The following is a 72,089-nucleotide window of genomic DNA, read 5'->3' on the forward strand; positions in this document are numbered from 1 at the left end:
GAAATCAATTTGAAACCCGAACTTACCCAACCCGAATTGACCCGACCCGTTGACCCATTTTACCAGGTCTATATTTGGTACCACATATTTTATTTAACATACTTGATAGTTGACACGTATTAATTTTAAGACTGATACTTCCGTCTTCCAAACAAGAATTTGTGGACATTTGAGCAAAAGGAGTCACATTAATGACGTTTATCCTAACCTTGTTTAAATAACATATTTTAACCCCAAAAATCAACAACCCTATATCTCTAATCTCTAATCTCTAATCTCTAATCTCTAATCAATCAACAACAAACCACCCCAACAAACAAATTAAATACACCCCACACCACCATTAATCATTCAATCTCTATCTCCTTCATCTCCATCACCTAAACCAACAAAATCCCCAAAACAAACCCAGATCTGAAACCCAGAATACCTTCAATCAATGGATCTAGAACCAGAACAACTTCAATTCCTAACCCTAACTTCAATCCTTAAAGAATCAATTTCAATCCCCAAACACTCCCCCAAAACCTTCTACAATCTAACCCTAACCCTAATTTTCCCTCTTTCTTTCGCAATCTTAGCTCATTCCCTTTTCACTCATCCAATCTTGACCCGACTCCAAGACCCGAATACCCCTATCCAAACCCAATCCCACGAATGGGCCTTACTCTTCCTCTTCCAATTCCTCTACCTCCTTTTCCTCTTCACTTTCTCTCTCCTCGCCACCGCCGCCGTCGTCTTCACCGTCGCATCGTTATACACCGCTAAACCCGTCTCCTTTTCCGACACTTTGTCGGCAATTCCGTCGGTATTTCGCCGACTTTTCCACACCTTCTTGTGGGTGTCGCTACTTATGCTTGGGTATAATATCGCCTTCATTGGATTACTGGTTTTGATCATCGTCGCTGTCGATACCGACAGCGCTTTCCTGTTGTTTTTCTCTATGGTATTATCCTTTGCCATGTTTTTATTTGTGCATGTTTATATTACCGCGTTATGGCATCTTGCTAGCGTAGTGTCGGTGCTAGAACCCGTTTACGGTTTCGCCGCCATGAAAAAGAGCTATGAGTTGCTTAAAGGGAAGGTTTTAATGGCGGGTTTGTTTGTTTTTGTGTATCTGTTGGTTTGCGGCGCAATTAACGGGATTTTCTCAGTAGTTGTCGTTCACGGGGAGAATACGTCGGTTTTCGTTCGGATTTTAGTCGGTGGATTTCTTGTTGGCCTGCTTGTTATCGTGAATTTGATCGGTTTATTGGTGCAAAGTGTGTTTTACTATGTTTGCAAGAGTTTCCATCATCAGGGTATTGATAAATCGGCTTTGCATGATCACCTTGGTGGGTACCTCGGCGAGTATGTCCCTCTAAAAAGCAGCATTCAGCTGGAAAGTCTGGATATTTGACGAAAGCAAGGCGAGACGAGACGATGAGGTTATGTACTTATTTAGTTATTTGTTGTATGTCAGAGTTATGTAGATTGTTGATATGATGAAGAGCTGGAAATGTTGTTTGTAAGTTTCTCTGTTGTATTTTTATGTTTGTTTTTTCACGTTTCTTCTTTAATAAATGCTCTACTTAAATTTTGCATTATGATATGCATTAGTTCGTCGAATGTCTTATGATGATTACTCATGAATAAAAGCCATTTAGTTACCTCGATGATTTTGTTTAGTATACAGGTATAAAACCATTGGTTGGCCACATCGTATAAGAGTTTGAGAACTCAAAACCTTGCCAGAAGAGTCCGATCAATGGTTTTATACCTTAACAAGTACTCCGTATATCATTATACAATCACGCTACTGCTTTGAAGTTCCGCTTCTTGGATTTGCAATAGGATGCAAATTTAGTTTGTTGAATGCCTTTTCTTTATGTTTATGTTTCAGACTGATGGTGTCCGGGTACTAGTAGTATTGTCTGTTACTTTTGTTGTCGTGATAACACAATTTCACACTGGCTTTCCGAGCAATATTCCAATATGATCATGATACGATAAAACTATTGTTTCAATGTTTTGCATCAGTTATTGCATCAGTTATGTAGAACTGCAATGCAATACCATGTGCATTTGGTTCATTGAATGTCTATTATGTTTCGAACTGATGATTCCGACTTCCTAGTTTGTCAGATATGAAGTCTTCCTGTGATTACTAGTTTTTCTGTCACTTTTCTTGATGTTTGTCATCTATACTAATTCTCCTTTACGTATCTGAGTAATAATTCAATTTAGCATGATGTGTGTTGAAATTTCTTGCTCTAATAAATGCCCAAGTGCATTGTATTTCTGTTTTGTTTCTTAGATTAGATTATGTGCATTTAGTTTGTCATTAATGGAGTGCCTTTTATGGGATAATCTGTGATTACTAATTTTGGTTGTTACTTTTATGGAAATTATGCGGTTTATGCGAATTCACCATTGGTAGCTAATTACTCTCACAACCCTCTCCCACTTGCCTCTTTGTCTCACGTCACAAGCTTGTGACTGATTTTGTCTATCACAAATGAGAATTTGTGCATCCTTTTTTTTTATCATGATTCTTATTTTTTGGTTAGGTTATACTCTGTATGGTTGAATAAAGCAAAAAGAGCGGTGAAATACCTCAATAAAATAGTTAATTTAGATCTATTTAGTCAAGAAAATCGGATGAAACCGCTATACAAGTTTCTTTTAAAAAACTGCTGTGATTTTCAGACTATGCCCGCGTTGACTACATCAAGTACAAGTGTACAACTGCGTGTATGACTCCTAGATACAATTACATGACCAGTACCCGGATTATAAACCCTCTTTCTAGTTTACTACTTTTGTCAGTTATTTTTCTCGTCATGTTTTCTACTATAATAGTCTAAATTTCCCATGATTCAATCATACTTCATGCGGTAAGTTACGTGTTTGGATCAGAAAATTGTCTGATTGCTTTGAAGTTTCGCAAAATCTTATTTCAGACGGGCAATTTTTCCGTCTGAAATAAGACCGATAAAATATTGCCCTTTTTTAAGATAATGTATGCAGTGAATCTACAAAATGTTATTACTAGAAGTGTTACTTTTTACCCTGAAAATAGTGGGAAAAATAATGGTAACATGTTATCAGAAAAATATAAACATTTTACTGTCAAATGATAACATGTTGTCCGTCTTATTTCAGACCAAAAGCAGTGGTCTGAAGCAAGACGCAAGACGCACTGTTGAAGTTTTGTTTTGGTTCTTAGATATGGAAGGTATGCGTTTAGTATGTCAAATACGGAATATAGCTTTTACTTGGCGGCCTGGCATTCCTTGATGTTTTGCTTTCTATACTAATTTACCTTTAGTTATCTGAGTAATATTCCAATTCTGTCAAGATTCATCACATTTCTGGCTACAAGACGTGCTAAAATTTCTTGCTGCACTAAATGCTTTATTGTGATGCGATATCGTTCATGTTTTTATTTGCCGTGGATGCTTGTTTTGGAGGCAATAGACTGGATTGTATTGTAAGCTACATTTGCTTATCGAGAGCAATAGTATTACTTCGAGCAGTTACATTGTAAGTCACATACCAAACTTCCAACGAAACATTCCTGGAAAGAGGGTTGGATTGATGGAGGGACCTTTTGTGTGCGAATGAATTTCAGTTAGTCGCTTGTTGTATTACCAGAACTTGGATTAGTTGGTTTATTGAATTGTTTCCGGTGAAGTTTTCGCTTGATTGCGAGAATTATTTCAGTTTCAACTTTCAAGTAGATTAATATTGGAATCTACAAAAATTCTTTTCTTCCGACCCTTGTTTGGAAATTGCAGGGTTGATTCTTGGACTAGAAAATGAAGATTGAAACAGTCAGCAAGTTTCTATCCCTAATAATATCGTGCAATCAAATATGATCATTGATAATAACTTGATGTAAAAAGGACTAGAAGTGGTAAATATCGTGTTCTTTAATAACATGATGTAAAAAGAAGTTTAATATAAGACGGATATATATTTTTAGGAGAATGAAAGAGGACAACAAAATGATTTACGGTAGCTTTTAGTAAATGCAAACTAAAATCAACTGCTTCGGATTTACCTGAATTTGCTCAGGCCCCATAAGTCTTGAATCTTGATTCCCTCATAAGGCTCTGCTGTGGTGCGATGGGTCACTCGTGTCGGGTTATAGGTGGAGCTTAAACATGTTTGGTCATATCCGGTTTGCTTAATGTTGGGATATTAATAGAATCAGGTCGGTTACAGTTCATGCCCGAGTCATCGTTGGGTCCGCGGACAAGTCGGGTTGTGTTCGATGCAGTGTGTTCTGGAGAAGGTAAATAATACTGTGTATTTTATGTGAAGGCAATTTATAGGTGTATTTATTTCAATTTTAAGTGAAACAATTCAGATGCGTCAACTTGGACTTTTAGTCCATTATTAAGCTGATTCGTTATCGATTCATCCATCGCGTTGATTCAAAATCGGGTCATCGGTCAGTTCGAGTAGGAACAAATGAAGTTGTTATCGGTTATCGATTTAAAAGGTCTGGTCGAATTCAATATACTTCATTTTAGGGTTGTATCGAGTTGGATTTCGGACACCTCGGATCAGCCCAGTTTTGCGGGCTATAGATATAGGACATAAAACCTCTTGGAGATGCTCATTTCGAATCAATGCTTCACTCAAAACCCTCTTGGATGTATAAAGTAGTTGTATTACTTGTATAGTTTCTGAGCATTATAATAAAATTTTCGAGTTTTGTTTTAAAATTTATGAGTTTTACTATAAAGTTTCTGAGTTCATTCACTTAAAACATTATTACATCCTCCCACCATTTTCCTATTTTCACCCCATTTGCTTTTTGGAGGTCAAAGTTTTCGAACTTTGACCGTCAATAAGTTGGAGAATAAAAACTATTTATTTATAAAATTAAAACATTTACAATTAATATCAAGACATCTTTCATGAAAAAAAAAATTCAAGAAAAAAAAATAACATATATACATCGAAAAATACTGTAAAAGTGCCATCTTAAAGACCGCGATAAAGCAAATGAGGTGAAAATAAGAAAATGGAGGAGTATAAGTTTAGTTAAATTTGAGTTTTGACCAAAAAAATAATTAAAATCTAACTTATAAACTTTAATAAGCACAGAAAAAATATACATATGCTAAAAACAAATAAAATTTGAGGTAATAATCTTAGAAAAAAATACAAACATGCTCAAAAACAAAAAAAAAAGGTTTGAGGTAGTAAATCTGAGTGATATCAAGTAGTCTCACTTTAGACGGGTATATCCGTCTAAAGTGTAGACGGGTCAAATATGTCATCACTTTCATAATAAGACAAGGTGGTGACATCCCACTTATTATTTGTCTTATTATGAAAGTGGTGTGTATTTGGTCCGTCTACAACATTAGACGGATAGTGTCCGTCTAAAGTTAGATTTTGTGGAGTGATCACAAATTCTCCTTATAGACAGGAGATGTCCGTCCATTTTAAGCATCAGATAAGCAACAAGTTGCATAGTAGGACCCAAAAATATCATCATTTTAAACATATTTGACTCGTCTTTCACTTTAAATGGATATACCCGTTTATATTGAGACTAATTATTCTATTTTTTTGGTAAGTTTTACATAAACGATCAAGTGCACTTAAGAGTAAACTCTTTAATTTATTATAATCTTTAGCATTTCCTTGGTCTTCTTGTCAAAACAAATAAATTATACTCCCTCCAATTTCATTTATTGTTCCTCTTTCTCTTTCCATCCATTTTTCTTATTGTTCCCTCTTTCCTTTTTTAGATAATTTTGTGTGGTCCAAAATCAATTTGACGTGGGGTCATGTGTATTGTGTGGTCCAAATTGATTCCCTTATTTTTATGCCAAAAAGAAAGGGGAACAATAAATGAAATTAGAGGGAGTAAATGATTGAGACAGGGAGAGTAACATAACGTCATAAAGTAGTAGTACTTTTATCATAGAGGTTGGAACCGTCTCAAATAAGAATTTACGGTGTCGATCTACTAATTATCTGAATCCCACGAGGGTAAAATCGTCAACAAGAAACTTTCCCTCCAACGACTAATTTCTTTCCACTTCTCACCTCATCCAAAACCCCCTCGAGCTCTCACTTCTCCACAACAATGGCGGTATCAGCTAAAACCCTGCCATTTCCGCCATCTCCAGACTCCTTAAACCCTCTTCAATCCAAACCCCACAAACGTAAATCCCTTCCTCTTTCACCTCTCTACAAAACCCACCGCCATCTCTCTCTTAAACCTCTCCCACACTTCTCTCTAATCAACAAATCCTCCATTGATGCTTCCTCCAAGGACTTGAGCTCAACCATCACTGAATTATGCTCCCATGGTAAGTTAAATGACGCTATTAACCTTTTAATTTCATTTAAAGAACTAAACTTTAGTATTGATGATGATGCTATTATTGCTATACTTAAGCTTTGTGAATGGAGGAGGGCAGTGAGAGAGGGGTTAAGTGTTTATTATTACGTACGCGATACGAGACGAGGCGGGTTTGCTATTCGGTTAGGGAATGCTATTTTGAGCATGTTGGTGAGGTTTGGGAATTTAGATGATTCTTGGTTTGTGTTTGGGAGAATGGAGGAAAGGGATTTGTTTTCATGGAATGTGTTAGTAGGCGGGTATGCGAAAGCGGGTTTCTTTGATGAAGCATTGAGTTTGTATCATAGGATGTTGTGGGTTGGTGTAAGGCCTGATGAATATACTTTCCCTTGTATTTTACGGACTTGTGGCGGTGTACCTGATTTGTGTAGGGGTAGAGAGGTTCACCTTCATGTGCTTAGGTTCGGGTTTGAGAGTAATGTTGATGTGGTGAATGCTTTGATTACCATGTATGTTAAATGTGGTGATGTTTATAGTGCAAGACTTGTGTTTGATGGGATGGCTAGGAGGGATAGGATTTCGTGGAATGCAATGATCTCGGGTTGTTTTGAGAATGGGGAGTATTTGGAGGGGATTAGATTGTTTATGAGAATGCGTGTTGGTGGTATTGATCCGGATTTTATGTCAATTACCTCTGTTGTAGCAGCTTGTGAGGTTATGGGTGATGAGAAGCTAGGGAGGCAAGTTCATGGTTATGTGATTAGTAGTGGTCTTGGAGTTGAGGTTTCGGTTTGTAATTCTTTGATTCAAATGTATTTTGGTACCGGGAATTGGGTTGAAGCTGAAAGGGTGTTTGCTGAAATGTCATCCAAAGATGTGGTGTCATGGACTTCTATGATTTCCGGTTATGATGATAATAATTTGCCTGAAAAGGCTGTTGAAATGTACAAGTTAATGGAGAACGAAGGTATCGTTCCTGATGAGATTACTATTGCAAGTGCTATATCTGCTTGTGCTTCATTAGGTCTCCTAAGTATGGGTATGGAACTTCATGATATTGCTATCCGATCAGGATATATATCTTATGTGATAGTTTCGAATACTCTGATTGATTTGTACTCCAACTGTAACAACATTGATAAGGCTTTGGAGGTCTTTCATCGAATTCGAGACAAGAATGTGATATCTTGGACCTCAATCATTTCAGGGCTTCGCCAAAACAACAGGAGCTTTGAGGCTCTCTTTTTGTTTCGTAAGATGAAAGTTTCTTTAAATCCCAATTCAATCACTCTGGTTTCTGTCCTTTCTGCATGTGCAAGGATAGGTGCTTTGATGTGTGGGAAAGAGACTCATGCTTATGCGTTAAGGACCATGTTGGCTTCTGATGGATTTGTTCCAAATGCCATTTTAGATATGTATGTAAGGTGTGGGCGAATGGACCCCGCTTTGAATCAGTTCAACCACGGGTCGAAAGACATCACTGCCTGGAATATAATGCTCACTGGTTTTGCTGATAGAAAGCAAGGGAAACTTGCAGTTGAGTACTTTCATGAAATGCTATCTTCAAATGTGAATCCCGATGATATTACGTTTATATCCTTACTATGTGCTTGTGGTAGATCTGGTATGGTAGAGGAAGGGTTGGAGTACTTCGATGCCATGGAAACTAAATTCCATGTTTCTCGAAACCTGAAGCATTATGCCTGCATAGTTGATTTGCTTGGACGTGCAGGACGCTTGGAGGATGCTTATAAATTCATTCAGGAAATGCCTCTATATCCCGATCAAGCTATTTGGGGTGCCATATTAAATTCCTGTAGGATTCACCAGAATTTTGAGCTAGGGGAACTTGCAGCACGTAAAATATTTGAATCTGATAAACAAAGTATTGGATATTATGTTCTTGTGAGCAATTTCTATGCTGCATGCAATAAATGGGATGACCTTATTAGACTAAGAAAGATGATGAGGGAGAGGGGCATAATTGTCGATCCTGGATGTAGCTGGATAGAAGTTAAGGGGAAAGTACATGCATTCCTTAGTAATGACGAGTTTCACCCTGACATAAAAGAAGTTAATGCCGTTTTGAGAGCCTTTCACGAGAAAATGAGTGCTTCTGAACTAAATAAGGCTGAAAGTATTTCCGCAAATGGTTCAAAATCTGAGGTATTCTGTGGTCACAGTGAAAAGCTTGCCATTTCATTTGGGCTCATCAATACCGCTCCTGGTACTCCTATTTGGGTAACAAAAAATCTGTATATGTGTGAAAGCTGTCATAACACTGTAAAGTATATTTCAAAAGTTGTTCGCCGGGAAATATCTGTGAGGGATACTGAACAATTTCACCACTTCAAAGATGGTATTTGCTCTTGTGGTGATGAGGGTTACAAGGGAAATTCTTGAGGTCAAGGGCTTCTATGACTATAACTGCAAAGACGTGATAACAAGTGAGTGCCTTTTCACCCATATGTACCTAGCATGCATACTAATGTTAGTCTTCTTTACTTTAGACTTAACTATAGGTAATTTTTTATTGCCTGCTCTGCGTGTCTGGTCGAACATGACTCTGTGGTGTCTGAAATCACTGTTAAGTACTCCCAGTTCTTATTTACCTTCAACCAAGCCGGAAATTCGGAACTACCCCACTCCTCTTATTCATTCCATTCTATTTTAGACGGTGCTAAATTTGGTATTTAGGTTACTGAAAAGGGTTGTTAGTCTCTTCAGCTTATGGACTATGGAGTACTATGTTTTGGTCTTGGGACTCAGAGACGAATGTACTCCATTGGTAAATCTATCGCTCATTTTAAGCTACTAATGTTACTGGGGAATGGAAACCTTTGTTGACTTGTGCGAAAAGGCCAAAATGCCAGCAATATGCAACATTTATGTGAGGTAACACACAATTACAACAGCAGCCCCAATGCCTCAGAGGCTTCTGTCCGGGTGGTTCGCTGTAAGCAACCTTACCCATGTTCTGAGGACATATAGTATTTGTTTTCAAAGTTATTTTTGGAGGACTATTATTAAATTTTCCTGAGAAAAACAGCTTACATAATGCAAGAATGGAATCCGACTCTGTACCTTTGCAGAGTATTGTTGTGCAGCTAGAGAACTGGCGCACGCACAACACATGTAGTTTCGCTTAAACTACATTTGAAGAAACACACATTTGAGTACAACTTAGGACAATGGATAGAAAGACTAGCTTGCCTTTTGAACCCATCGTTGCTGCTTCCCAAAGTTCCTGGAGAAGTTCTTTGACACATTGATGGTTTTTATGTAGTGTTTTGAACTACTGTAGTGGATTACACCAATTGTTAAGAAGAGCTGAAATCAGGATAATAGATTAATAGCCATGCGGTGAAGTATCTCGAGCTGAATCAAGTTTCTTTTGAATAAAAAAAATTCCATCCTTCCCCCATTGTTTGTGTTATTCTTGCTGACTTTGATTATGGAACTATCTTCTCGGAATTTATGTTCAGATCAGATCCGCAGTTTCTGTCACTGACTCGAACTTTTCATTACTTCACTTTTATCATTTCTTATTCTCAAAAGGATGTTCTTCAAGAAACTGGTAAATTAAGGATCTGATCAGAACAGCAAGTCTGAACATCTTGCAGAAAACTTTCTTGTGATCAATCTTACTCAAATTGCTCATTTTCTCTCCGCAGACTATACAACATACAAATATTCCAGATTAATGGCTCCCTTCCTCGACAGCGTAAAGCCAGTTATTGAAGAATGTCTTCTAGTATGATAATAGTCTACACTGCAATACTGCATCATATGTCTCATGTCTGGTTCTTGGAGTGGGATTTTTGAAAATTATAAATCTCTGGACAATCGTCGGAGGACTATTGATGATAGTTACCTAAGGAAAGCACTGACCATATACTTATTGAAGGTCGCTTCAAAATCATTAATAACTTTGCTAGGCAGGGTTTCGCTTGCAGAAGCATTCTCAAACGTTAATCTTGGCGTACTGATTATGTTATTGTTCTTGAAATAATTCTGACTTCTATAATTTATTGATGTTCTCATTGTAGGTGTGGATATATATTGTTTAACGAGCTGCATGCATTTGCTAAGAGTGAAACTGATTGAAAGCTGCGGTATATTGGAGCCTGATTTCTCGGTTGTATATGAGTACTTATAACAACATTGCAGTATCAAGTTATGTGAAAGTATACTTCTACAGTTCTGTGGAGGAAGGGCACCACAAGAAGATGCTCAAAACTAAGGCGGTGGTCTGTTTGGAGTGAACAGACAAAGGCAAATGCTATTTTCGTGATTGCTAATGAAGGTGAAGCTCAGATGAGTTAAGCAGCGGTGGAAACAGAAAAATGAGCCGACAAAGGGAATCGATGTTCCTTGAGCACGACTGTTTGCAAATTATGATCACGATTGTACCAGGTAGAAAGTTCGATGAGTATGACTGGCAACTTATGATCATGATATACTTACTACAAGGTAATGGGATCCAAATGTGATGGTAAAAAAATGGTCTCTCAAGCCTTTAACTCTCTCACAGTCTCACATGCTGAGCTATACTTTCGGCCTCGGATGCAAGTATCAGATGGGGTGTTTGTCAGGGTTTACCATTTTTTTTTTTGGCCCAAATAAGAGCATTGGTCATGTTGTATCAGGGTGTTGTATCACTTATCCAGCACACAGCCGTGTTCTGAAATGTTGCGATAATAAACTATAAAGGTGAAATTTTGGTCTTCTAGCATGGACTTGTGTTGACAATGTTTAGAATTAGCCTTGGGTTAAAAATCCTGCCATGAATCCAAAATGGCAGGAGGAGCATGAGAAAAACTAAGTGATAAGATGCACCAGAAAACACTACGGTAAGGTTTTTCAAATGATTTCAGCTGCATTTACAGTGTTATGACCAATGAAGACAAGGAAATGTGAATGTAAATAAATAATCCAAATTTATCATTAGGGTAAAAGTTTGTACTAATTATGTATGCTAGGTGTAAGCACCACATAAGTGTTAAGTGTAAAATAAATAAGCTAGCAAAGTGTCTTAGGTGTAGTGCAAGGTGTAACACCAAGGTGTGCAAGGTGTATGATGCATGCTTATCCTATGCACTTGTAAAAGTAGTATAAATAGGGAAGCTAGGAACCTTTATGGATTCAAGCTAAGTAGAAATCCAAAAAAAAAAAACACTTCACATAAAACTTCTTTTAACTCTTGTTCCTAATATAAGTTCTAGCTTACATCTTCTTGTTCTACTCTTTATTCCTAGTATTATAACTTCGATCCTAATCAACCTCCTTTGTGGTTGTACTTACTATGTGTTCGTAAACTTGGTATCAGAGCCATGACAGTCTAAGCTTTGGCTCTTATCTTCCTAAAATGTATTAAAGGATAATGAGTTATCCCCTCCTAAAATACCCTAGGTGTGGAAAAGTATGCTCTGTGGTTGCCACTCTATGGATCTTCCACATCAGAAAATTCATACTAGGAGAAGTAAAGTGTAGAGAATTAATTATGATGTTCTTAAAAGCTTGTACCTTGAGACAAAAGTTAAAACTATGTGTTGTCTCGGTTTAGTAATTTTAAGAACATCAAAATTGCTTCTTTATACCGCTATATCATATTAAAGAGGAGGAATACTCATTATAATTTAAAACTTTAAAGGAAAGATAAGAAATAAGACATTCTGTTATGGTTACTAGTCTCATATCAAAAAAAATATGGAAAATACTTCTAATATTTTAGCACATACGTCTTCTTCTTCTCGCAAATCAAATGCTAGTAACGTAGATTATCTTTATGAAGTAAAATATGTAGATGAAAAAAGCAAATTCCTATTACTCAACTTCCCTTGTTAAATCCATACCGAGCCTTTACAAAACCAAATTCCTCATTTCCAAAAGTAATCAAACAGGCACTTGGCCCACATAAAAATATAGTTAGAGAAATTATTCTGGCCTCACAGTTAGAACAACATTTTGTTCCAGCTACAGAAGCAGAACAAATGATTCCTCTCCGACTTAATGAAGCTATGCTTCACTCCTGGAAAACAAGTGGTTACACCCACCTTCATTATGGAGCAGTGCGTCTAGCACTAACTTTCCATGGTAGGAAAGGTCTTCCTATTATTGCACGAATAGCCCTATTGGATACAAGGTACAAGGAATACAAACACGCTTGTATTGCAACAATACAAACAACACTTAATGCAGGTACTGTATTTATTACCTTGTTTCCAAACTTTAATATGGCATTAGAAGACCCACAAATCCTCCAAAATCTTCAAATCCAACTACAAATAACTGGAACCCCACAAATTGGAAACACATATGCCGCAACTTTACACCATCAAATGGCATATAGGGTTCAAAACCATGCAATGGATCTTAGTATTCCAAGGGATACAGATGATGCTCTCTTTATTCAATTAGAATCACAACATAGCCCCTCTTGTATTCATATACCTAGACAAATTCCCAAAAATGAACTCATCAAACTTCTCCCAGAATCCTGGATTACTCATTACGAAAGAATACATGATATTAACACTCCTATACAATCCCTAGACTCCAAAATTACCAGACAAAAAGATGGCAGCATTGAGATCTTTTTCAAAAAAGAACCAAATGAAAAATCGTGTCCACCATTCTTCTGTACTGAAATAAATATTATCACTCCACTTTTCATCCCAATGAAACAAAACGAGAGTTATCTTAATATTCCTATACATTCCTTTAACTCTCTTGGAGATCCAGTATACGTATTTAAAGATGAGTCAGCACACAAATACTTTGATATCTGTTACTGTGAAAATTGCATGATAAGAGACTCAGATGAAGATGACTATCCAAAGAAAAGAAACAAAAACAAAAAATCCTCACAACAAATCTTTAGAGAAAAATATATATCAGGAGATCCTGATGTTGGTCTCTTAGGAGAATCAACTGGAAAAACTTTTGAATACTACGTCCAATATTCCAGACAAGAAAAACTTGTCGATCCACAAAAAGAGATCCCTACCTGTTTCATGTTTGATCCATTTTTTCCCCAAGACATAAATTTTCCACCAACCGATTTTGAAGAAGAAAATTCTAAACACTCTTGGAAAATTAAAAATCCAATAATCAAAAACCCAGATGGTTCCACAAAGCAAATAAGTGCTGCAGAAGCAACATTAAACTAGCAATCAAAAAATGCACGAGCCCAAAATAATCTATTGCAGCAACTAGATAAAAAGGTGACAGTCATGGATCTTGTAGTAAAGGAGGTACATCAAAAGATCTCTTCATTACACCAAGAACTCCTGCGACTTGCAACAACAGTTTCCATAGCATTTCCAATTCTTTCCCAAAAGGAGTCCGAATTAAAGTACCTAAAAGCACAGTTATCTTCCTTACAAAATTCGTCAAAAACACCACCAAATATGCCCTGCGACATATTCACTCCATACCCAGTTTATACACCACCTTTTGAAAAACATCCACAATCCCTTCCTATACTACCTCCAGAATCAAATCCTTTCGGAGCATCGTCATTCCTTCCAACAAAAGTTCTAGAAGAAGGACATGTAACAAAAAAGAGGCAGTCAACATCAACTGATGAAGGAAAAACATCTACAGTAACTCAAACTGAACCTCCTACAACTCAAAATCCAGAAGATGCCTCACAATTTATGATGGAATACCATAATCCCATATCTTCCTTTCTAACCAATATAACCAACCCCAAAATAAAGAAGCCTACGTCTCAATGTTCAGTAGACGAGGTTTTAATGCCAGAATTTATGATGGCTGAACCAACTTAAGTTGAGGAAGTCGTTGAGAGTGATACAGAGAATCCAGAAGGAACTAAACAACCTGAAACTCATCCTCCACCAGGTTGGAACCCTAAAAGTCAAGATATACCAGGCCATGGTTTCTCCTTTGATAATATACCAAGAAACCTTTGAATAAAATCTGCCATATAATTGACAATACCAAGAAATCTGTCAATTTTAACGATTTTTCATTTGGTTCTTTTTTGAAAAAGATCTCAATGCTGCCATCTTTTTGTCTGGTAATTTTTGAGTCTAGGGATTGTATAGGAGTGTTAATATCATGTATAGGGATGTCATTGGGGCGGGGCGGTGGTGGATATAGGCTCCCCCGTACCCTTACCCACCAAGAAAAAGTCGTACCCATCCCCGCCTCACCACCCGTGGCGGGTACAAATTTTCAAAACCATCCCCGCCCCAACGGGTAAAAATATAAAACCGTACCCGACACCATAATTTTATTTGATAATTTTTTTCATAAAAGTTGATTTAATCACACTATTAATTTCCATTTTTTTTAATTTACCTTTATAAAAACTTTATAAAATAGTTATTATTATCATTATATCTTAACTATAACTAAATAAGATTTATAAAATTATTATAATCCTACTAATTTTTTTAATGATTGGCGGGTAGGCGGGTATTAGGTGGGTAAGATGCGAAATCCATACCCGCCCCACGACCCATGGCGGGTACAATTTTCGTACCCGCACCCGCCCCACCACCCGCCAAAGCTCTACCAATCCCCGCCCCAACTGGGGCGGGTGCGGGGCGGTATCCACTTGTACCCGCCCCGCTGACATCCCTAATCATGTATTCTTTCGTAATGAGTAATCCAGGATTCTGGGAGAAGTTTGATGAGTTCATTTTTGGGAATTTGTCTAGGTATATGAATACAAGAGGGGCTATGTTGTGATTCTAATTGAATAAAGAGAGCATCATCTGTATCCCTTGGAATACTAAGATCCATTGCATGGTTTTGAACCCTATATGCCATTTGATGGTGTAAAGTTGCGGCATATGTGTTTCCAATTTGTGGGGTTCCAGTTATTTGTAGTTGGATTTGAAGATTTTGGAGGATTTGTGGGTCTTCTAATGCCATATTAAAGTTTGGAAACAAGGTAATAAATACAGTACCTGCATTAAGTGTTGTTTGTATTGTTGCAATACAAGCGTGTTTGTATTCCTTGTACCTTGTATCCAATAGGGCTATTCGTGCAATAACAGGAAGACCTTTTCTACCATGGAGTGTTAGTGCTAGACGCACTGCTCCATAATGAAGGTGGGTGTAACCACTTGTTTTCCAGGAGTGAAGCATAGCTTCATTAAGTCGGAGAGGAATCATTTGTTCTGCTTCTGTAGCTGGAACAAAATGTTGTTCTAACTGTGAGGCCAGGACAATTTCTTTAACTATATTTTTATGTGGGCCAAGTGCCTGTTTGATTACTTTTGAAAATGAGGAATTTGGTTTTGTAAAGGCTCGGTATGGATTTAACAAGGGAAGTTGAGTAATAGGAACTTTGCTTTTTTCATCTACATATTCTACTTCATAAAGATAATCTACTTTACTAGCATTTGATTTGCGAGAAGAAGAAGAAGAAGACGTATGTGCTAAAATATTAGAAGTATTTTCCACATTTTTTGATATGAGACCAGTAACCATAACAGAATGCCTTATTTCTTATCTTTCCTTTAAAGTTTTAAATTATAATGAGTATTCCTCCTCTTTATTTTGATATTGCGGTATAAAGAAGCAATTTTGATGTTCTTAAAATTACTAAACCGAGACAACACATAGTTTTAACTTTTGTCTCAAGGTACAAGCTTTTAAGAACATCATAATTAATTCTCTACACTTTACTTCTCCTAGTATGAATTTTCTGATGTGGAAGATCCATAGAGTGGCAACCACAGAGCATACTTTTCCACACCTAGGGTATTTTAGGAGGGGATAACTCATTATCCTTTAATACCGTTTAGGAAGATAAGAGCCAAAGCTTAGACTGCCATGGCTCTGATACCAAGTTTACGAACACATAGTAAGTACAATCACAAAGGAGGTTGATTAGGATCGAAGTTATAATACTAGGAATAAAGAGTAGAACAAGATGTAAGCTAGAACTTATATTAGGAACAAGAGTTAAAAGAAGTTTTATGTGAAGTGTTTTTTTTTTTTTTTTGGATTTCAACTTAGCTTGAATCCATAAAGGTTCCTAGCTTCCCTATTTATACTACTACTTTCACAAGTGCATAGGATAAGCATGCATCTTGCACTACACCTAAGACACTTTGCTAGCTTATTTATTTTACACTTAGCACTTATGTGGTGCTTACACCTAGCATACATAATTAGTACAAACTTTTACCCTAATGGTAAATTTGGATTATTTATTTACATTCACATTTCCTTGTCTTTATAAGATCAAGTTGTTAAAAGCTAGCGACAGATTCCGAGATTAAACCTAAATTCTGGATTTTATACCACAGATCTAATCCCCTTTAGCGTCCTGGTCGATACTCTACATCACATTCTCTCTTTCGGAATGGACAGCATCCGTCTGCTAATGCTGAAAAAAAAGCACACCTACTCGGGAACACTGGTGTTTATAAATATCAATACTGATGTAGTGATGTTTAATGTTTCAGGAAACTGTTTCGTGTTATTTGCAGAAATGACCATGTTAGGTTTGAACAATGAACATGTAAAACATGAGCGATGGATATTTTAACTGCGTCAATGTTTGTCAAAGGCTCAAACCATCAGGCCCCTGTCTGCGGCTCCACACTATCGACGAATACACCATCTTATACTTCATGATTTGTACTGTAAAACGGACAACATACTCATTTTTCAGATCCTCAAATTGAGGTATCTGTTGTTGTATACTTGTATTAATTTACAATTTATTTATATTTATATTTTAGAGTACCCTTCCAATTACAATCATTATAACTTACCACAGTAAAAAGTTTAAACAACATAAATTTATTCAATACGGAACTCAGCCCTAAATGAGGGACGTGTAAATTTGATGTCTTTGCGACAGTTATACATTAATTTTTCACTTTGTAAAAACTTGGTAACAGTGAAGCTGTTGCTTACTAAATTGAAAATCATAAAGTACAATATTCATGATCAACTGATTGCGAGACACAATCACAGCGCATGATCAATCAATAGAACCTACAATTAAACAATGTTTCAACTTCGCAACAATTAGGATGAGAGGGGGAGACTCTTCTATCCTTTAATGGCGGTTTTGAGAAATCCAAAAATTAAGAATTTCCCAATAAGACGGTTTTGAATTTAACTTTATTATCAGACAAACCTAAATACTCATTATATCAGTTGATTTTTTAATTGTGCTAAGACGTATTAGGCTTGGTCTGACAATAAGTTATTTCTAGACCGTCTTACAAAATACTTTGTTAGATTTACTGATTTCTCTATATCAATGGGTGTAGTCGTCGTCATAGTTATCACTTATCACAGAAACAAACCTCTCAAGCCAAGGAAGCTGATGGAGATCTTTCATGACATCGACGTAAGAATCTGTACAGGCCGGGGTAGTAGGTGACTGACAAGGGTGATGATCGCTCAAGCTGAAACCGCCAGCAAGGAATCTCTGGATTAGTGCCAGCTGGGAACGCTCTTGATCAGAATATGCATCTAATATCATTGGGAAGTTATCAAATGAGTTCCATTGCCATTGTTCTTCAGGGGTGATTGTGCCATTTGAATCCTCTGATGCACCTTCGTCCCAGAATGCACATTGACATGTTTGTTGACCGTTTGCTGTGTATTCGGCACCACAAGCGTAGCAAAATTCATGACCACACCTGAGGGAAAAAAAAATTAGATGATGGTTAAATTTGGAATCTTATAACATGTCAGCAATGATTTTACCAGCTGACATGTCCATACAATGGACACAGACACGTTTATGAATACACGCACATGTGCATAGTTGATCTGTACGTACAACATGAAAAATGAACATCCGACCAATTCACCTGAATGTCTCATCACTCGCCAGTATATTTTGGTAAAACCAAAACAAGGAACCTAGGTGGCCCTGAAATGATATAATAAAGGAAAAGCATACCAAAGATGGAGATTCATTCAAAACCAGCCAAGTATCAAGTAATTAACGTAGAGATTATAATAAAAACGTTATACAAGATACAAACCCATTGCGCGCAGGAAGGGAAATCCCTAGAATCCAAAGTAGAAGCTTTTCTGCTAATTAACAGAAACCAAGCTATGTTTTCAAAAGGTCCATTACGTAAGCCACAATAATACCAACAGCATCAGGAGCAAAACTTTAGCTCCCAAAGAACTTGGTGTCAGCAAAAATGAACTGCTTTAGAGAATTATAGATAATAGAAGGAAAGGTAGATAAATCATAGGGAAAAAAAGTACTCCCTCCGTCCCGGTCAATTGTTGTCCTTTGGTTTTGGCACAAAGATCAAGGAAAGGGGAGGGGGCCAATTACTAAATGACAAATGGAACAAATTGAGTATGAATGATCAAATTGCACATCAAATTCATTCCTAAAATAGAAAGGACAACAATTGACTGAGACGCCCCAAAATGGAATAGGACAACAAATGACCAGGACAAAGGGAGTATATGATCAGTTTCTCGGCTACTCCCATAAATAAAACAGGGAAGAAAAAAAGGACACTTCGAGATAATACAGGAAGATAGCTGAATAAATTTTTTAGACAACCACTATGATGTGAATACGAATCACCTTGATGAAATAATTCTCGAAACAAGCGACCAAGACAACCCGAGTCACCAAGCATGGATCGGTTCGAATAATAGTCGAGAAAAGTGCATGATCACCCGCCAATGGGACGGGTAGAACCGTGTGGAGAACCGTGTGGAGCAAGGAGAACCGTGTGGAGCAAGGTCTAACCTCGAAAATGGGCTAGTCCAAAGGCATTGAATAAAGCTCACCTAGTTTTTGTCATAGCCTAGTTTTTACAAAGGTCTTACCTAGTTTTTGGTTTAGTCTTACCTAGTTCTTCTACATAGCATAGAACTCACCACAAAGCATTAAAGGCTAGCCTTGGACATCAAGGATTTCGGCCTATATAAGGCTTGTAGTCCTCATTTGTTTATCATCCAATTTGAAGAAAAAAACTTGAGAGTATTCTCTAAAACTTGTCTCATCTTCTTGTGTTGTTACACGAGTGGTTTGGCTTAAGAGGTCGAAACGCGATTTCGCACCTTGCTTGAACGAGGGACGTGATCCTAAGTTTAAGTCGGATTGTTTGACGAGTATCAAACAATTCACCCATTGGCGTAGCTATAGGTCTAGCTACGACAAATATCCCATTGTTTTCGAGGTCTTCATTGATCTTGAGACAAATATCCCCTTTATTTCAAAACACAAAAACTACCCTACAAAAATGTCTTCCGCTTCCGCCAAAATTCACATCACACTAACTACCAGAATGCACTCAGTACAGTCAGGAAATTACGGACACAGTCTTGATTTATGATCATGCACTACACTTTACAATGTTCTTGTAAGTAGTAAATACTTATTTTGATAAGTAGTAGAGGATATTGATCAAAATCTTAAGCCCTTCTTAGAAATCTTAGAAGAAGTGTCCTTCGAAGAGGCTTTGTAGAAAAGTCAAGGGTACCTAAGACTCTAAGAGTGCAGCCATTGACTCTGACTATACAACAATTTCAAAAAGCGAAATGTAAACTCATAATGTTCTTAAGTAATATTCGTAAATAAATAAAAGTATACATGATTCCTTAAGCTCAATCGGACTATAATGTTATCATATGGCAGGTGAGCAAAACCAAGGCTCTGAATATCTGAATTTTCAACTTCAAATAGATTCCGTTACACATCGAATAAGACAAAAGAGGACAAAATCTACTAGTCGACTACAAAGAGAAAATGCATAGATCAAAATGTTGAGCTAGACTGAATAAGAATCTGCTTCTGCCTTGATCCCCTCACTATCTGATACGTAGATTTACATCTTCCTTGATATTCCCTTCCCATATTTTTTCAGCTTTCTTACACGCTTCTCTAAAGCTTACATCTACAAAAATGTGAAGCACTAAATCCCTAATTATCCTATTTAAATTTCTACAGATCTGTAGATCAACCACATCTTATTTGGCACCCTGAAAAAACTCCAAAAACAAGTTTGAGAGCGATGTGCTACTTGAAAGTTAGTGTCTTTTTCGTAATAGAAAAAAGAGTATAAACCTCTAGAAACTAAGAGTTGTGAGAAAATGGGATTTTGATAAACAAAGCTCATCTTCTTTGTGACAACCTTTTTTTAACTGGTTCCACGTTTGATGCTCATTTTAACTTAAATATTTTCACTACTTTCTCCACCACCAACCCGCAGAGTTTTGAACATTTTTATATTTAAAGCTATAGCTCTTAAGCTTTCACTCCCTTTTTTCAGTGAGCACGCTTAGCTTTGTCAGCAATTTATGTCTCTTGTATTTGTCATGACTCATGATGCCCATACGTCTTTGCTGGCAAATTCCTCGAAGGCTAGTATGGTAATTGTTGCTTTGTGCCTCTCTCCATCTCTCTAAGTGAGTTAAGCACAACTCTTCTTCTCCCTTTCTTCTTGTTCTTCGTTGACTCGGATTCTAATTTTGATGGCTTGGGGTCAGAAATAATTGGGATAGGTTATGTGTTATGAAAATGTAGGTGAGGATGTGTCTATGGTGGTCAAGAGGATAATAACTTGCTTTCAGAATAAGTTCCATATATCTGCCTCTTATAAATTATAATCCCGAAGGGCGGGAATTGGAGGCTATTACCATGTCAAACGAGGAGGATCGTATGAGACATCAAAATGGGATAGTAAGGGAAAATAGGAACTATTACCAGGAGCCAAAGTTGGCTGCTTGAAGCATCCCTACACAGTCTACTAAAGCAGAAGGGAACCTTAAAGACATTTCTTAGGTGCTGCGGGTCTTAGTTCCGCATTGTGGACAATCGACTTTACGTATTTAGTATACCATTATGAAATGATTATCTTTCTACTCCGTAACTAGTTGCACGACGACTGCTTGCTCTACTTTAAGTGTACTCATCCTATTTCTAATTTTAATATAAAAATATTCATAAGACAAATCCCTAAAGCCCTAGGAAATTTCTGCAGCTGAATTTCTAATATAATCAACTACTATACATAAAAGCTAAACAGGTTATTGTTCTATGTACTTAAGACAATGTAGAAAATCTTACCAGCAGGTCATGTGGTAGCAACCTTGTGTCAGCTCAATCATTCTGTGGCACTGCTGACAACGCCTCCATCTCCTATCCAGAGCCAATCGATGCAACGTAACATCTGAAGCATCTCTCTCCTCTAATGGGAGGTCCTGATATTCTCCACAACTCAATGAATTATGCCAAGGAACACCACAATTAACACAGACGGATCTTTGGCAAACAGGACATTCAACACAACTATCACTTGATTCATCAGACAAGCATTGGCGAGGATCAATTAGCGCGGAGCAGTTATGATGTGGACAGTACATCTTTTCCGACCTTAGGACATTTAGCTCTCCTAATGCTTTTTCCATAATATTATAAGAAATAACAGGAAGAAATAATTTGCATTCAGAACTTGAGATGAAATAATTGCATTTTGGTTGAGGGCAACGGACAGGGACTTGTCTCGCCTCTAATTTACCATCAGCATATGTCATCAGACAGTGGGAGCAAAACTTGTGCGAGCAGCATAAGGTTAACATCATTGATGATGGCTTATCATCACAACATATTGAACAATTTTGCATAGAGCTACAGTTCTTCTCGTGTAATGAAACTAAACCCAATGCAACCTGCGCGAGTTGTAAGGGCCTCTGTACTTGAATGCTTGGAACAAGTTTCAGGGTAAAACTTTCTAGACTTCTCACAAGCTCAAGAATTCTCTCTCTGAAAGCAACCATTAGGGGCTTATCAAGGCTCTTCTCCAGCATGATCTGTAGAGCAACGTCAGCTTCAAAACAGGACAAAGAAGAAATATATTCAAGGGGGAAAATAGATAACATTGACTCAAACTTGGTGATGTTAATAGAGAGAAAAAAAAGTCTTATCCGGTTTTAACATGTAACTCAATGACAAGATTTAAAAATAATACTTAAAGCAGACACAAATGTAAAGAGTTCCAACAAACCCCCATGTAGATTTGCTTATGATCAGTTTTGATAACAGTTAAGAGTACATAATTATCACTACCCAAATGTCTTCAAAGAGGGTCCCGCTCCAAGCAGGGTAAAGAAGGATTGGACAAACACAGACTAGCCTTTTACCTTTCTAAGCAACAACGATAGCCGCAAACAGGACGACCAAGTGCTACCCAGTTAAAAAAGAAGGTAAATGGTTTTAGCTGACCTTTGATTTAGTCAATTACGGAGTATATCAGAGTGTCCACCATCAACTAACAATTCAATACGCAATGGTTGGACTAATGAAGCCTCACAATGCTTTAAATGGCAGTGAGAAGAAACACCAAATGGATAAAATATTACAAACATTTACTAGAATAAGTTATTACCTAAATAATTCCTGCTGGTTGCTGACGCTAAATCTAAAGAATTATTAACTTAATCATAGTCGAAATCTAAGAAAATCACTAAGCAGAAAGTAAAGCAGTGCTGTTTAAAATAGATATGATGACAATACACCAACTAACAAAGCAAACGAAATTCTTTGTGGTAAAACCACTTGCATGTTATTGACAAAAGCAAAGACATTGGTTACAGAAGGTAACCGTGTTCGACACACATCAGTAAAGCATGCATATTGGCACTTGGAGATTTCATTTAAGTGAAAAGATGTAAAATTTTACCCCGGTAACCAAGTTAAACGCCGGACCACAACGGTGTCGGATACTTGTAATCGAGTCTAAGTAACATGCCAGCTTGAGCACACATTCTCAGACGCTGTAGCAGTTCTAACATTAATTTATGCAATTACAGCAAAGTAGCAAATTATCACTTTGAAACTCAACAAATCCATTTCTAACATCTCAGCATTTAGCAGCTCACAAATGAAACATCTAAACCTAGATATACATTTTCTCAGAAAAATCAGCAGAATTTTTAAGGATCACATAACAAGAACATCATGATTCCATTTCCACCGAAGCCAAAGACTCATTACTCTTCGATTCTCGATTATGATGGAATAAAGCAAAATGGTTCACTAAAGCGGTTTACCTAGCAATTTGCAGGAGTCATTGACGCACTAAGGGCATTTTCTTGGTACATAAACATCAAACAACACAAAATCAACAAAGATTGCAATTTGCATGTACCCAAAAGTTGACCAACTGAAGGAGTTTGTGAGCGACTTAAGTTAAGACGGTCTTAAGCAAGAACAACGGAAGAGCATTACCTGTTCATACATGATTTGAGAATCAGTAAAACCAAAAACCCTTGTAACATCAGACTTCAACACTTGACCCAAACCATCAATAAGTGCTAAATAATCAGCAACCCAATTCTCCACATAAAAATCCAATCTTTTCTGTACACAACAACTAACATCTTCATCTTCATCACCAACCTTTCCTTTAATAATAACAACACCAATACCCGAAAACCCGGAACACAATTTTCCAAACCCATTTACAGAAATACCCTTAAAATATATCTTCACTATTGATTCATCATCATCATCTCCATCACAATCATCATTATTTGTGCTATCTTCACCACAACAACTTCTAAATTCATCTTCATCTTCTTCAAATGCTACAACTGCTAAATTTGCATCACTAATTTGTTGATCTAACATTTTTGCAATAATGATTAAATTACTCAAAAAATACCAATTTCTTCAAGGTTTTGAAATTTTATTAAGATCTTGAAAACCCAGAAGAAAAAATGCAGATTTTACCCTATGTTTTATTCAGAAAAGAATAAAACTTTATTTGGGTGGATAAAATAAAAATTAAATTTCAGGATTTGACATGGAATTTTGCAACTGAAAGAGGAATTTGGGGGAAAATATAATTAATTAAAAGGAAAGTTGGGATTAAATTAAGAGGAAAATGACAAGAAGTGAAGGTTCCATACCAACTGAGCAATTAATTGGCGTAATAAGGAATCAAAATTAAGTGGGTTAATGATTTATTTGTCATTGGATGAAACCCTAATCTGACAGATTAACCATTTTCCAGAGAATTTTCAGTCAATATGAACTTGGTTTATGACTTTATGTCTCACTTTAGGGCTGTAATCTGTATACTTATGTACTTATGTCAGTTGTTTTGTTTTAAACAGGTTATTATGCTTAATTTAATCAATTATTTCAAATACTTCCTCCATTCAACTCCACTCTACCACTTTGCTTTTTCACGTTTGCCAACGCGTATTTTGCACGGTAAATATCGTTAGCTACGTATTTGCAAAAATTATAAAAATTAGATATTTTTAATATACTCGTAAAGACGAATCAAACAAGATCCCACATGAATGTATTTTCACTTATGTATTAAGAGAAAATCGAAATTGAATATGCATTTGTGAATAGTGTAGAAAATAGAAATAGGTAGAGTGGAGTTGAATGGAGGAAGTATATTGTACCAATCATTATTATCATATGAAAATATGTTTGACTAACAACAGTAGTAACATGTGTATTTGTATTGATTGATGTTTGCACTATTTGGTGGCGTCTTTATTCGAGACGGGTTATGAAACTAATAAATCTTGAATTAAAATGTAGATTAGTTCTAAATTCTAACTAAGACTACCATCAAATTAATCTATTAGTTTAGAGTTAGGGTTATAGCTGAATTAAATTCAACCCATAGTTTAATTAACTTAAAAAAAAAAAACATATATTTTACAAACGCAAAAATGTGTAAATGGAAAGGACGTGATAATATTACCAAATTCAATGGTAATATTACCAAATTCAATAATTGTAATTGTGACTAAGATGATACTTGTCACTTAGTTTGAACCAGAGATGAAAGTGGATCGTGTCGTGTCTCCAGAAGAAAATGGCACAACTCAAGCCCATGAAGGTGGGCCTTCGTACCGTGCCATGTCAGTCCAATGAAAATGGCAGTCTGGGCACGGTCCACGGCCCATGCATGTCGTGCCGTGCTTGAGCGTGCCTTAACAATTCCTCCAATTTTAAGTCTTTAACCCAATTTCTTTGTATTTTAAGCGCGTCCAAGTGGGTCGTACCTAGACACGATCTTTTTTCTCAGACATCGGCCCATGACATGCCGTGTAGTGCTAGACCGTGCCAATTCCGTGTCGTGCTATAATGGGTCACGGGCCTTGTTAATGCATGCCAGCCCAATGGCCCACGTGCCCACTTCCATCCCTAATTTAAACCCAAAATTGTGGATTTTCATTTATTGGATGGCGATGATGAATACATTACCAGAGGAAAAAAAAAGTGATTTTTTTTTTTTTTTTTTGTCAGAGAGAAAAAGGGTAATTATAGTACCCCAAAAGTTACAGTACAAGCTATTAGACTAGGTTGCACTTTAGTTTTAAAAAAAGTGATTTTGAGACCATTTCTGTGATTGATTGATGTTAGCTTCAACTATGTGTACTTCCACGCTTTTTCATATGAGATGATGTCAATTTGTCATATGACCATTACGTATGGCATGGGTATAGCAGTCTGATATTTCGGCACTTTCTGGCAGAATTTGGCTACCACGCTTTTTCATTGAAAGAAAGAATGAAAAAAGTTCTACCAATATAACCCTCAGCTTCAGCCCCTATGATAAATAGTGTTCGTCTTCAATGTTAATTTGTGTATAACCCATACAGACATCATATTGGAAATTAATACTCCTATGAAACTTGAAACTGAATGACAACCCCGATACAGCCCGACTCATTAACGAGACGAGTGACCAATTGTCAACTTTATGACTATATACACACACACATTGCTCATTTAAGGAAAGAAAAATACACCAATAATGTTTGAAAAAACAAAGATTCTAGTTAGAACTAGCAGAGCAGCCAATGTCAGTAGCCAAATGATTGATATACTATTTGGCCAAAGCCTTACTCGAATACGGGTTCGAAACTTTTTCCATTGCCGCAAGCTAATCCCGTATTTGAACAGTAATATAAGTCTCTAAAAAACATACTGCAAAAGCTAGGAGTAATGTTATTTGTCTACCTCTAACATAGGAGTGATTACCCGTTCGCTAACATTGAGCATATAAGCGAAATCACAGTAACTTGACATTCACTCGAAAGAAAGTTCCATTTCGGTTCTCCTCTTCACGCAAATATTAAGAATCCACACATACAGCAAGAGGATATATTTCATTCAGCTGGGTTGTTCCTGAAACGAAACATTTGAGATAATTTTAGACTAAAGATTTTACCAAAACTCCAGTTCTACCAAAGCTTTATGTAGCTCAAGAACATAGCTATTCCAAATTTTCACATTAGACTAACAAAAGAAGTGGAGGAATTAATTTGCTGCTTGCCATTTAATGAAACTAATCCATATATATATATATATGCAACGCCACTTCTATATTACTCGTAAAGAGGGAATATGATTCACAGGACTCAAGATATCCTACTTCAATACTTCATGGATACGATTACACCACACTACTACAGAGTTTGAAGAAGGCAGAACCGCAGAATCACAACACCCCAAGGGCGGTCTTGTACGAAAAATATCATGTCTTTGATCAAAGCAGGTAAGCTTGACACAATTACTGCATACGACATCTTTTGCAATAGATTGAGGGGGATTCCATTATTTACCTTACCAGCCCCATTTGGGATATTCTCGTAGTGCCTAAGATCTCACAGAGTCGCAACAGTACTGGCTGAGCAATGTGCTCTACCAACTGTTCATAAGCTTTGTAGTTGGGGCTCTCAATGGTCAATAGATGTATTTTATGTAAGGCAATTGTTAAGGGTTAACGTTCACAAGCACACTGGGAAATAGTCTTTACGAGGGCTTACTGGCTCACTGCCAACATGTATATGTTGCAGAGTGGAGCAAAATAGAATAGTTAATGGCAATGAGAAATGACGCGAGTAGCACGGTGAAGAAAATAAATCTGCAATAAGCATTTTGAGTGCTAAAAAGTTCAATAGGATGCTGAAGGGAAAATGTAAACTTTAATAAATGGCTGTTTAAAAGGTTTTGTAATTTTGACTTTCTTCCATTTATGGTAAGCATAAGCCAAACAGATCCTAGCACCTGCTAATTCTTACGAAAACACCAACATGATCCTAGCACCTGAATAGACCCTGCAAACTGCGGGGTAAGGGGCGTCATATGTTGCTGCGCTGCTTGCTTAGAGTACTAGTATGTTTAAGTTACAAAAATTACTCACCAAACAGAAAGATAGCACAGAATTACAGAAACGTGTTATGTGATTGATACTTACTTGTAGAGTGTAGACGTTATATCCTTAATTTTTCTCGAATCAGCACCAACCACTTCGGCAGCCTTCTTTCCATCCTTGAAGAAGTGGAGAGTTGGCTAGAAATGGAAAAATAAAATTGTATCAATACAGCAATCACATGACATAGATAAAAGCGCAATTTTTTTACTGCCAAGTTATCAGTGAACACAACTGAATTACAGAATGTTAAACCTGCTTCAACATCAGTAAGGATGTCTTTCGGGGAAAAAAAAAAAACAGAAACAGTTACACTTACACTTGTGCCTTGAGATGATAGCAGAAATTTTACGCAATAAAATTCAGGATTATGATAAGCTTCCACTATTTGTTGACCAAATCTAAAATCACTCCGGGATAAGGTTAAACAGAATTAGCCTTGAAGCCCAATAACGAAGATTGCAGTACTATAGTCTTACATTTGACGAGTCATCTGTTGGTTTGGATATCCTAGTATTTCAATCTAGAGCAGTCTGATATCTTACAGAGTTACCGTTGTTTTTTTCAGTGCTTACCTTGTCTATTACAATTTTCCTCCTACCCTAAGCTATATAACTTGTGTTCGAGTTGCTCTCCAAAACATTAATCTGTAAACACCAACTCACTCACAGCAGTCTTCTTGCCATTTTTACTTTAGTGAGGACAGGATTATCTGTTTAGACCGGTCTAACAGTCTATCAAAATAAAGCCAAAAGAAAATCAAATGAGCTCAATTCCCTGGAACTATTATCTGTATCAGTCACCACATCATATAAAAAACTCTGCAATCATAATTGTTGAAATTTTGAAGAAGAAAAACAAAAACGGGCAATGAAAAATGTTCAGGTTTGCTTCTGGACTCCATCGTGGTATGAATAAGACTGAAGGATCCACAGAGAGAGGTGAGTCTCTTACCACAGAAGATATGCAAAACTTATGTACCGTAGGCCCAGTTCCCACCTGCAAACAAGCACAAAACCGCTAAGGATAACATGACATACACACAATTTTTAAATCAAATAAGTGAAGAATAGGATCATACAAACATGTGAATAAACTCTTTTTCATAATCTCCTACAGAGATAGGTGACCGTCAAACAAGCATGCTACAAAAATTAAGACCATCCAGTGTGCACACATCAATACACTGGCAGTAAACATCAGACTATTGGATTTAATTGCTCACATTGTCAAACTGTAATGGGGATTACAAAAGATCGGATCTAACACAACAAAAGTAGTATGGCACTCACTTTAGTAGAATGTTTCAAGACAATATCCAGTTATCGACAACAATAAAAACTCAATGTACATAGTGTGTGTCAGTCTACCACAGGAGTATAGACTGTATCAGAAGATTCACAACTATTACCGACAGGTTTATTTCAAATAGCCTCCAAGAACAACAACCTGCCTGTTGCATGTTTCCACGAATTTTTTGTTCCCGGCAAGAAATATATGATTTTGTTCAGAGAAGTACGTTTACAAAATTACAACAAAACTTTTACATTTTATATACTAATAGAAAAGGAGCAAGGAAGATAATACCTCATCAATATCGATCTTGTAGAATGTTACATCTGGCAGACTTTCACTCAGCTTCTTAATATCTGGCCACAGAAATCTACCTGCAAAATACACCAAGAATCCAATTCAGTCGAAAGTGTTCCAAAACTGCCACGCTAATATTGTTTGAGTCTCTTATATTGTGAAGAGTAGTCCACATGTGATTCTAAGCACAATTTTCATTATTGATCCCCTCACGTGTATTTTCAACACGGGAGTAAGGTTATGCAAATCCGATTCCTTCTTGTCTTACCATAGGGGAAGCCTTTGAGCCTTTGAGGCACATGTGTAATGTTTTTGTCTGGGGGTTAAGAGATGTCGCCTTCTTGTCCAGAGATTACAATATTGAACTTCTATAAGTGAAATGGATACTTTAACAAGGGTAGGGTACAAAATGAACTACGTCAAGAGAAACCTGGCTACCGGATTCACAAATCGCTTCGAGCTTATTCTAACGTAGTGCTTACTTAATATCTATATAACAGACACTCTAGTAAGAGTGTATCACGTATTGGATGTCGCGTATCCATCCAAACTTAAGCAGCCTTGAAGAACAGTATAATTGATTATGGCATTTATGTTCTCATTATGTATTTTGGTATTTGAAACATACAGAAGAATACTATCCGTCATTAAAGAAAAGCACTTATATACAGCTTCAAAACGTATACTTCATAACAGATACAGAACATCTAAAACCCAGATTAAAGCCACAAAACTTACATGGACCACACCACTCTGCTGTGAAGTAGAAGATCGACGGAAAAGAGTCATCTGACCACCAAGTAATATGAAGTTCAGCAAGAATGGCATGGACCATCATCAAAAATAGCTAATGAGCATGTAATTCAGATATGAATCAAGTACCTGTCGCTTTACGGAGAGACTCGCTCAATTGGTTCTCTGATTTCACCTGGACCATATTGGAAGGAGATTCTAAACCAACAATAGAAAAAACATGAACTAAAGTTAGAAATAATCATAAACGCTATATTAAATCATTCTAGACAATTTAAACTTTCAATAGTCTTCCAATTATCAACGCCCTATCGGTGTACAGAATATATCTGCGCAATTCCAGATGCAGCTATCTGTTGGGTAGTAACCCCAACATTATTGAATGACTTAAGACTAGTAACATATAGAGTTTTTATGTTAGATGTTATTAGAAGTAAATAATTAGGAGTTAGCTTTTGAATGAAATAAAGACTCTTTATGTAGCTAGGTAAGTTAGGACTTAGGACCTTATATAAATAAGGGTCATTAGTCATTGTTGGAAAATAAGAGAGTCTGCTTAATATCCCGAGTTCAGCATAATTGGAAATCTTAGCTAATAGCTAAGTGGAGGATTGAAATTGTATTATTGTTAGTGTTTGAATAATAATACAAGGTTGGGTTGTGGTTAATTCCATAACAAAATATTGTGTATCTTTGCATCTTTTATATTATTTGTACCAAAAACCCCAACACAGCTATAAATTGCATTAAAATAATACTCTTCAATATCAAAATATTTGTTCTTATGGTTATTAACGGTCATTGATGATTTCAGAGGGTGATTAATATTAGCCGACCCTAAATCAGTTTGAGATTAAGACTCTAATTTATCAAAGAGCCGGAAAAATAAAAGAAATTAATTATTTCGAGTTAATATCAAATTTTAGCTCAACTTAATTATTTTGTCTTGATCAAATGAAATGGCTTGATTCGGATAAAATATTTGGTTTATTTGATCCTTGAACTCAAAAAGGAGCGAATTTTGTTCAAATTCATATGTGACGGCAGAGTCAATTAAGAAGGAGTTTCAACTCTATAAATAGAGTTTTCTCATTCATTTCAATGGCGAGAATCCTAAATAGCAAAATTCCTAAATGCCGCGGATACTCAATCATAAACTAGAAATCACATTACCCTCGCAGTTACACTACAACACCTAAATACGGAACCATTGACGGCGACATAGAACCATTGATTCACATTACCCTCGCAGTTTACTAAATATGGGAAGGGGCCAATTCCTGTGTCCTTAATGACGACGACAGAACCATTGATTCATTAGCGAAAATCAACAAAGTCTGTCTAAGATGTTACTCCGTCTTCGGGTTTTTAATGATCAAATCTTAGTTTACACGATTTTAAGTCGATTGACGGGGGAATAACAACCCTAAATAACTAATTTAGTGAAATTAATGACATAACAGTAAAATCAACAAATTGAATAAAGAAAAGAGATTACCAGAGGAAGAAGAGAAGCATCTGGAAGGCGAAGAAGCCGAAGAGGGGGAGAAGAGGCATGCGACGGCAGGAATGGAAAGGGAAGAGAAAGACATGTAAGAAGGAGAGAGAAGTGAAGATGGAGATAACAATGTCGACATTAATGGCGTTGATCCAGTTGATATTGGCCGGAGGAATTGCAATTGACGACGGAGCAGTGGCCGGAGTATGCCTGAGATTCGACTCATTTTAGATACCTTGCTTCTTTCTGGGTTTACCGGATTTTTTTAGGGTTTAGCCTCTGAGGTCTCTTCGCACTCTATGATTATCAAAAGTTCATGTGTCCTCGGAATGACGTATACACACCAAGGGGTCGTTTGTAAAGGTAGTAAGTCAACAAAAATATGGGTCGAAAATAATCACTAAATGAATTGGGAATCAACAACTCTTCTATAGGACCTATAATATAAGACTGACACAAAAGAAGAATAGCCCATAAATAACACGTAATTTTATGTATATTTTAACTTTATCTTAACAATCTAATATCTTATGATGAATACCGCCGACATATTTAAATGTACGAGTTATCAATATAAATTATTGGGTTCTCAAAATAAAATATCTCGGTACAATTATATTCGCTAATTTACTTAGGCTTTGTGTTATTGGGCTAGTCTTATGCATAAAATAGTCCTACACAACAATTTGTGATTGAGAATGGGGGAAGAGAGATAACGAATTTGACATTTAGGGTTAGGTAGTGTAATTGGATGGATGAATCACTACTTATTTGGGTAATGGGGTAATAAATCAGTAAATAAGTGATCGTAGACTGTTAGTTTTGGAATTTCGCGTAAATGGTCACTTAATAAGTCCGGAAATCAGAAAAATGATGCTCGGTGTAAAATACGGCAGTGATTGGGAATAAACATTGAGGTTTCGGGGTTATGTTGTGTAAAAACGCAAATACGTGTTGGTCATTTCTAACTGTTACTTTAGATTAAAATAAAGTTATTCTTCCGGCCCATTTTTTTTAAAAGAACGTGTCTGTCGTTATTTTTTTCTAATTATGAAAGAGAATGAAGATAAAAAAAAAATGACTTTTGTAAGGTAGTATAGGTTAAAACACATCATTAAAATGAGATTAAGATGAAACTTATTATCGAAAAGGGTTTACATCAACTCCGAAATTAGATTCGTTTTAAACTTAGCAAATGGGTCAACTGGATCGGATTCGGGCCGGCTCAATTCACCTTCGGCCATTTTCATATTTGCAAGAATTCGGGTTAGTTAAGGTCATTTTCGAATCTATTATTAGTATTAAGTTTCAGGATAATGGTCCGTTTGAAAAAGACCGAATTGGGTCAATTTGGATTACAAATCGTGTTCGAATTATGAGTTATGGGTGTCGGGTTGGGATAATTTTGCCTGGTCTAGTTCGCATCCCACTCAGCGACTTTACTCCGTAGCGCAACCCCTTTGGTTAATTTATTTGAGACCATTCAACAATTCACCATTAGAGACCGTTTCGCCATTAATACCCCGGACAGGAAGATGAAGGTGTTCGACATTGACTCTGCTAACACACTTTCTCTCCTACTTTTCACTGATGTCACTAATTCCAAGTATTTTTTCTCTCTTCACTTCCTATTCTATCTGGTTGTTCCATTTTGTTTTCAATTTCTATTTATTATTGTATTAGGGTTTAATAATTTGATTCATCAAGGTCTGATCAGTGAATGATACGCAGTAGTAATTTTATTAAATGATGTGTATAACATATTATCAAGTCGTTGTACGCCGTATAATTAGCGGTGGAGATAGGGTAGAGGGCTAGCAGGGGCGACTGCCACTGCTGATTGATGAATATTTTAAAGTTTTTAGTTAATTTTTTTGATTTTTTTCGAGTTTACCTTGTACCATTGTCCGTTTTCCCCCACTACGTTCAAATCCTAGCTCCGCCAATGCGTGTAATCATCTCAATATCTGAGCTCACAAATCGTAATCTTTATGGAACAAATTGTCTAGTATATCGGGTGCTTGTATATATAGGTAATAGGTTGTTGGGTTCCAAAATCTACCAAATAGAAAAAAATGAAGTCGGGAGATATTACGGCGACCATAGCCACAATGGCGATGCCCACCTCTCTTAATTGTTCTGTTGAAAGTGGAAAGAAGGGAGATCTCTACACAAGTGCCATTGTAGTATAACTATTGTATCTTAAGGAGGGGCAGAGCTAGAAATGTAAGTTTCGGCTAGCAAACTTTCTTATAGTCTCATGTTCATGGATTTTTGGTAGCAAAAATCGATAACCTAATCGATAACCTAAACTGTTTTTTTTGGGGGTTTGGAGTAGCAAGTGTTATCCCTTGCTACCACATAATTCCTCCCCTACTTAAGTCAGTCAACATAGAATTTCGTAATTTGTTTAGTGTGTGTTTGGCCTAGCTTGTAAAAGTGTTTTTGGACTTGAAAACACTTTTTGGCCAAACACAACATTTTTAAAAGTTAAAAAAATAAATCCCAAAAGCTAAAAATCCATATTTTTGCCCATAAAAATAGAAGCACAAAATACTTTTTAGAAAATTAAGCTTGAAAAACAGAAACTCATTTTTGAGAAGTGAGGCCAAACATGCTCTTAATTTTGTGACATGGCATTAAAATGAGACAATAGCCCCAAATTATGCTTTGAAACAAACCACTTTGTGTATTTATTTGATTCTGTCACTGTCTTCATACGTCTTGTCCAACAGACGATCTCCCTTAGAAGTTAGAATCATAGTCCCAGCCTCAATTGTTCTCGACTGTAAATACTACTAAATTTATTCCTATTCGTTCACTCTGTATCCCTGCATCTCCTTTTCTCCTTGGGAGTCTTTTTCATAATCTCATATTGTCACGATATATAGTAAAATAAGTGTATTGTTTTGGTAAAAACGCTTATCTGACTATAGGATAACTTAAGCATTCATCTAGTTGTAGCTGTAGGTCATATTTTAACAATTTCCTACTTATGATGGAGGGAATCCCCATGGAAATGCGGATTGCAGTTGAGGTAGATAACAAAGCATTGATGCTTTGGAAAACGTTGGCTGCTTCCTGTTGTAGCAGGTGTTAGCGACTAGAGTTTAGAGCGAGGAGGTGAAAAGGGAAGGAGCATGTGAACACACATTGCGTTCCTTAACGATGGGCGAAGTAGGACGAGGTCGTTATGGTAAATTGAATGCAAATTGCTAAAAATGCACACTATGAGGTTGATGACTGTGCAACCTTTCGGGCCTCCTGACAGATCAATTTAAAAGTTGGAATACCATATAACTGATAAAATATTGTAGGGGAATTTTTTTAATGGAAATCACTGTCCAGAGCCTCCTGCAAATTGTGGAGGTAGGGGGTTGACGGATGTACGCACTCTTACCCTTGTGTTATCAACACAAAGAGGCTGTTTGCGAATGACCAAAGATGAAAATTGCGTCAAGATCGAAGGACCACTACTTCACAAGAGAAAGAAGTGCATTACTGCAACCACTTTAGAGAAACATTTTGATTTATTCAATCATAATCGAGAACCAAAGAATAATGAGTCTTTGGCTTATATTCATGTAAATTTTATGATTATTTCTTTATTTTGTTATATCTAACTGATAATTTTATACACACACATTCGTTTTTATTCAAGTTCATCTTGTATGAAACTTTGGGAGATGGCTGCTAAAGATCACAGCATTGTCACTGCTAATTTGCAGGGAGCTGCTGGATTCTATGCAAGCCGGAACCCTAGACCCAGAAGTTTCGTTTCTTAATGCATCTCTGGTGAGCTTCTGAGTTCTGACAATCTTGCCAATGTCACATATTATCATATATCTTCTGCTTATATTTGATTTTATTTATTTCCCTCTGATGAGACAGGTTCCGGATGTTTTTCCCATTCTTACAGCCGCCCACAAGGCACTTCAGTCCAAGGCACGGGATTCCATAACTACACGGACTGTTCATTCTGAACTAGTGTACAACTACTCGGGATCTAAGCATGTATGGATAATTTTTTCCTAAACCAATTTTATCCCTCGTTTATCTGTAATTATTTTCCATTCTAACTAAAATCATACGCCTGGCAGATTACAGAATCTTTAAAAAGGTGTGGCATCTCTGAGAACTCGACCTATATCCTAGCTGCTCGTTTTAACGCTTCATCAGAAGAGGTAAGACATTCTCTAGTAAACCTTATAAGAAGCTGTACATTCTCGATTGGCAAATGGCAATTGACGATTGTGTTCTAAATGCCTATAGATTAATGCCATTCGAGCCTTAGTTAAGGGAAAAGAGATTGATTTAGAAGATCTAGCAGGGAGAGCAAATGAAGCCCTGATTAAAAAGGTATTTAACTCCACTCTTTGCTGTAGAGTGTTCTCGTATGCTTTTTCTAATTATATTGCTATGCTTTAAAGCATTACAAAATTTCCGGCTTGGAATTGGGACTGGGCTCACTTGCTGATGCCATTGCATGTCGAATTGCTGCTCGTGATGCTTTGTAAGAGAAGGAGCATGTGCTCAGTCACAAAACCAAATTGTTTTGGAGTATTCAAACGCACTTGTACGTGGATTTTCAACCTCTATGCTCAATTCCAGGAGACTTCTGTGACAAAATGGCGGATAGACCATATTATTTTCTTGGAAGTCCACATATGTTGATGATGTACTTAAGAGGCCTCACAAGTGAACGAGTTTCATTACACTAATTAATGGTCTAACTCAAATGATGTCTGATTGAGTTTTGAATTGTTGGTGATCTCTTTTCTCTTGTAGTCCTTCAGTTCCATCTATAGATGAAGCTTCCCATTTTAATTTACAAGCTAGGCAGTAGGCACCAAACATAGCAGTTAGCCAGTTAAAATGGCCTTCTTAAGTGTGCATTTGTTAGGAGGAACCGATTGCCTTAGTTGCGATGGCTTATTACTTATTTTTGCCGTTGTAGCTTCTTTGTGACCATTTCTCCTACCGCTGGATTGAGTAGTTCTTTTTGTCCCAGGCGCTGAATCTACAACTGAGAACCAATATCCACAATTTTCTATATTCTTACCAGATGGGTCTTTAACCTTGAAAATAACCTCTTTCGGGTTTAGCGGATCATCAATCGTGGTTTCTCTATAGATGGTTTGTCTCGAACAATAATGATACACTGTTCAGTTTTGTGTTTACATAGTGGTACTGTGGTAGAGAACAAGGGGTTGTAGTCTTGTAGACAATTAAGTCAGAAATTCGATTCCACCTCCCTTGTATTTGTTGCTGCACTTTTGTGCCTTGCAAGAAACTCGACCTCCCTTGTATTATTACCTTCCATCACTGCGCCTTCAACCACCAATGCACACCACAAAGCCTCACTACCAATACCCACCAGTCGGCACTGGACCACCCTCCATCCGCCGCAACTTCTCCAACCCGCCGATGACATCTCAACCCACCCACCTCGTCTTACCCCCACTCATTCCCGTGAGTTCCTCACTCGCATCCTCTAAAACACACGCCCCAACCCTAGTAATTCCTCAACTACTTTAAATCTCCTCCAGGCTCCACCCACCCCGGCGGAGGTTTTTTTAGAGCGAGTGTGGTGTTTAGGAGTTGGGTTTGTGGGTGTTAGGTGGGGGGCAAGGGGAACGGTGAAAGTGATTGCTGGTGGAACGCAGTGGTTGGGGAGCTGGCGCTGCCATTGGTGGTGGTGTCGGTGTAGGAGGTGGTGACAGATGGTTGGTGTTGGCGGCAGTGGAGCCGCGGAAGTGGTGGATGTTGGTTTTCATGGCGAACGATTCCTTTACCCTTTAATATCCAACTAAACAATTCTGGGTATTAGGAGTAATCCCTTTCATTTCCCCCTTCTTTCCCTTTGTTCATTTCATTCCCTTTCCCTTCTCAAACCACGCCCCCCAAGTGTATCAGCGCCCACATACGTGATTTGATGCATAATTCCGAAAGCATAGTAAAAAAAATTTTAGCTTATAACATCATTCGGGCATACGCAAGATCTTCCACTGTCAAAACTGCAAAGAATGCATTATCAAGAGCAAATATGACCCGACAAAAGCCACGACGTACATGAAAATGAAATTCTTAATAAGGAGTATAATACAAATATTGGTAAGGACTAAGGAGTGTAATGCAGACAACAGAACCTGCAAAATCATGCATACATGTAATTCAAAGATTGCCACAGAAATTTAAACAATCTCAATGCTTGGTTCTCCTTAAAATCCATAGCTAAACAAGAGTACACTGCTTCAGGCTATAAAACACTCCATCATGAGACGACATTTCTCTGATTTGGCACTATTGGTTTCCATCAGTAAGCTAGAACACGCTGTAATCACAAATACTCGACAATGTGTCCAAAAGAGTTGACAATGTTATCACAGATACTTGACAAATTCTTCCAACCACAAGGGCTTCGCGATTGCCGGGATGAACACCACATGGTCATCAAGATGAACCCTGTCCAAAAGACTTGACAATGTTGCTAACCCTCTCGGCAAATGTTCGGGATGTTATCTTTTTACCAGGTACATGGAAAGGATTTGAAACTGCGTCCACAAATGCTGCATGGAATTTCCTGAAGAACTAATCCAACAGAAATGCATGTGATCAGCTTTAAACAGAATTTTTGAAAATAGTCCCTCCCATTCAACAGATTCTTCAGTTTTTTTGTTATGTTTTATGAGAAATATTTTCATCAAACATAAAGAAGCTATTGAATTGTCACTAGCCCCGTAGTTTGTCACTAGCCCCAGGGTTTTTACGGCTTTCAAGGATTCCACAATCGTATTGTCAGCCACATTTATGTCGCGACGGCGGTACAGATATTGAGACTCATACCCAAAATATAGTACTCCTACCATGATTAGGTTGTGATGAGATTTATTTCGCAGGTCGTCTGCCAAGCCACAAAAGATTAAACAAAGCACTAAACAATTTCTCCCCCAGATAAAGCATTGAGCGTCCTTAATCAGTTAATCATCAATCCATAAGGAACTTGTCATTCTATGTACTCAAAAATATTAAGCAAATATTAGTCTAGCAGAAGAGGAACCAATGAACCGCTAATACAACTCCAAATTTATCATCGAGAATCGCTCACAAATTACTTCCACAAACTAACTCTTTCAGCAGCCTCTTGCACTCGGAAATTAGAAATAAAATACCCGAATGTATCTTCTTTGGATCACTAAGGCAACATTATTTTAGATCACAACACAAGCATCCGAGGCACACCTAAAATCGATGTAATAGCTTTTGCATCAAGATTGACCAAGAACTATTCATTACTACTCCCTCCTTCAAGTCATTTCCATACGTTTATTCAAATTATGTGAGAGGAATATAGTTTAACATATGGAAATACTTGAAAGGGAAGAGTATTAATTAGAATCCCAATGAAGAACTATTAGTAAAGATAATTTCTACCTGTACTAACTACTAAGTATACCAGATTTGTAGAAACAGTTAAGAAAAATCAAAAATCATAAAGCATTACATTATCGAAGAAAGGCACGCAATATAACAGCCAAAGAAGATATAAAAGTTACAAGACTATCCAAGCCAAATACTTACATTTCTCACATCTGCATCTCTAACATCTAAATCTGTGGTCACCAAGATAAATTTCACCTTTGTATTGGTCAAATAGCCATATCTACAAGCAACAGAAATATGGTATCATCAGTGCGACTTACCCAGCATAACCAACGTCACTTTGCAAGCAAAACATCCTTTCAACATACAAACACCCTCCCACATCAAGTAATTAATATACCAACAAGATACTTACACTTTGTAGTTTTCTGTTGGGTAAAGCAGACCCAGGAACGTTTCATTCAGCATTGGCCCAGATTTCTTTGGATTATTCACTGAGAGATCAAAGAGATAATGGATTACAACACAAGCTTAAACAAGTCATAAAATCAGTGCAGAGTGAATGGATAAGCCGATATGGACATCTCAGATGCTTATATCACATATGAAAAGAGCATATCTAATTATCTACTTAGGCCTTGACGCCTTAATTGGATAGTGGGACCGGAAGGGAAAAGAAGGAGAAGGATAAGGAGTTACACAACTTCCTATGATTGTTTAGCAAATGGAGAAGGGAATGGATAAAGAGGGAAATGGAGGGATCCATTTTCTTTCCTCCAAGGAATTAAAATCCCTCTCATATAAGGATGATCTGGAGGGAAATTGTATCAAACACAACTACCAAATGTCCAAATTCACCCCCTTCTCGCCTTCATTTCCCTATTTCCCGCCCCCTGCATGCCTAACATCAATATATCTACATTTATTTATGACAAGCGAAATAATTTAAATACACCATCAAGTTCAAATATCGAGGTAGGAGGGGTCGGATGTATGGAGCCTTACCCTTGTGTTAGCAACAAAAGAGGTTGTTTCCGAATACTAGCACCTTTATCCATGACCAATTGACCATTAATTCAAGCATGGTGAATGTGAAAGAGAAGTTTAACTAACCATTCAGGAAGTATGATTCCTACAACTTAACACACCCCTGAATCCCTGATCATTTGTCCAGAATAAAATGTCAAGAGCAATCAAGTCAATCAATAAACCCAGAACATTCATCCCATGTTCACATTTCTTTGTAGCCAGATCATGAATCATGATAGTATAACGTAAAAAGGCTCATCAAATGAATCATGATAGTATAACGTAAAAAGGCTCATCAAACTGCTGGAACTTCTTTTTGCTGTGAAACAATCATTTGATACGATTCTTGACGCATTTATATAATTTTGGGTTATCTCCTCTTTGTGTCGCTGATAAAGAGGTAAGACTACGTACATGCAACCCCCTACCTCGCAATTTGGGGAATCCTCAAGGCACTCTGCATTTCCGAATCATACTCTTGATAAAATAGTCAACGATCTTAGCAATTAGTGTTACAGTTGGCAACGCTTTTAGTGCGACTCCATTTAAAGCAACTACCGCGACTCCGTCAAGATACCCTTTCTAATTGCATTAGCCATAATATATTGGGGGAAAATCTAGGGTTTTAGTTACAATTACATGATCATATTCAGAATTGTTATCACTACAACAATCCAATACACAGCAAGCTCTTACGTAATTAATGAAGGTCAAAACAGATGACATTCGGCGATAGAAAGGTAAACAAATGACGGAGAAGAAAGCGGAAAGGAAGGAACCTCGTTCGTCGACGACATCTAAAGAGCAATGAACAATGTGATGAAGTTTGAGGGCATCATCGGCCTCAGTGAAACTTTGGATATACAACGGATTATTCTGCAATAAATATTAGATTCGAATTTAAGATACAATTACGGAATAGATGGATTAAAAGAGAATTAGAGAGAAGAAGTAACCTGGTGGCCGACGACGGCGACGCAAACGATCATCTCGCCGGATCTCTATCCAAATGTCACTCTTGACCAGTTCTAGGAAAAATGATTTCGACTTTATGGCACCACTCCGTCAATTCAATGATATCATATGCCTGAGTTCGAGTCCAGCTTTATCAAATTCGGACTCGATATGGACACTATAGTTGATTACAGCCTTTTAAAAATCACTTTTTGAAAATTACAGTCTTATATAATTTTTTTTGTAAATTACATCCAAAATATTACTTTTCTTCTAAAATTGCACCAACTTAAGGATTTCGGTGAATTTTGATGATGTTTTCAAAAAGTGATTTATTTGCCTGGAGTAATTTGTTATTTTCATTATTTATCTTTATTTCATTATTTAAAACATCCCCTATATACAAAAAATTAACGTATCTCTAAATTCTCCCGCTTAAATTTCCCGCCTAAGTGATATTTTTACTTGACAATATTTCTTTCGTAATTAATTAGTCTTCACTATCTTTATTTACTATTGAACAATATTTATCTTCTAATTAATTTTATAATATAAATCATGGTTTAACATTTATCATTGTTTAACATTTACATAAATAAGGCTATTAAAATATCTCCTTTGGATAATATACGCAAATTTTCTACCATTTTCAAAATAGAGATCAACTGTATTAGTTTAATTAATTGTCCAATTCTCTAATATTTGTATCTAAAATATGGTGCATTTGCACGGGAGCTATACTAGTGGAAAAACAAACAATTAAAGTGAGATTAAGGTTTTATTCTTTTGAATTGAAATTGTCTGAACTGAATTGAATTTGATGAAGCTGAACTGAATTTAATGGAACTGAATTGAATTGAATTAAGAGTTAATTTGGGAAGAGAATAGCTGAATTGAATTGAATGAAGCTGAACTGAACTGAAATTAAATTCAAAAGAACATGGTAAAGTTCAAGTCATTTACAATTGTAACTTAACTTTTAACTAATCCAGGCAAATAAATAAGTTGTATTACTGTTTTTATCTCCTCATACCTCACCCTGTCACCTTCACCCTGCAACTACGCGCAACCGGCCATTATTCCCGCTCATCGTAGAAACCATATGTTGACCATCTCCTCTCTAGTCCATCATCCCACATTCCCACCAAATTAATGATACTCCCTCCATTATAGAATATATGTCGTTTTACCCAAAAACTCAATTATTAAGAAAAATCTTTACTCATGTTTATAGCATTAAATAGGCAATAATTCAGAGCTTTGGAAATGTACACTACGGTACGTTTTACTGCTCTATTGGAGAAAAGAAGATATATTACAGTGTAAAAGTGAATGCAAGGTACAAATACAACTGTCATATTAATTGTTTTGAAACTGACAAGGCTTGGAAACTCTAAATTGAAAAGCCACAACCTTGAAAATGGCAAAACGTCAACTAAAAAGTAAAAAGTAACTTCTTCTTAAACGACATATATTCTATAATGGAGGGAGTAGTATTTTAAACTCTACAAAATCAAGTAAACTTTTCAACCTCTTAAAAAAATTGAGAATAAATTCGTTTTTTTAGGCTTTTTGAAGTTGATACAAATTGAGTGTTATGAATCCAAGTACAAGTTTTAAATAATCTTACAATACAAACTTGAATACAGACTATAAAGTAGAGGTTATGGAATAAAATGCAAGAAACTAAACTATAGCATTTGCAAAACCTATATGAAGTGGGAATAAACATGAAATGAACTAAATTTTTGGAATATGAACTGAACTAAGGATTTGCAATGCTTATGAGGTAAATTTTTACATGAACTTGCATTTCATATGAATTTAGGAAATTACCACTTGCCAAAAGAGGTTAGGTAAGTATCTTCCTCTATTTTGGAAGAAATGAAATTTATAAGAGATTCTACTTCCTATGTTTTCTGAACTTTTACTTCCTATATCTTTTGAATTTTTCCGGTGTTTTGTCAACTGAACAAGGGGTTATTTGGGTTATAAGAAGAATTGGAGGTCAAGGAAATTATTTACTCGCATGAATTGGGAGAAAATTGCTTGGTTGGAATATGAGAAGTAAGTTATAGCGGAATTCTCAATTACCTAAAAGGCTTAGGTTAACAACTTTTTTCATTATAGAGGAATTAAAGTTTCTATAAAATTCCAATTCATATTAGTGATGTAACAGCCCAAGGTAACCTGCTAGCGTGATATTGTCCGCTCTGGGAGACACAACTCCCTCACGGCTTTAAAACGCGTCACACTAGGAAGAGGTAGCCACATGATTATAAACCATGCTTCGTTCCCCTCTTCTACCGATGTGGGAAGGTCACCTTCCATTAACTACTAATGTGACATTAATTCGTCGAGTAACTCGGAATAGTTACTCGACGAATTAATGTCACATTAGTAGTTAATGGAAGGTGACCTTCCCACATCGGTAGAAGAGGGGAACGAAGCATGGTTTATAATCATGTGGCTACCTCTTCCTAGTGTGACGCGTTTTAAAGCCGTGAGGGAGTTGTGTCTCCCAGAGCGGTCAAAATAGCAATTAAAAGAATTTTATCCAACTTAATAAAATACGGGGTGTTACAATCACCCCATCTTTTAAAAAGTTTCGTCCTCGAAACTTGAATGTATAAATGAAAGGTTATAAGAATAAAACTGAAATTGGAATCGGTAACCAAAACATTTAAAAGGTCACTTATCGTAAGAATCAAAATTCTTTCAAAAGTTTCAAATAAAATTTTCCGACAGAACCAGATTCTCATCAAAGGAACGGAAGTGTTCTCGTTGCGCATTCAAGAACATCACATTCCAAATCAAAGATAAGGTCAAAAAGCAAATTATTTGTATAAATCGAAAATCAAAATACTTTCAGAAACATTAATGAACAGTTTTCAAAAGTATAAGTCTCATTCATGGAACGAAATTGCTCTTGTTGTGCACACAAGAACGCTAACCTTCCAAGTCAAAGACAATTTAAAACCGAAAATCACTCGTCGACAAGAGTAGAACAAGTTATTAAACGTTTCTAATAACGAGTTCTAACATCCGATCAACGTTAAAATCAAAAGAAAAGGTAATCTACTCAAATTTTCTTTTGCAAAAAGCCAAAATAGAAATAAAGGTTTCACTTTTAAACATAAAAAGGAGTCAAGTTCCTGAAAAATATGATATCAAACTTTGTCAAAGAAATCATAGATAGGTCAAAGTTAACAGAAATTGGGTAAAACTTAAAGAAATATCAGGTTTAGCAATTAAAATCATGATAAATGAGTTTATACTCAAGGAGTGAATAGGGAACTAAGTCAAATTTTCATTCTCAAATCTTTAAAATAGGTAAGGTTTGCAGAAGTGACATAAACTTTTAAGAATGAATCGAAACTGGTAGCTTGAAAGTTTAGAAGTTGTACAAAAAGGAAAGCAACTTAGATAGCATAAAAACAAAGTATGTTAAGAGAGCTCAAACTTAACCAACAAGAGAGCTATAATGACTTTCACAGGGTAAAAATTGAAGCCAAAATTACAAGGATGTCAAAGATAGAGTTTCACAAGATACGAGTGTCAAACTTAAAGGAGGACCAAGATGAAGCGAGAAAAAGAGGTATGAACGGTAACGCTTATGATCAAGGAGAAAGGAAAATTAGACAACAAGGAAACGCCAGATACTCAAATCTCAAACAACAATGTCATCACTCCACTAAGGAAACAAAGGGTAATAACCAGGTCAGGAAATGATAGGAAATTTAAAAAGGGATATATGAATATGTCAAGATGTGATACTAAAAGAGTCGAATCATAAAGATAACTAGTTAACAAACAGCAAGAGATATTAGAATTAGGAAGGTATTCAAGACAAGGAAATAATGAGTAAACTTTTATACTTAAGAATCAAATCCAACCAAGGTATGAACGAAAGGGAGGAAAACGATTAAAGGTATGAAAGAGGATTTTAAGGCTTAAACCATACGCTTCCTAAAACTTAAGGTTCTCTCTAACAAGGTCACGCCTATTAGGGTATTGTACCTTCATGACAAAACGACCAAATCCCAAACAAGGGTCAAGGTAAAATAAATGCTCGCTTAAGGGGTGATAAATCGGTTAGATACTTCTTCCACCTATCTTATCACATATTAGGATTTCCCTAAAGCAAATCTACCACTCAAGTATAAAAGCATCTCTTTATCTCAAGCACTCGACACAACCTCAATGTTTTAAAAACCAAAGAATCAATTGACAAAGACTTCTCAACAAAGTTCTCAAGAAACAACTAACACCAAATCACATTCCCAATCTATACGGGATTGTTGACATCTAAAAATGGGTTTTCTTCCAAATTCATATTCTAAACTTATCTCATGTTTACTCCTAAGGTAACAACGCTCAACCTACTAAGCTTTCAAATCCCAAACAAAAACAACAAAGCCAAGTTCTATAACTTTAGTAACATAGGCAACTCACTCTTAACACACATAATTCCACCTATCACTTATACTCACATTACCAAGGGGTTAGGTATAAGAATCCCCAAGTACGTCTCACCACACTACCTAAGTCCTTCCAATATCACAACTTCTCAAAACCGGGGTTATAGGTCAACCAGAAACAACTCCACAAGCCAAATTATCCAACCAAGGTTAACACCCCACAAAAGAAAGAGAACTATCTAAAAGGCGTTAAGGGAGGATACAAATGTAACTTCCTAGGAAGAAGAATATAGAGTTTAGAAGAATGATAGGCACAAAGAGATTAAGAATAAGGCGAGATACAAAAAGAACGAGAAACATCTTCAAGGAAGTAGAAGCATTCTTCAAAGGTTGAACAAATCTTCAATCCTCAGCAATAGGCACTAAATCTTGATCTTCTTAAAATATAAGTGTCCTTTCAATGGAACGGAGATACTCTTGGCGATCACTCAAGAACATCAATATTCCGATTCAAAGACATAAAAATACATTTTTACGCCAACAAATGATAAAACTAATTATCAGACGTCTCCAATAAAAGGCTTTAACACTAATTGACGTTAAAACCAGTGAAAAACATTAAAATATTTTCAAAACCTTTAGTTCAAATTTTTTTTATAATAAGGGTAATAACTCCATTAGCTATAGATAAGCTCACGGTCATTGATCCAAGAACGCAACAATTATTAAATGACAATCAACAAACAGGTTAGTACCTAACAAAGAGCAAACACAAAGAGACTACAACATAAGGTCCTAAGTCTACCCATCTTACCCATCTCTCAAGTTTATTATTTTAAGGTCAAGTTATTTATATTGGGGTGCACAAACGTGCGTCGGGAGCAAATATGCTCTGATACCAACTGTGACACCCTCATTTATTGCGGAAAAATAAACACGTAATTCTAGAATAAAACTGCATGGATATGTTTGTAATAGGTTCATTATAGTAAAAAACTGTAATTTTTAAAACCTGAACATGTTATAAAGATATCCAAATGGGAAGGTGTCAAACATGCAAGGTCGAAAATAAATCTCATGAATGAAACATCGCTAAAGTCGCGAAACAAAGTTATACAAACCAAATATGAGAAAGGGAGACATATGTCCCTAAAAAGTATGTGACGACCTTCCCACATCGGTAGAAGAGGGGAACGAAGCATGGTTTATAATCATGTGGCTACCTCTTCCTAGTGTGACGCGTTTTAAAGCCGTGAGGGAGTTGTGTCTCCCAGAGCGGACAATATCACGCTAGCAGGTTACCTTGGGCTGTTACAAGTGATGGTTGTAAGAATTTGGGAAAGATTATGTTATTATTGCATATATCAATTACAATACAATACATCGTTTATATAGCATCTAATGACTTGCACAATAAGACATACCCTAGCTAGTTAAGGAAATCCTGAGATAAGGAAACTAAATCCTACGTACAATATATCATAATACAATATGGAATATCGACATATACGGAATATCTTCATACTCCCCCTCAAGTTGGCAGTGTTGCACTCCAACTGCCCAACTTGCCAAGGATGTGCTCAAAATGCGGTCTTCCTAATGCTTTCGTAAAAATGTCTGCCAATTGCTCGTTTGTGCGAATAAAACTTGTTTTAATAGTTCCATCCAATAAACGCTGTCGGACAAAATGACAATCTATCTCAACGTGCTTCGTTCTTTCATGAAAAACCGGATTCTTAGCAATATGCATTGCCGCTTGATTATCGCAATACATAAGGATAGGCCGATTATACTTAACCCCCAACGACCCCAGGAAGGTCTTTAACCATAGTAGCTCGCTCGTCAAATGCGCCATCGACCTATACTCTGCCTCCGCCGATGATTTAGACACCGTCACCTGCTTTTTTGTTTTCCACGAAACAGGGGCACCTCCCAAACTCACAAAATACCCGGTTAATGATCGTCTTGTCAAAGGACAACCTGCATAATCCGAGTCCGCATAGCCTATCAACTCCAATTCCCTTCCTCTCGCAAGAACAATTCCTCTACTAACTGACCCCTTCACATACCTCACAACTCGCAAGGCTGCCTCCCAATATTCTTTTCGTGGCTCTTGAAGAAATTGCGACAGTACATGAACGGAATAAGCAAGCTCTGGGCGCGTGATTGTTAAATACACTAATTTTCCGACAAGTCTCCGATACTTCGTTTTATCACGCAACACATACCCCTTTGCCAGTCCTAACCCGTGTTGTTGCTCCATGGGAAATAAGACGGGTTTTGCTCCTTCTAATCTCGCTTCCTTTACTATTTCAAGGGCGTATTTTCGCTGACTCAAAAACAAGCCTCTTCTACCATGCGCTACCTCAATTCCTAGGAAATACTTTAATTTTCCTAAATCTTTGATTCCAAATTTATCATTCAAAAAAACCTTGAATGCTTCACATGCTTCCACTGAATTCCCGACTAAAATCATGTCATCCACGTATATTAAAACAGCAAGAAAAATCGATCCCTTACTATACGTGAACAACGAATAGTCTGCAAGGGATTGCTTAAAGCCATATCGCTTCAGCGACTCTGCTAATTTCGTGAACCACATACGCGAGGCCTGTTTCAACCCGTAGATTGACTTCAATAATCGACAAACTTTATTCTTACCTCCTACCTCTACACCTGGTGGCATTCTCATATAAACTTCCTCATGTAGGTCTCCATGTAAAAAGGCATTGTTAACATCGAGCTGTGATATTAACCAACCCTTATTAATAGCGACTGTCAGTAAACATCACACACTTACCATCTTAGCCACGGATGCAAAAGTCTCGTGAAAGTCAATTCCTTCCACTTGTGTAAAACCTTGTGCGACTAGCCTCGCTTTATATCTTTCCACACTACCATCGGCCTTGTATTTTACCTTGAAAACCCATTTACAACCTATCGGTTTCTTCCCAACTGGTAGGTCCACAATTCGCCAAGTAACATTCTTTTCTAATTCTCGAATCTCATTCCGCATTGCCTCTCGCCACCTAGGATCCTTTGAAGCATCATTATAATGTTTAGGCTCCTTGTGTTCTGCAATTTCCGTTAGAAATTCCTTGTGCAAAACAGAGTAAGCATTACTGTGGACACGGCCCAACTGCAAGCCCACTTCTATCTGTGGACGTACATCGGTCTTTTTGAAAGCCACGCTCGGCGGCGTAAAAATGCTTTCGACCGGATCGTTTTAGATCGGTCGGTTTCGTCTCGGTGAAGGTCTCGAAACTATTAGAGATGTTCGGAGTCGCCACCAAGCATTTGTGGGATGCTTGGAACCCGTTCGAAATCCACTTTATACCTCGGTCAAATCGAAGCACAAAGCAACATTTGACATAGGTACTAAAGATAAGGAAATCGTCCCTCTTTAGCATCCTATCTCTAGAATGACTCTCGTACGCCCTGGATAAGGTCGTCCACTATCCAAAGTTTCTGAGTAAGAGGTGAAGGTACGTATTGGGAAGCCCTTTAATCAGACACCCAATCCCGCCCGCGTTAACGGCCTCTACTGATCGATCTTGGTTGGTTGAATGCAAAAGTTGATAAAACGGTTTAAATGCATGAATGCGCATCCAATAATTTAAACCTAACATGTGAGAGCTTTCTAAGTCGATTGATTTAATCCAAGTATCAAGTATAAGATGTCGGGTTGGATTAATGATTGATTTGCATGCAAGACGGAAATTAAACATCCATTTACCGTATTAGGTTTAGGGTGCATAACATGATCCATTTGTCTTAGTAAGACATTTTGCAAATATGGTTTTGAATAGTCATCTGATCCGTCCTATATCCGGGCTAGCCGGAGTCGGGATCGTCCTAGACTAATGCTGGAAGGGAACATGCCCTGTACCAGACGGCTATATGAGGCGCGAGCCAGCCGGCGGTGTAAGGGGCCTCCCTCTGGTTTTGAAAATGAGAAATGGAGAGCCTGTTTAGGCGCGGGTTAGCGCACGGTTTATGTGCCGTTCTGACCTTTTAGAAAACGTTATAAAACGTATTGAAAATGGGTATTTGCACCCGGTTTGATTTGAAGGGGTCGTTTAGACCGCATTTGTTGATTTGAAGAACTAGACTCGAATAATCATCATTATTTTGATAATATTCGGTGTTGGGTTCGGCTTGACAAACTTGACATGAATAGTTTTGAAAGTGATTATGGACTAATTGTCTTAAGTCCATTTGAATGTGATTAGTCGATACTCATCATCGTACCCGGGTTAAAATCCGGCATGGTATGTAGAATCAAGGATGACTTTGTGTTGGTGACTAATATGTTTGTTTGAAAATGTAAAGAAATGAAACAAAAGGCTTTAAAATACCTTTTAAATGTCATTAACCAAATATTATCACCGAAACACAGATTTAACCGTCATGGTATGAGGAACCAAGGGTGAACAATGTTTTATGGTTAAAACAAGTGAAGTAAAATAAAAAGGGTTCGAAAATACTTGAAATGGTGAAAACCGATTACAAATATGAAGATGGATTAAAGGGAAATGACGAGAACAAATACGGTTGATCTCTGGTCTGAGCACCCCATTTAGGCGCGGGCCAGTTGGCGACCTAAGGGGCTTCTGCCTCAGACCAAAAATCAGTTTTGGCTCGTTTATTCCATGTTTTGGTTAATGTTATGCATGTTTTAGCATGTTATAGTCATGAAACAAATGAAAAAATAATAAAAGAGGATTTTTACACCCTCATACTTACATGCTTGGTTATGGCGAGTGACCGACGTAAGTGTAACAACTCGTTTGATCGGAAAAAACTCGGTTTAAAACCGTTTTGGTAAGTAAAAAGAGTGTTTTAAATGTTTAGAGATGGTGTAGTGGTCGAAGTGGTCGGTCAAGTGATTTAATGCACGATGACGGTACCAAACTGTTAGAAATCTATATCTCATAATACAACATATTCTTATATGTTACAATTTAATTTAGTCATAAAATTAAATACAAATCTTATGCATGCAAACATAAATTAAAAGAGAAGAAACCATCAACCCTTACTATGATAATTTCGGTCTTATGGGCACCAACAAGATCTCCTTCTTGTTAGTTCTTGAGTTTTCCAATAATGGATGAACATTCATGACTTCAAAATAGAAGCCCTTCAATAAGTAGCACCCAAGACTATCCCTAAATCCCACAAACTAATATGTACTAGATATTTGTAATGTGGTTTACCTTAAAATCGGCTCCTAATACGCATATACTACTACTAGTATTATTAGTGTTTGATTTGTACAAATTAGATTCATAAAAATGAATTTTATGAAGAACAAGAGAGAGAAGGTATTGTTTTTCATAAAACATAAGAAGAATGAATAATAATTGAGAAAACCTCTCTAATTTTTTTAAAAACCGGTGGCCTCTATTGTGTATAGACCATTTATCTTTTTCCTTTTTGTCTTCACAAGACAAATGTGTAAGCCTTTGTCCATAGTCATGTCACTATCAAGCATATTAGACAAATGAATAAGACAAATGGAAAAAGACAAAACTTCTCACATTGCCCACCAATTTTCGGTTTATATGTGTAATATGGAGTCCATTTTATTTTTGTCAATTGAACAATTATATGTCATGTGACATGTGACATGTCTTATGTCATGTTTTAATTTAAAATGCATATTTAACAAATTAAATATCATTTACAAATTAAATAAATCACATTTAACAAATTGACTAGTAATTCAAAATTACTTTCACATAAAATGGTCATTTAATTACTAGTTAGTATAATTCACAACATCTTGTAATTATAACTAACTTATCATTCTCATCTCGCGTGTTTCGCAAACACCGATTAATTTTAGTAATATAACTTCTTAAATTACTAAATAAAATCTTATTTAATCACATTATAATAAGATGTCATTTTCTCTCTTATGATAATAATTTATTCAATTTTAAGGAATTAATTAATCTGTATCGACATACAATTACTTAACCTTTTTCAATTAAGGGAATCGTCCTTTAGGTGTGACCTCAAGGGATCAACTGATCACCACCGTCGCACGACAGTAATGTCAAACTCTAGCCAGCCAATCATTACCGATATGTGTGGACCAGTTGACTATTTATGTAATGTATCATCCCTTTCGTATTCTTGGTATGAGATTTAAATATGTGATCAATATGATCGACAATTGTGATCGCATTATTGTCGGGGACACTTACTCCAACAATCTCCCACTTGTCCTCGACAAGTGTGCGTCACCAATTCTCTTGTCCTATTACTATCTCCCACTCAATGCAAGGTGTCTTTCGGGTCGTACTTGCAAGTGATCATATCGAGAGTGGTTTCTTCGATCCGAGAATAATCGATTGACCGGAGTTATCTACCATAGATACCATCCGAGCGTGGCCACGCATTTCCAGTTCATTACTCCTCGAGTGGCCCTGAGATATTGTTTTAACCCTGACAAGGGGGTGGACAATTCTTATCGCACTCATTCCCTTCGACTAGCCACAACCATCATAACCCAAAATATGCCCATTTGACCCTATTTACGAAGGTCGTAGTAACACAAATCAAAGTTAATCTGAAACTGTGCCACCTTAGGTGAACGGTCTTTAGTCAAAAGAATCGACTCATTAGAATACTATAGTAGCTCTCGCCACGACCAGGCTATATAAATTTGCCAGAACTCTATAAGCGGTCACTGCCCGACAAAGTGTTCTTAACAGTCTGCCTATGTGATCGACTAGTCATCTCACATGACTCTATGGCACTTGGAATTGCCATCAATCGCATCACACTCTAGTCACTTCGAGACGTTACCTCATACAAGTGACTATGGGCGAATACCATGTTAATTCGGGTTCACTTTAACGGGGTTCAATATTGTCTCTACAACCCGTTTGGATGTAACAAAGTATAAAAGGAGTTTTTCAGCTTAAAAACTCGAACGACAAATGTGATTATCACATATGAATAGTCAATACCTGATTACTATTTCATATTCTATAATCTAATTTGATCTTTTATGTAGTTATTAATTTCAATCCAATTGAAATGACATGACTCATCATGTTAAGCCTATGAAAAGGCTTTGGTTAGTAGGTTTTATCAACTTCTTGTACCTAACTCAACCTTACTACATACTCGTTTCCCTTTGTAATGTATACATTTGCATTACAAAACTTTTTGAGTACGTGTCGAGATCCAATCAAGACATAGGCCCTCTAGCCTTAGAATAGCTCCCACTGTTTTCACAGTGTGCGGGACTCATCCTTCTTGCACATCTCATGATTGCAAGTGTACTCAATTTCCATTGTAAAAATTTCTCATTGTTCTTTATTGCCTAGAATGATTCTAGAAAATCTATCTCTTAAATAACATAGCCACAATGGTATCTTAACCATCCTAATGTGTTTTGATTATGGTTTTGTCGGAAACCATGTGCAATCTCAATTGTCAATTGTCATTTGTGTAACTCCCTTACACACTTACACAAAATTGCATCAAAATACTTTGCATTACATCCTTAATGCTTCTGCAAACACTTAAGGGTAATCTTTATGGCTTGCTTGGTAACTGTTAGGCCCAGTTTAGCCTGGTCTGAGTCTAACCTGGCCTGAGCTTACAAGGCTGATTAGGGCAAACAGAGACCGGACAAATCTAACCATTATTTGGTAGATGAAGAGTATTACAGGATGAATAGGCTACTTAATCCCAGAAGGAAGGCCTGATGGTAAGCACGGAATAGCCTGGCAGCACACCTAAGCAGGCCGGATTAAGCTGAAGAGCAGCAAAACGGTTATATAAAGATAAATATTCATGTCCTATTCTCAAGGAAGACCAAGTCTAATTATGAGACTATATCACCCATGAACCTAGACGTGCAAGAGGAGAAAAAGCTAAGGATCAATCAAAGAAGAACGAGTCAACCGAATTAATAGGGAATGTGCCCTATTAATCCGGTAACAACTCCGACAAAAGAGAAGGACGTTGAAGATCAATACAACGTTCATGTTTATGACTATAAATATTGTAATCTGGCATTTGTAATTTCATTCATGATTCATTAGTATTGAACTACTTCACTATTTACCTTCCATTATTTTCCGAGTATCCAATTACTTACTCAAATTGGCATTCAGCTCATCAAAGTAATATAAGCATTATTCTTTATACTTAGTCTTTCCTCGTTATTCATTTACAATACTTCAAACATATAGAACTAGATACCCAAATTATTCTTTAATCAAGCCGGACCCGTTCAGGAAAAATCCTGCTAAAACAATTGGCGCCCACCGTGGGGCATTCTTTAATCAAAAAATTCCTTTTACCATTTTCCATTTAATATTCACACACAAAAATGGTGGAACTAACCCCAGAACAACAACTAGCGGCTGCCCTGGCCAAGATCAAGGAATTGGAGACAATCCAAGAGAAGGCAGCCCAAGCAGAAGCGGAAATCAGTGGGCTTAAGGAATCTGAGTCTGACCTGAAAAAGAAATTGGAAAATCAGGCTTCAGGTTCTTAGACCAGATTTGAGCCAGGAACCCCATTCTCATCCATTATCAAAAACATCGACTTTTCCAATTTTGGAACTCCGGAGAAGGATACCTTATCCGGTACCCGGACCACTCCCAAAGTGATGAAACAAACAAAACCAAGCAAAGAATAATGATGGCTATGCTTCAGAAATTCAAAACTCCACAATAAAATAGAAAATATACCAGAGTGCCGGACCGTGGTCAAGTAGAAATTGACAAACTTTGTGACTCGCCCTTTGCAGATGAAATTGCAAAGATTGATCTCCCCAAGAAATTCACCGTCCCATCCATGAGAACTTATGATGGGACCTATGATTCACAAAATCACGTTGCCATATTCAAACGAAGATGTTGGCGCCTCAATACCCAGTGAACTCGGGCAGTCCGCATGTGTAAAGGCTTTGGTACAACCCTGACCGGAGCAAAGATTACAATGGTTCATTAATCTCCCAAATGGAAGTATCAAGAATTTTGCGAATCGATCAATGCCTTCAACCAACAATTCACAAGCAACGAGAGATATGGCCAAGAGACCCAAGAACTGCTTCAGGGTAAAGCAACTTCCTGAAGAATCTCTCAAAGAATTCCTGGCAAGATTTGTCAAAGAGAAGGTGGCCATTCCCGTGTGATGAAGAGACAATGTAGAAGCCTTCGAGCAAGGAGTCCCGCTTGATAGTGACATCTATGCAGACTTAACCAAGAAAGCATGCCCAACCTTTGCCACTGTTCAATCCATCGCCTTAGAGCATGTCAGATTGGAAGAAGATCTCAATTTCAGGACGAACTCATCCGGAGGAAAGCAAGGCTATGGACACACTAACAGAAAAGCTCCTACCGAAAGGAGGCAACCCCGATCAACACCCTATTCCAGGCCCGAACGATCTGAAGTCAACATGGCACAAGAACACAATGGTAACCTCTCTAGCCTTCCAACTATTCATGAATATAACTTCTCTATTAATACTGCAGGATTAATCAAACGCCTGAAAAGCCTGGGAGATACAGTCAGATGGCCCAAGAAATCCGACAACCCCAGGAAAGACCCAACAAGATGGTGTGACTTCCATCAGGACATCGGGCACACCACAGAAGAATGCATCCAACTCAGGAAACAGGTGGCATATCTCCTAAAGAAAGGCTTTTGAAGGACTTAATCCAGCAGCCAAAGAACAAAGATGAAGGACAAAACAAGAGAGATTCAGGGAACGGCAGAGATCCTCCTCCTCCTCCCCCAATCTATGAAGTTAAGTTCATAAATGGAGGATCAGAAATATGTGGTCTGACCAGCTCAGCTGCCAAAAGAATATCCAGGGAATCCAGACTTCAGCCCCCTTTAAGGTCCAAGTCATTGCCTGCTATTACTTTTGATGACTCGGACCTGCAGGGAATATCGGATCTACACCATGACAGCTTGGTAATCACCATGCAAATTGGCACAGCTAAGGTATCAAGAATCCTGATAGACGGAGGCAGTTCAATCAATCTGGTGATGCTTGACGTCCTCAAAGCTATGAAGATAGATGAAGAAAAGATCATCAAGAAATCCACCGTCCTGGTTGGATTCAGCGGAGAAACAAAGAACACCCTGGGAGAAATCAACCTGCCAACCTATGTGGAAGGCGTGGCTTCATATGAAAGATTTGGAGTAATGGATTGCCTATCCTCATATAATGTAATCCTGGGCAGACCATGGATCCACAATGTCAAAGCAATCCCATCAACATACCATCAATGTGTGAAAATACCAACTGAATGGGGGATAACCACCATCAGGGGAGAACAGAGGACGGCTCAGGAATGTTACACTTAGGCTTTGAAATCCTCAAAGCCAGGTAAGTCCCTTGCATAGCAATTAAAGTCACCTGTCAGGGAAGAATATATTGCACAATCACAGATGGAAACAGGAGAGGTCATGTTGGACCCAGAATTCCCTGACAGAAAGTACTTGTAGGGTCGATGCACTGACTCGGTCAGACCCAATCTGGTCAGCTTTCTCAAAACTAAAATGTCTTGTTTTGCTTGGTTACATTTTGATATGACTGGTATAGATGCTGATATTATAACTCATAAGTTGAATATTGACAAATCATTTAAGCCTCGTACAAAGAAAAGAGAAGAAAATTTGTCATGAGAGGCATGAAATCATCAACCAAGAAGTTGACAAGCTACTGGACATGGGAATGATCATGAAAGTAATGTACCCTGACTGGCTTGCAAACGTAGTAGTCGTCCAAAAGAAAAATGGCAAATGGAGAGTCTGTGTAGACTACACCGACCTAAACAAAGCCTGCCCAAAAGATCCATTTCCCCTGCCACACATCGATGCAATAGTGGATGCCACTGCAGGTCACGAAATGTTAACATTCATGGATGCCTCCAGCGGATTCAATCAAATAAAGATGCACCCTGCAGATCAGGAAAGCACAGCTTTCATTACTGAAAGAGGTATATATTGTTATACTGCTATGCCCTTTGGATTAAAGAATGCAGGTGCAACCTATCAAAGGCTAGTCAACATGATGTTCAAAGACCAAATAGGAGATACCATGGAAGTCTACATAGATGACATGGTAGTCAAGTCAAAAAAGGCAGAAGACCATGTCAAAGACTTGGAAGTAGCCTTTCAAATACTGGAGAAATTCAATATGAAGCTCAACCCACAAAAATGCTATTTTGGAGTCTCAAAGAAAATTCTTGGGCTATATGGTGACAAAAAGAGGAATAGAAGCCACCAAATGATCAAAGCTATCCTGGAGCTAGAACCACCAAAGACGGTCAAAGACATACAAAAGCTGACTGGAAGAATAGCGGCCCTGAACAGGTTCATTTCAAGATCGTCAGAGAGGTGCAAATCATTCTATAATCTGCTAAGGAAGAATAAGGACTTTCAATGGACCCCTGATCATCAGGCTGCCTTTGAAGACCTGAAAACATATCTATCCTCTCCTCCCTTGCTGGCAAAACCAGTCAAAGATGAACCCCCGACAAAGATACCTTGCGATCCACAGAAACTTTGTCACATGCGGTCTTGGTCAAAGAAGCAGACGGACAACAACACCCCGTCTATTACGTAAGTAAAAGTCTCACGGATGCGAGAGATCGGGTATGGCCTGCTTAAAAAATATGTTTTAGCTTTAATTATGAGTTGTACAAAATTAAGAACATACTTTGAAAGCCACCCTATAATAGTCGAACCAATCTTCCTATAAAATCAGACTTAGGAAGCCGAATTGTCCTGGACGAATGTGCAAATGGTCGATTCAAATGAGCACATACAACATAACATTTGAGCCAAGGACAAAGAATTAAATCACAAGCACTAGCAGACTTTGTGGCTGATTTTAGTCCAACCCTAGAACCCGACCTAATAAAAGAAGTAAATAAACTTACCAAATGACCAAACAGGCCTAGAATGGACCCTATTTGTCGATGGTGCAATAACATGAGGGGCACAGGCTGGGGTAGTACTAAAATCGCCACGGGGGATAAGATAGTACAGGCTATAAGCTGTGCATTTGAGGCAACCAACAATGAGGCAGAATATGAAGCCTTAATAGCTGGATTAAAGGTATGTATTGACCTTGGTGTGCAAAACCTAAAGGTACGTACTGACTCCCTTCTTATTTCCAACCAAGTAAACGGAATATATACTGCAAAAGACTCAAAAATGATGATTTATTTGGAAATTGTTCAAATTTTAAAATCAAAATTCCGCAATTTTAATATTGACCAAATTCACAGGGACTTGAATACCCAGGCCGACGCCTTAGCCGGCCTAGGATCCAACTTCAGTCCCCTTGACTTCGACAAAATACCCATTGTACATTTATTAGAACCTGCAATAAATAAACAAGATGAAAGTTTCCCAATTTATGTTGCCAATTTTTGGACAAAACCTTACTATGATTAGCTACAACAGGGAATCCTTCCCCTAAATAAGCAAGATGCCAGAACACTAAAAATAAAAGCTGCTTCATATACTGTTATTAACAACGTGCTTTTTAAGAAATCGCAGGTTGGGCCGTACCTCAGATGCCTGGAACCACAAGAAGCTGAACAGATATTATCAAGAAATCCATGAAGGATACGTGGAAATCATAAAGGCGGAAGAAGTCTGGCAAGAAAGGTACTCAGAACAGGTTATTATTGGCCCAACTTGAGGGCCAATTGCCTGGAATTTAGCTCTAAATGCAAAGCTTGCCAGATTCATGGACCATATATCCATCAGCCATCTGAGGAACTACATTCCATATCCGCACCCTGGCCATTTATGAAGTGGGGCATGGATATAGTAGGGAAACTACCTCAAGCACCCGGACAAAAAGTTTTCATGCTAGCAATGACTGATTACTTCTCCAAGTTGATAGAAGCGGACTCATACAGGCAAGTCAAGGAAAAGGACGTCATAACATTCATCAAACACAACATCATATGTAGATATGGCATCCCCTCTGAAATAGTATGTGACAATGGCACGCAATTCGTGGGAAAAAGAACAACAGCCTTTTGTGCTCAATGGAACATCAACCTGGTAACCTCCACGCCAGGATATCCAAAAGCTAACGGTCAAAGCGAATCCAAAGAACAAAATAATAATCACCGCATAAAGAAAAAGCTAGAAAGAAGGAAAGGCGGATGGGTGAAGAGCTCCCCGGTCCTTCCGGGCCGATAGAACCACGCCTAAAACATCCACAAGCCAAACCCCTTACTCCTTGGTCTATGGATGTGAAGCGAAAATCCCAAACCGAGGTCGACATTCCATCGCCGGATGCGATCCCGAACACAATAACAAGCAATATACCTCTAATGGAGGATAGCCTGGACTTAACGGAAGAGCTAAGAGATGCAACAAAGATTAGATTGGCAAAGATATCGCAAAGAAAGAGTTGCAAAAAGCTCAACAAGACTGTCAAAAGCCGGGTATTCGTGGTAGGAGACCTTGTCCTCAGGAAAGTATTCCAAAACACACAAAAAAAGAATGCTGGCAAATTGGCCCCAACCTGGGAAGGTCCCTACCTAATTGACTCAATAGTCGGCCAAGGAGCTTATAGATTACAAACCCTGGACGGCGAAATGATCCCAAGAGCTTGGAATATTGCACACCTAAAACTATTTCACATATATAATATATCTCCCGGTCCAGGTATAATTTTCGTGTTCACATTTCTTGCCTGACCTGATGCGAAGCTAAATGTATGATACTTGCCATTATATGAATAAATGCCTTATATAATCTCTTCTATTATGTGCCCAAGTACTTGTCAATATTCTCATATTTATTTTTACCAAGTAGAATCTTCAATACTTGTTTTACATACTGCATTTTATTTAAAACAAATCTTAAAGATTGGGGGCCACCCCACCAATATCCAATCGATACCCAACTTTCAATTTGAAAACAGCCTTAAAATATCGAGCTCGACTTAACATACAAACCTGGAAAATCTATTCCCGGATGGTATAACATAGATGGGTCATAAGCCCTCCAGATGTGCAGGGGACGTAAGCCCTCCGCATGTGCAATAACCCCACCCATAACACAATAAACTCGCCAGATCAAGAAAAAAATCGCCCGATCCAATAATAACGGCCGGATCCAAGAAAGACATCCAATACTACAAAAGTGCCTTATCAAAACACAAAAAGGAACCAACAAAGACCACATATTTATTTACCCAAAATAGCTGGCCTTGCCACAAACCTAATTATCCATTCTAGGGACATTCCCCCTGGATGAGCCAAAAAAAAGCACCCAAATATTCATTCCAGGAACACCCCCCCTGGATGGGCCAAAACAAAAAAGAAAAAACTCCAAACTAAGTAGATTTCTCACCAGTAACCGACTCACAACCATCCACCATTTCCTGATCACCTGATTTCCCCTTGGAAGGAAGAGAATCCGCCTCATCTTCTTGACCCATATTGGCCAAATCAGGATATTGGGCGTCCAAAGCTGCCTCATCACGGTCCGGGTCCCAATTAGCCCGATCAGAATCCGGATCCCTCATAGCATCAACCCGGCCTTTCCCAAAGAAGTACTGAGCAACATCAGCAAGCCGCGCCTCCACTAATTCCTTCTCAGCGCCAAGCTCTTCATTTTTCCTCAGCTGATCTTGCATAGCCTGCTTCTCAGCAGCCAACTCCTCCCTTACAGCCTCTAACTCTTGCCTGACAGCCTTCTCAGCATTTTTTACAGCCACCTCACAAACTATAGTAGCCCTGGATGCCTCTCTAGCTGTCCCCAGCTGAGATTGAAGCACTACCTCATTACTCCTGGATGTATGCAGCTCACGGTTAACTTTATCCACTTTCTCTTCCAAGCTAGAAACCCTGGCCTGGGCATCCCTGAGTTGACAAGCAGTAGCCAACCCAACATCCAATCCCTACAAAAAATAAAATTAATCAGCCAAATATAAAAGTGACACAAAGAACACAAAACAAATAAAATATCTCTTTACAGCTAACCTCCTTAGCTTGAGAAGCAAGTTCAGCAGCCTTTGTCACAAGAGAAGTCAAGATAGAGACCACCTTAGTAGAAGACTCAAGGGTATTAGCAGATAAAAGTTGGCTGCCCATCTTGGCAGAAAACATACAGGAAAGAGCAGTGGAACTAGGCTTGCCTTTGGGCACCCTGACAGCACTCAGCTTAGTCTTTATATACCGGGGCAATAATTCCCTGCCCAGACTAGCAGGCCAGGCCCTCTCTTCCTCAGGAATAGCGAGGAAAGCCTCTATCCTGGAAATAGCTTCCTCATCGAGGGGATCAGAGTTCCAATCAGGGGCTGCAAAAATCATCAAATACAAAGGTGAAAACTCAAAACATCCTAATTTCGTATAATATATATTGCAAATTAACAGTACAGGAAACCTACCACTTTCCAGAGGGGGATATCTCAGGTAATCAAAGCCTGACCCCAGGCTCTCAGTCCGGACAAACATGAAAGTCTTTGCCCAGCTTTTATCATCTCCAGAGTCCAGGTTAGTAATTAATGGAGACATTTTCGACTTGATTCTCAAATTAAAACGACCATTAACAGGATTTTTCATATGATATATTGCCTTGATATCATTAATAGTAATTACCAGGTTGTGTTTAGCACATAAATTTTCAATGGAATGAATAAGTTTCCAAACCATTGGCATAATCTGGAAAGGTGATACTTCCATAGCACGAATGGTGTCAATCATTAAGGGAGTAAAAGGTAACTTACAGCCTGCTTTGAACGCCCATTCAAAAATACGAACCAACCAGGTGACACCCGGTTAGCTCGATCGGACAAGACTCGGAATCCATACCTCGGTCGACTCAGAATTATTTTCTTCTCCCTTAAAACCCTATCATAGTTTGTTTTCAATAAGTTTTCTTCAGGAAAGTAAGGATCCAGAGATTGAAGGGCAGTAAAAATAGAATCCTGATATTTAAAAGCTACAGCACGAGCAGGAGGATCAACTTCCATTACCTCCTCCTCTTGGACGTCTTTGGGTTCAGATTCAGCAGCAGCCCTTTGGGGTGCAGATCGTTTCTTGGCTCCCATATCCTTTATTATTTAGTTTATTGTGATGAATTTTATTTAATGAAAGATTATAAATTAGCAGAATAGGACTCCTGGGAAATAAGGAAGAATTTCAGAGAAAGTTTAGCAAGGAAAGTGGAAGAAATTTGGTGGAAAACAAACTCGTCACAAGTACCATATTTATAGAAGGGGTTTAACGGTGTAAAAACTCTAGAAAACATAAAACTGTCAGCGTGACATCACCCAATTTAGCCGTTATAGTATTTAACGGTAACTAGGAGTCTAAGAGTCATTGAGCATATATAATTCTTTTTATTGTTCAACCCGGTAAAGTTGACATCTCACCCCTGGCCTGATCCAGCACGGGCAAAATGTCAAGGGGCAATTGTTAGGCCCAGTTTAGCCTGGTCTGACTCTAACCTGGCCTGACCTTACAAGGCTGATTAAGGCAAACAGAGACCGGACAAATCTAACCATTATTTGGTAGATGAAGAGTATTACAGGATGAATAGGCTACTTAATCCCAGAAGGAAGGCCTGATGGTAAGCACGGAATAGCCTGGCAGCACACCTAAGCAGGCCGGATTAAGCTGAAGAGCAGCAAAACGGTTATATAAAGATAAATATTCATGTCCTATTCTCAAGGAAGACCAAGTCTAATTATGAGACTATATCACCCATGAACCTAGACGTGCAAGAGGAGAAAAAGCTAAGGATCAATCAAAGAAGAACGAGTCAACCGAATTAATAGGGAATGTGCCCTATTAATCCGGTAACAACTCCGACAAAAGAGAAGGACGTTGAAGATCAATACAACGTTCATGTTTATGACTATAAATATTGTAATCTGGCATTTGTAATTTCATTCATGATTCATTAGTATTGAACTACTTCACTATTTACCTTCCATTATTTTCCGAGTATCCAATTACTTACTCAAATTGGCATTCAGCTCATCAAAGTAATATAAGCATTATTCTTTATACTTAGTCTTTCCTCGTTATTCATTTACAATACTTCAAACTTATAGAACTAGATACCCAAATTATTCTTTAATCAAGCCGGACTCATTCAGGGAAAATCCTGGTAAAACAGTAACTATTACTTAAATTCGATTTGAAATAATTCATCATACTCAAAGTATATGAAGCGTTATACATCATTTCCTATTTAATTGATTCGGCAGCGGAAGCAAATGGAATCAATCAAATATGTTCAACTTGATTGAACTAATCATGAATCTTATCAACATAAGACTTCTTATTTGATGCTAATATCATGTAGATTTATCTACATAAATCTGGATATTAAAGATGTATTATATTACTCCAAGTCTTAAATCATTCCCAATGATCAATATGTCATCCATATATTAGACTAATTAAAATTTCCGTAACTCCCACTAATCTTCATGTATAAACATAACTTCTCAACTTATTGAGAAAAGTTTCATCACATGATCAAAATGTTGATTCCAACTCATTGATGTCCTACTTAAGACCCTCTCTTAAGTTTCACATTATCTTAAGATGGCAAGAATCTACAAAACTCAAGACATGTATTGAATACATTCCTTCTAATTTAAGAAGTGGGTTTTAGATTCACTCGCTATGTGTATATCATCATAATGAAACACAATCCCTAAGAAGATCCAAATAGACTTAAGCATTTCAACTAGTGCAAAACCCTTTGTAACCAATCAAGCTTTGAAATCTCTCTTTATTAGTGCAAAACCCTTTGTCACTAATCAAGCCTTTTATATCGGATTTTCATGGCTCTAAGCCTTGTATTGAGTTGTGACTTAAACACTCTCATGTAAGTCATATGTTCATTACTTTCCAGAAGTAATCAACTTGAATCAAACAATTTCATTGTAAGTTTTAAGCTCTTTACTTTCTTAAAAGTAACATGAATTCATCATCTTCAACAAGTGACGACTTTAACCTCCTAGGTTTTGAAGAAACAACGTTTTACATAAAACGTCTCATGTAGCCAAGAAAGACCAGTTTCTTGTGACATAACATTAACATAATTTGTGGCTCTTTGAATAATTTCTCCCACTCTGTCTTCTAGAAATAAACTTGTATTTTAGAAAGACAACTTCACGAGCCACAAACAATCTAATGGTTTCAAGAGTACTCGATAACTCTTTGCGTTCATCATTCCAGAATCTAAGGTTCAATCTTGGGTTACCAATTTGAGTCTTGCATCATCTACATGATATATCATTCTAGTTTGGTTTAGAATATAATCACCTTGATAATGGGTTAGCCATACATCAAATCATTTGATGCTAGTCGTCATATTATAATCATCTGATGTGTCGAAAACAATGATGAAAACCTCCACTGGTTTCTAATATTGAGGAAGTAGTACTATCAAAATATATGTTAATCAAATAAACATTTAAAGAAGAAGGTCCCATTAAATGTCCCACACCTAACTTGCCGATTCTTCAATAATTGGGGTTAGTTTCCTTTCTAGTGTCCAACATTTAAGACAATGGAAACTTTATCGGTCGGGATTGATAGGTTTAGTATCGTTATTCTCAATAACTTTACTTTTAACATTACCTTGTATCAATTCCATTCTAATTTTACTCCTTTGAACCTTATCCTTTTCTTAACGGTTTAAGAGAATGCTCCCACTCATTTCAATGATCCTTTGCTTAGAGAAGCAAATTTAATTTCATGAAGACTACTCTTCATTCGTTCGTTTAGTCTTAAAACTTTCATTGAAGTGGTTGCGGTATTTTGGTCAATTTTGATTTCCAACAAATCTAGTTACCAAAATGATTTAACGTTTCAAAGTACTTAACTCAATTAAGCATATGAGAAACAATTCATTGTAAGTAGATATGTTAGTCAAGAATCAAAAACCCGTTTGCTCATGAATAACTTTTATCTATACTCTTCACAAGAGATCCTTCCAATGGATAATACGAGGTTTTAGGAGAAAAATTCATATTTTGTCTTTAGTTACGATGTTTTAATGGAGATTTGAATCAAAAATCGAAATGATATCGTATATGAATTGAGGTAAAAAAATAGAACAATACGACAACGGAATGATGAAAACTAACATTTATCGTTATAATAATACTTGTAAAAATTTAATTTAAACAAGTTTTATTGCATTTATCTAGTGACTTCTACCAAACTTGATAAATGATTCCAAGACCCAAATTCATATTAACTTGGGGCACGGTGTGCCGAAATACCTTTTATCAATATAACTTGGTGGATTAACCTTTTAATCGATTCTACTTTTAAAACTCTTGGTCGATAAAATTACATTAATATTTATCTCTAGCCCGAAACACATCCGAAAATTGTCGTGAATACTTTCGTTGAGTTCAACCCAAATTTCGAATAAATGTGTCCATGATCCAAACTCATATCAACTTAGGGCACGGTGTGCCGAAATACCCCTTATTAATATAAATTCGGTGGATAGACATTTATCACCCACTTCCCCTACGTATCAAGGTTTGTACCCCGGTGTGGCCGAGTGCACTCCCTCACGAAATAGGTTTTCATGGTTTCTACTTTTTGGTAAGGCTATGTCTCAATTGATTATTTTAGCAAGAGGTCATGTCAATTTATTATCTATCACGTTTTAAGTGAACTAATGCGGCGAACTACGATAATTATAATTGACACGGTCGATAAACTCGATTAAAATGACAATGCATGTTTTAGTTATGGCGATTTAGCGATGCATTTGACATATAAATAAAAATGCAAAGCATAAATTAAATCCTAGTATGGCCTTCCTATAATAGAAAATCTAATTAACTATTACATATTCGGAAACCAACTCCATTGGTCCCTTGAACTTCGGTTTTGGCACGCATCTCGAGGTAACACCGTCTTTATGTATCGCCTTCTTGAGTGACACCGTCTTTATGGAACTCCGAAATAAATAAATTACATAATTTCCTATTATACATTTGTAATTAAAATAAAATAAATCTATTAAATTACAAAACGGTGATACGAGATCACAATAAATTATAACCGAATCGATATTCACATACATTTCGGGTAAATACCAATTAAAAACTAAGACCATACTAAGTAAAATTACATAATTCAAAAATTACATAAAATAAAATTATGACAATCATAAATAAAATGCAGCATTATAATATGTATGAACATGCCCAATTTTATGCTAAATTGCCTTTAAGGAGCCAATATCGTATATTAAACGGTTTTTACGGATTTGCGTGATTCAACCTTTTAAAATCACAATAAATTACATAAAATCATATTTATGCACAAGTTAATTACCCTAACCAACTTAGGACTCAAAATTAGTCTCCACTAACATATTGACTATAATTAACTTATATTTCTTAAAAATCGTTCATTAGTGGACTCAAAATTATAATAAAATGCTATAACTTCAAATAAATCACAAAAGTTTTAAATAAATTCAAAATTTGAAATTTTAAACTCATGAACATTTTGGAAAAATACCATGACACTCATAATGTTCAAAAACTTAGGTTAAAAATTTCGAAAATTATCAAGGAAAAACTATGTTGCGATTTACCGGATTTATCAAATATTATCATAAAAATATGAGAAAAATTTTATTTATCAACTTTTCAATTTTAGATCTGAAATAGATAATAAAAAGCAACATGTGACGTTTTTCCTTAGTCATGAAGTATGTTTTAGCAATTATTCACTAATTAAAGTCAACATTTATGCTATTTTCCATCAAAAATTCATAAATCATGCATAAAGACTTCATTATAGCCTATTATTTTACACACATCTTGTAAAATTGCATGTGACAACATACTAAATTTCTATCACCATATTCGAAATTTATCTCATATTAACCTATTTTTCATTTAAATTCGATTTTTATCATGAAAAATCCATATTTCGAGCATAAGAACTCATAAAATTATGAAAATTTACAGGTCATCTAAAAATAATATATGTGAAAACATATCCAAAAACCACTGAAAAATTCGAAGTTTAGCTAATTTTAGTCCGAAAATGACATTTTTATCATAAAATCACATTTTAATGCCATTATTATATGAAATGAACAATAAAAATTCATAAATTAACCAAAATATCCTAAATACATTTTAGGATCAGAAACTTTAACATGCATAATGATTTCGTGATATTACATAATAAACACAAATTTTATAAGTTTTATATGTTAATCGTATAACTCGGAAAAACTATAACCGATTTGCATGCAAACAATCTAAGGCTCATGATACCGCTTGTTAGAAATCCATATCTCATAATACAACATATTCTTATATGTTACGATTTAATTTAGTCATAAAATTAAATACAAATCTTATGCATGCAAACATAAATTAAAAGAGAAGAAATCAACCCTTACTATGATAATTTCGGTCTTATGGGCACCAACAAGATCTCCTTCTTGTTAGTTCTTGAGCTTTCCAATAATGGATGAACATTCATGACTTCAAAATAGAAGCCATTTACCGTATTAGGTTTAGGGTGCATAACATGATCCATTTGTCTTAGTAAGACATTTTGCAAATATGGTTTTGAATAGTCATCTGATCCGTCCTATATCCGGGCTAGCCGGAGTCGGGATCGTCCTAGACTAATGCTGGAAGGGAACATGCCCTGTACCAGACGGCTATATGAGGCGCGAGCCAGCCGGCGGTGTAAGGGGCCTCCCTCTGGTTTTGAAAATGAGAAATGGAGAGCCTGTTTAGGCGCGGGTTAGCGCACGGTTTATGTGCCGTTCTGACCTTTTAGAAAACGTTATAAAACGTATTGAAAATGGGTATTTGCACCCGGTTTGATTTGAAGGGGTCGTTTAGACCGCATTTGTTGATTTGAAGAACTAGACTCGAATAATCATCATTATTTTGATAATATTCGGTGTTGGGTTCGGCTTGACAAACTTGACATGAATAGTTTTGAAAGTGATTATGGACTAATTGTCTTAAGTCCATTTGAATGTGATTAGTCGATACTCATCATCGTACCCGGGTTAAAATCCGGCATGGTATGTAGAATCAAGGATGACTTTGTGTTGGTGACTAATATGTTTGTTTGAAAATGTAAAGAAATGAAACAAAAGGCTTTAAAATACCTTTTAAATGTCATTAACCAAATATTATCACCGAAACACAGATTTAACCGTCATGGTATGAGGAACCAAGGGTGAACAATGTTTTATGGTTAAAACAAGTGAAGTAAAATAAAAAGGGTTCGAAAATACTTGAAATGGTGAAAACCGATTACAAATATGAAGATGGATTAAAGGGAAATGACGAGAACAAATACGGTTGATCTCTGGTCTGAGCACCCCATTTAGGCGCGGGCCAGTTGGCGACCTAAGGGGCTTCTGCCTCAGACCAAAAATCAGTTTTGGCTCGTTTATTCCATGTTTTGGTTAATGTTATGCATGTTTTAGCATGTTATAGTCATGAAACAAATGAAAAAATAATAAAAGAGGATTTTTACACCCTCATACTTACATGCTTGGTTATGGCGAGTGACCGACGTAAGTGTAACAACTCGTTTGATCGGAAAAAACTCGGTTTAAAACCGTTTTGGTAAGTAAAAAGAGTGTTTTAAATGTTTAGAGATGGTGTAGTGGTCGAAGTGGTCGGTCAAGTGATTTAATGCACGATGACGGTACCAAACTGTTAGAAATCTATATCTCATAATACAACATATTCTTATATGTTACAATTTAATTTAGTCATAAAATTAAATACAAATCTTATGCATGCAAACATAAATTAAAAGAGAAGAAACCATCAACCCTTACTATGATAATTTCGGTCTTATGGGCACCAACAAGATCTCCTTCTTGTTAGTTCTTGAGTTTTCCAATAATGGATGAACATTCATGACTTCAAAATAGAAGCCCTTCAATAAGTAGCACCCAAGACTATCCCTAAATCCCACAAACTAATATGTACTAGATATTTGTAATGTGGTTTACCTTAAAATCGGTTACTAATACGCATATACTACTACTAGTATTATTAGTGTTTGATTTGTACAAATTAGATTCATAAAAATGAATTTTATGAAGAACAAGAGAGAGAAGGTATTGTTTTTCATAAAACATAAGAAGAATGAATAATAATTGAGAAAACCTCTCTAATTTTTCTTAAAAAACCGGTGGCCTCTATTGTGTATAGACCATTTATCTTTTTCCTTTTTGTCTTCACAAGACAAATGTGTAAGCCTTTGTCCATAGTCATGTCACTATCAAGCATATTAGACAAATGAATAAGACAAATGGAAAAAGACAAAACTTCTCACATTGCCCACCAATTTTCGGTTTATATGTGTAATATGGAGTCCATTTTATTTTTGTCAATTGTACAATTATATGTCATGTGACATGTGACATGTCTTATGTCATGTTTTAATTTAAAATGCATATTTAACAAATTAAATATCATTTACAAATTAAATAAATCACATTTAACAAATTGACTAGTAATTCAAAATTACTTTCACATAAAATGGTCATTTAATTACTAGTTAGTATAATTCACAACATCTTGTAATTATAACTAACTTATCATTCTCATCTCGCGTGTTTCGCAAACACCGATTAATTTTAGTAATATAACTTCTTAAATTACTAAATAAAATCTTATTTAATCACATTATAATAAGATGTCATTTTCTCTCTTATGATAATAATTTGTTCAATTTTAAGGAATTAATTAATCTGTATCGATGATAGTGGGGTTTGTCGCACTCCCCCAATCAAACAATTTACTCAACTAATGTAGTAGGGTAGTCGAGGTCGAACCACAAGGAGCAAGGGTGATTACTAATTGTCTAAATTCTTATGCTTAGCTAAGTCGGATAAAACAAAGATGAATTATTAATCTAACAACTAGACTAAACAAAATGAAAGGCAATTCAACAAGAGATGTAAAAATGAGCAAGAAAATACTAAGTTGTAAATCAAATGAATTAAAAGCCTAAGACTCGGTTCTCCCGCAACAATTCATAACTTCACACAATTAATTCCCTAGGCTAATCATAAGGCTAGCAAGGTGAGGAGGAGATGGCTCTAATTCGCCTAAGACCCCCCTCTCGGGTTCGAAATAGGACACTAGCACCACCCACCAACCCCCCTCTCGGGTTCGAAGGTCGGAATCCCTAACTCAACACTCAACAACCCCAAAAATGTGCACTTTCACAAGGAGGTCAAGAAATTGGCCAAGGTCATTAAGTACTCATCGTAATCCGGGTCATCCCACTCCCTCTCTCGAGGGTCGATTTCAAACGCTAGTCTAGAGACACCCTCCCTCGTTTCTCCCTTTCGGTCTCAACCTTGGTTGGTGACAAGATCAAATTCCGGGTACCCAATTTACAACCTAACCAACTCTCGTTGGTGGACAAGGGTTACAAGTCGGCACTACCCAAAAGTCAATCCTTAAACCATGTAATTCCTCTAAACTACCCTCACCAGTTTCCCCAAACAATTAGCCTTTATGTGAATCAATAAATGAAATTACTCATGGTTGGTTAAACCGAGTCCTAGTAAAAGACTACTCACTAATCATGACTAATTTAACATAAGACACATTAAATACTACACTAAACATGATATTAAACATAATGAAACAATAAAGATCGAAACTTTAAGGTAAACTAAACTAATGATTATCATGTAAACATTAAAGTTTTAGAACATTTTTTTCATTATAACCAAGTTAATTAACCCGTTGCAACGCACGGGCTTTCAACCTAGTATAACAATAAACTAAACATTACTAATCTAACTCAAGACATATTAGAAACCACACTAAACATGATACTAAGTACAATAAATTAGTAAAGACGGAAACTTCTACTAACTACCCAACTTGTAATTAGGGAAAATGAGAGGAGAAATCTTCATACAAATCTTCTAAATTGAAAAGCTAAATTAAACTTATACTAAGAATATGTAAAGTAATGAAGGATTTTTGATTTTTGAGAACAAAACTAAGAATTGCTAACCTACTCCTACTCTCCTGTTTCCCGTCTTGCTCCCTGCTCAGCCAAAGACGGCTGCCTTTTTTCCCAGAACAAGAAAAATGAATCCCCCTCTGCCGACCCCTCTTTTCTCGTTTTCATGTGAATGCAAGAGGACAAAAACTTGGGCTTTGCTTGTTCATTCGTTGGTAAGAATGCTTGGACAAGTGGAGACATGGATATAGCAAAAGACCCATGTTTTCAGCCCAAATCAACAAGCCACACCCACAACTAATCATCATTGGAATTCCACTTAATGCCTCCATTTGGTTTTTCTTTCACTCTCGGTCTTGACCCATTAGTGTTACTCGGTCTTCATTCGAGTTCAACACCTACACAAATAAAATATACGAGGGAAGTGCCAAAATCCGACATATAATATAAATAGATAACAACTATGATAAGATTAGCTAATATCCTATTTTATTCTGAAATGAGTGAATAATCACTAATTAGGGTACTAATTTGACTAAATAAGAAATAAAATGTGAGGTAAAAAACGAGTAAAATAGAGTGTTATCAATGTCCCCAGAATCTGCAGATCTTAGAAGGTCTTAATGTTCTGATATCTCAGTAGGTTGACATAAACTGGGCGGAGATTGTTGACAAACTTTTCCACCAAAGTCGATTCACTTGGCTTACTGACCAGTTGAGTACTCACCCTCGTCCAACGGGTTAGGAACTCAGTGAACCCCTCCTTGTCGTTCTGGGTTAGCACCTCGAGAGTACGGGTATTGGCCTGGATCTCGACATTGTCGGCATACTGTTTGGCGAACTCAATTGCGATCTCATCCCAAGTAGTAAGGTTTTTCGGATCAAGGGAGTAGTACCATTGGCGAGGAATCGGCTCCAAAGAGGATGGGAAGATCCGGGTAAAAAGTTCCTGCTTGACCCCTTTAATGGCCATGTAGTCCTTGAAAGCACGGATATGGTTGAGTGGGTCCTCCACTCCCTTGAACTTAGGCACATCGGTCAGGGTGAAGTTGTCAGGTAACTGGTCCCCAACAGGTTCGAAACTTCGGTTGTTCTCAAGATGGATATTGTTACCCCGGGCTAGGAGTTGTTCTTCCAAGAGTTTCAGCCTCTTCTCAGTTTCAGTCAGAAGTGGGGTATTGTGTTCCCCAGTTTCCTTGTTCTCCAGGGCGTCAATACGGGTCTCGACGCGATCCAGGGTGACCTTAAGAGCGGTAAGCAGGATGGCTAGTTGATCAGTTGTGACATCTCTGTTGTTGTCATTGTTGTTGTTGGACGATGCTGAAGACGGGGCCATGGCTCTGAGGCAGAAAAACGGCTCACATTACAACTTAATCCGACACGGTTCCAAGACTGAACGCAGACAACGCAAAGGACGAGACAAAGATCAGACTCAACAAGACAGGCTGACTCGATTTATGACGTGACGGTGTTTGACCGAACTTTTGACACGAGTCCAATATGACGGCGTGACGCCGTTGGACGGGTCTCGTGGTGAGACGACTCATAAGTAAAGACCCATAAGTACGTTTGCTTGACTCGATAGACAAGAGGCGGAATTGGAATGGTGGATTGAAGTTTTCGAAAATAGAAATTTCCAAAAAGATTCATTTGTCGCTTTAATGGACGGCTTCCGAAGATAGAAATCTCCGCAAATCTATTAGTTGAAAGGGTTGTCTTAAATTTATTTGCAAAAGACGGTTTGAGCTTGAATCGGCTTGGAAAACAGTGCATTGTTTCCCAAGACGGTTTTGAAATTCAAAATTGTATGTTTTGAAAATCGGGTTTGAAAATGTTTGAAAAGGCCTCGGGGACGGTGTATGGTCCTCGGGATCTCGAAAGTGTCTTGATAAAAAGGTGTGTGCTTTTCTCGGGTTTTGAAAGAGCCATTATCGGCGCGAAATGGGTTAAAATCCGTGTCTAGACGCGGCG

At 37.1% G+C, this 72,089-nt stretch overlaps 6 protein-coding genes across 9 annotated transcripts; 3 read left to right on the top strand and 3 right to left on the bottom strand.

The window, feature by feature from the left end:
* The first annotated feature begins 118 nt into the window (after window positions 1–118).
* Window positions 119–1,649, top strand: LOC141599524 (uncharacterized). The gene has a single exon (XM_074419563.1). The coding sequence runs from the start codon at window positions 440–442 to the stop codon at window positions 1,397–1,399; it is 960 nt and encodes a 319-aa protein (XP_074275664.1). The 5' UTR covers window positions 119–439; the 3' UTR covers window positions 1,400–1,649.
* A 4,339-nt stretch (window positions 1,650–5,988) lies between these two features.
* On the top strand, window positions 5,989–11,045 carry LOC141599541 (pentatricopeptide repeat-containing protein At1g15510, chloroplastic). Of its 4 annotated transcripts, none has more exons than XR_012523848.1 (3): window positions 5,989–8,760; window positions 9,988–10,220; window positions 10,363–11,045. XR_012523848.1 is itself a non-coding variant. In XM_074419580.1 (2 exons), exon 1 carries the CDS (start codon window positions 6,095–6,097, stop codon window positions 8,714–8,716), a length of 2,622 nt encoding a protein of 873 aa, XP_074275681.1. In that variant the 5' UTR covers window positions 5,989–6,094; the 3' UTR covers window positions 8,717–8,760; window positions 9,988–11,045. The 4 variants fall into 4 exon arrangements, 2 of the variants coding, with proteins under 2 accessions (XP_074275681.1, XP_074275696.1); XR_012523849.1 differs by having other exon boundaries at window positions 9,988–10,067; XM_074419580.1 differs by having other exon boundaries at window positions 9,988–11,045.
* A 6,154-nt stretch (window positions 11,046–17,199) lies between these two features.
* Window positions 17,200–24,423, bottom strand: LOC141599561 (E3 ubiquitin-protein ligase RSL1). The gene is made up of 3 exons (XM_074419608.1): window positions 23,526–24,423; window positions 21,366–22,108; window positions 17,200–17,958 (listed from the first exon to the last, which is right to left on the bottom strand). The coding sequence occupies exons 1-3, from the start codon at window positions 23,925–23,927 to the stop codon at window positions 17,571–17,573; spliced, it is 1,533 nt and encodes a 510-aa protein (XP_074275709.1). The 5' UTR covers window positions 23,928–24,423; the 3' UTR covers window positions 17,200–17,570.
* Window positions 24,424–26,028: 1,605 nt separating this feature from the next.
* Window positions 26,029–31,680, bottom strand: LOC141599567 (thioredoxin O2, mitochondrial-like). The gene is made up of 7 exons (XM_074419621.1): window positions 31,328–31,680; window positions 29,959–30,027; window positions 29,815–29,865; window positions 29,074–29,153; window positions 28,441–28,485; window positions 27,532–27,626; window positions 26,029–26,459 (listed from the first exon to the last, which is right to left on the bottom strand). Exons 1-7 carry the CDS (start codon window positions 31,551–31,553, stop codon window positions 26,441–26,443), a joined length of 585 nt encoding a protein of 194 aa, XP_074275722.1. The 5' UTR covers window positions 31,554–31,680; the 3' UTR covers window positions 26,029–26,440.
* Window positions 31,681–32,734: 1,054 nt separating this feature from the next.
* LOC141599569 (uncharacterized) lies at window positions 32,735–36,307 on the top strand. Its single transcript, XM_074419634.1, has 6 exons — window positions 32,735–32,933; window positions 35,056–35,122; window positions 35,219–35,341; window positions 35,428–35,511; window positions 35,600–35,686; window positions 35,758–36,307. Exons 1-6 carry the CDS (start codon window positions 32,863–32,865, stop codon window positions 35,842–35,844), a joined length of 519 nt encoding a protein of 172 aa, XP_074275735.1. The 5' UTR covers window positions 32,735–32,862; the 3' UTR covers window positions 35,845–36,307.
* A 1,026-nt stretch (window positions 36,308–37,333) lies between these two features.
* On the bottom strand, window positions 37,334–40,861 carry LOC141599577 (uncharacterized). Its single transcript, XM_074419645.1, has 5 exons — window positions 40,696–40,861; window positions 40,519–40,615; window positions 39,126–39,204; window positions 38,909–38,990; window positions 37,334–37,918 (listed from the first exon to the last, which is right to left on the bottom strand). Exons 1-5 carry the CDS (start codon window positions 40,726–40,728, stop codon window positions 37,781–37,783), a joined length of 429 nt encoding a protein of 142 aa, XP_074275746.1. The 5' UTR covers window positions 40,729–40,861; the 3' UTR covers window positions 37,334–37,780.
* Window positions 40,862–72,089: the final 31,228 nt, after the last annotated feature.

Source organism: Silene latifolia, chromosome 1 (assembly GCF_048544455.1).
Source record: "Silene latifolia isolate original U9 population chromosome 1, ASM4854445v1, whole genome shotgun sequence".
Taxonomy (NCBI): domain Eukaryota; kingdom Viridiplantae; phylum Streptophyta; class Magnoliopsida; order Caryophyllales; family Caryophyllaceae; genus Silene; species Silene latifolia.

Coding starts and splice junctions, on each gene's coding strand:
- LOC141599524 (XM_074419563.1), top strand. CDS start 440: ATGGATCTAGAACCAGAACAACTTCAATTCCTAACCCTAACTTCAATC.
- LOC141599561 (XM_074419608.1), bottom strand. CDS start 23,927: ATGTTAGATCAACAAATTAGTGATGCAAATTTAGCAGTTGTAGCATTT. Junction 22,109..23,525: donor CTCAAATCATGTATGAACAG/GTAATGCTCTTC, acceptor GTTGCTCTACAG/ATCATGCTGGAGAAGAGCCT. Junction 17,959..21,365: donor TGCTACCACATGACCTGCTG/GTAAGATTTTCT, acceptor TTTTTCCCTCAG/GTGTGGTCATGAATTTTGCT.
- LOC141599569 (XM_074419634.1), top strand. CDS start 32,863: ATGAAGGTGTTCGACATTGACTCTGCTAACACACTTTCTCTCCTACTT. Junction 32,934..35,055: donor ACTGATGTCACTAATTCCAA/GTATTTTTTCTC, acceptor GCTAATTTGCAG/GGAGCTGCTGGATTCTATGC. Junction 35,342..35,427: donor ACTACTCGGGATCTAAGCAT/GTATGGATAATT, acceptor TACGCCTGGCAG/ATTACAGAATCTTTAAAAAG.
- LOC141599541 (XM_074419580.1), top strand. CDS start 6,095: ATGGCGGTATCAGCTAAAACCCTGCCATTTCCGCCATCTCCAGACTCC.
- LOC141599577 (XM_074419645.1), bottom strand. CDS start 40,728: ATGATCGTTTGCGTCGCCGTCGTCGGCCACCAG. Junction 40,616..40,695: donor TCGCCGTCGTCGGCCACCAG/GTTACTTCTTCT, acceptor TATTTATTGCAG/AATAATCCGTTGTATATCCA. Junction 39,205..40,518: donor AGATGTCGTCGACGAACGAG/GTTCCTTCCTTT, acceptor TTGATCTCTCAG/TGAATAATCCAAAGAAATCT.
- LOC141599567 (XM_074419621.1), bottom strand. CDS start 31,553: ATGAGTCGAATCTCAGGCATACTCCGGCCACTGCTCCGTCGTCAATTG. Junction 29,866..29,958: donor GTCTCTCCGTAAAGCGACAG/GTACTTGATTCA, acceptor CTTGGTGGTCAG/ATGACTCTTTTCCGTCGATC. Junction 27,627..28,440: donor AGTTTTGCATATCTTCTGTG/GTAAGAGACTCA, acceptor TTCCATTTCTAG/CCAACTCTCCACTTCTTCAA.